This window comes from Pteropus medius, unplaced genomic scaffold (genome assembly GCF_902729225.1).
Source record: "Pteropus medius unplaced genomic scaffold, Ma_sr-lr_union100, whole genome shotgun sequence".
In the NCBI taxonomy this organism is placed as follows: Eukaryota; Metazoa; Chordata; class Mammalia; order Chiroptera; family Pteropodidae; genus Pteropus; species Pteropus medius.
The window spans coordinates 33,464,280-33,536,368 of NW_024340696.1; the positions used below are offsets into that span (position 1 = coordinate 33,464,280).

At 36.6% G+C, this 72,089-nt stretch overlaps 1 protein-coding gene, 1 long non-coding RNA gene and 1 pseudogene across 2 annotated transcripts; 1 reads left to right on the forward strand and 2 right to left on the reverse strand.

Moving 5' to 3' along the window:
- Positions 1-6,946: 6,946 nt before the first annotated feature.
- On the reverse strand, positions 6,947-11,094 carry LOC120609078 (uncharacterized). The gene is made up of 2 exons (XR_005654652.1): positions 10,939-11,094; positions 6,947-8,339 (listed from the first exon to the last, which is right to left on the reverse strand). It is a non-coding gene; the product is annotated as an uncharacterized LOC120609078 (long non-coding RNA).
- A 71-nt stretch (positions 11,095-11,165) lies between these two features.
- NUS1 (NUS1 dehydrodolichyl diphosphate synthase subunit) lies at positions 11,166-39,261 on the forward strand. Its single transcript, XM_039871160.1, has 5 exons — positions 11,166-11,752; positions 25,974-26,099; positions 26,953-27,102; positions 32,156-32,255; positions 35,710-39,261. Exons 1-5 carry the CDS (start codon positions 11,338-11,340, stop codon positions 35,798-35,800), a joined length of 882 nt encoding a protein of 293 aa, XP_039727094.1. The 5' UTR covers positions 11,166-11,337; the 3' UTR covers positions 35,801-39,261.
- Positions 32,419-32,536, reverse strand: LOC120609820 (uncharacterized; annotated as a pseudogene).
- Positions 39,262-72,089: the final 32,828 nt, after the last annotated feature.

The following is a 72,089-nucleotide window of genomic DNA, read 5'->3' on the forward strand; positions in this document are numbered from 1 at the left end:
TGGGACACAGCAAAAGCAGACCTAAGTGGGAAATTCATAGCAATACAGGCCTACCTCAAGAAACAAGAAAAAGCTCAAATAAACAATCTAACCTTACAATTAAAGGAACTAGAATAAGAACAGCAAACAAAGCCCAAAGTGAATAGAAGGAAGGAAATAATAAAAATCAAAGTGGAAATAAATGAAATAGAGTCTAGAAAAACAATACAAAAGATTAATGAAGCCAAGAGCTGGTTCTTTGAAAGGATAAACAAAATTGACAGACCCTTAGCCAGACTCATCAAGGAAAAAAGAGAGAGGACTCAAATAAATAAAATCAGAAATAAAAGAGGAGAAATAACCACGGACTCCACAGAAATACAATGGAACATGAGAAAATACTACAAGCAATTATACGCCAACAAATTGGAGAATCTGGAAGAAATGGACACATTCCTAGAAACATACAATCTCCCAAGACTGAGTCAAGAAGAAGCAGAAAATCTGAACCGACTGATTACCACCAGTGAAATAGAATCAGTAATCAAAAACCTCCCCAAAAACAAAAGCCCTGGACCAGATGGCTTCATAGGCAAATTTTACCAAACATTCAAAGAATTGTCACCTATTCTTCTCAAACTATTCCAAAAAATTCAAGAAGAGGGAAGTCTCTCTAACTCCTTTTATGAGGCCACCATTACCTTAATTCCAAAACCAGGCAAAGACATTACAAAAAAAGAAAACTATAGGCCAATATCTCTTACGAACATTGATGCAAAAATCCTCAACAAAATATTAGCAAACCGAATTCAGCAATACATTAAAAATATCATACACCATGATCAAGTTGGATTTATTCCTGGGATGCAAGATTGGTTCAATATCTGCAAATCAATTAATGAGATACACCACATTAACAAATCAAAAGGTAAAAATCACATGATCATATCGATAGATGCAGAAAAAGCATTCGGCAAAATCCAGCATTTATTTATGATAAAAACTCTCAGCAAAGTGGGATTAGAGAGAACAAACCTCAACATAATAAAGGCCATACATAACAAACTACAGCTAACATCACACTCAATGGGGAAAGGCTAAAAACATTTTCCTTAAGATCAGGAACAAGACAAGGATGCCCACTTTCACCACTCCTCTTCAACATTGCATTGGAAGTCTTAGCCACAGCAATAAGACAAGAAAGAGAAATAAAAGGCATCAGAATTGGAAAGGAAGAAGTAAAACTCTCATTATTTGCTGATGTCATGATACTATATATAGAGAACCCTAAAGATTCCACCAAAAAACTGTTAGAATTGATCCATGAATTCAGTAGAGTAGCAGGTTACAAACTAAATATTCAGAAGTCAGTGGCATTTTTATACACCAATGATGAACTTTCAGAAAGAGAAATTAAGAAAACAATCCCATTTACAATTGCGTCGAAAATTATAAAATACCTGGGAATCAAATTAATCAAAAAGGTAGAAGACCTATTTTTGGAAAATTATAAGTCATTGCAAAAAAGAAATTGAAGAAGATACAAGTAAATGGAAACATATATTCTGTTCATGGGTAGGAAGAATCAACATTGTTAAAATGGCCATACTACCCAAAACAATCTATAGATTCAACGAAATCCCTATCAAAATACCAATGGCATTTTTCGGAGAGCTAGAACAAATAACCCTAAAATTTATATGGAGCCATAAAAAAACCCCAAAGAGCCATGGCAATCTTGAGAAAGAAGAACAAAGTTGGAGGAATCATACCACATGATATCAAACTATATTACGAGGCTACAGTAATTAAAACAGCATGGTACTGGCATAAAAACAGATACATTGATCAATGGAACAGAATAGACAGCTCAGAAATAAATCTACGCCTATATGCTCACTTAATATATGACAAAGGAGGTAAGAATATACAATGGGGTAAAGACAGTCTCTTCAATAAATGATGTTGGGAAAATTGGACAGATACATGCAAAAAAAGCTGGACCATCTTCTTACACCATATACAAGCATAGACTCAAAATGTATTAAAGATTTAAATGTAAGACTAGAAACCATAAAACTTTTAGAAGAAAGCATAGGCAGATAGGCAGTAAATTCTCTGATATTACTAATAGGAATTTCTTTTCAGATATATCTCCTTGGGCAAGGGAAACAAAAGAAAAAATAAACAAATGGGACTACATCAAACTAAAAAGTTTTTGTACAGCAAAAGGAAACCACCAACAAAACAAAAAGACCACTGACTGTTTGGGAGAAGATATTCACTAATGATACATCTGATAAGGAGTTAATATTCAAAATTTATAAAGAACTGATACAACTCAACAACAAAAAGACAAACAATCCAATTAAAAAATGGGCAGAAGACCTGAACAGATACTTCTCTAAAGAGGAAATACAGATAGCTAAGAGACATATGAAAAGATGCTCAGGGTCACTAATCATCAGAGAAATGCAAATTAAAACCACAATGAGATGTCATCTCACACCTGTCAGAATGGCTATCATCAATAAATCAAAAAACAGCAAATGTTGGTGAGGATGTGGAGAAAAGGGAATCCTCATATATTGTTGATGGGATTGCAAATTGGTACAGCTGCTATGGAAAACAGTATGGAGGTTCCGTATGGAGGTTCCTCAAAAAAGTAAAAATGGATATACCTTTTGACCTAGCACTTGCACTCTGGGAATTTATCCAAAACACCAAAACAATAATTCGTAAAGATCTATGCACTCTAATATTCATGGCAGCACAACTTACAATAGCCAAGATATGGAAGCAACCTAAATGCCCATCAACAGATGATTGGATAAAGAAATTATGGTTCATATATACAATGAAATATTACTCAGCCATTTAAAAAAATGAAATCTTACATTTGCAACAACATGGATATACCTAGAGGTTATTATGCTGAGTGAAATAAGTCAGACAGAGAAAGATAAATACCATATGATTTCACTTATATGCAGTATCTAAGGGACAAAAAGAACAAACTAATCAAAAACGGACTCACGAATATAGTGGACAATTTGGTGACAGACAGAGGGGAGCGGGGTTGGGAGGCTGGGAGAATGGGGTGAAGGGTTAAAGAAGTACAAATTAGTAGTTGATAGTTGGGCATGGGAAGCATGGCAGAGGGAATGCAGTTGGCATTAATATGATGGCTAGGTAGAGGGCCAGGGGAGGGATGGAGCAATTGGGGGGATCGTTTTATGAACATTATAGATGTCTAACCAATGTACTGTATACTTGAAACTAATTTAAATAAATTTATGTCAAAATAAATTTATTTTAAAAACCACAGGTTCACAACAATTATTGATCAGGCTGAATTAGGGAATAGAACCTAATATCAAATGATCTATGTGATACATTTGCACCCGGAAGTATGACCCTAACACAAATCTCCCTGCTAGATGCCTTATATCAAATTATTCATTCTTTGTGTTCCTTTTCATGACTGAGGATAATCTGTGTGGGTCTTAATATTACTTACAATAAATTTGAGTGATCTAGAATAAGGGTTGTGTTGCGTCCATAGTTGTAAATCCGCACTAGGTGTCTTATGAAATGGTTTTTAGGTACAGATTTCTCACGCTCGCAGTCAAAGTTCTGCCCAGTGTACTCTCAAACTTCCCAACCTATTTCTCACCAAAGGCTGCATCCACAATTAGATTACATGATGTTCCCTTCTCCTGAAGTATCCTCTTCTCCTTTTCCTGGCAAATACCTATCTACTCATGAAAAAAGCCATTTTTGATCCTTGAAGTCTATCCTATGATTACTTAGGTATTCTCTCTGGACTATTCCATTCCTAGTCTTGTTTTGTCCTTGAATCTCTTTAGAATTTTGGAGAGTCTATGTTTCTTAAAGGTACTTCTCTTTTGTAAAGTATCGTGAGTGTGTGTGTGTGTGTGTGTGTGTGTGTGTGTGTGTGTGTGTATTCCTGAATTTTCTTCCTAGATTGTAATTTCTTTAGACATTATCAATCCTTCTCATTTTTGCTTTCTAACTTGGTGTCATGCATGTAATGGGTAGTCAGTGTTTATTCCAGGAATTGAAAGAAGAGCTGCATTTTCTGGAGATAAGAATGATGAATCAGTTATAATTTGTTTCCCAAATCAAATAACTAGAAGCCTAAAATTAATGAAGTTAAATAAACAAAGCTTTCTCTTGTTTATTTATTTGGAACACTGACACAGATGCTATTAGAAAATATAATTTTATTAAGTATTGTTCTGTTTATGTTGAAATACAGAGTTGTCAGAAGTGTTTAAAGTCCAAATGTAAATGTGTGAAATTTTTATATACCGAACAATGCAGATTAGTGCACCTGGCTTCCCTTATGTGGTAACTCATGTAAAGGAGCATTTTACTTTTTTTTGCTAACCTTCACCTTTGTATAATTAACGTCTAGCACAGAATCATATTTCACAGTTATCTTAGCGTTCTAAAATGTGTTCTCATTCTTTTCCGACAAAGGACTAGACCTGTCAGGAGGCTATCATAGATGTTTGTATGTCTATGCTATCATCTCCTAGGTAGCCTCTCTTGACTATTCATCCTCAGTTTTGATCTGTCTTTGAAAAGCTCTTTCTTAATTTTAACTTTTGAAATGACCTCATTCTCTGAGTACCCTTCTATATAACCGTACAACTAGATCTATATATGAAAATGAAACTTTACTTAGTGGTAATAATTACTCTTTGTTGAACTCTTCCTATGTACCGATACTATGTAAAGAAGTATAGTAAATCCTTAGCAGTTTTACACATCAAAAGTGAGAAAGTAAGAACCCATATCTAACAAGGAGCAAGTCTAGAATTTGAACCAGATTTTATTCCAAAGCTTTTGTACTTAGCCATTATGTGATACTGACTTCCACTGGTAAGAGAATGTGACCACAATGTAGTCACTTTTAGTACTATTCTTGATTATGTAGGGTCATTTTAGAGCCTTGGTAAAGTGAAACTTATCTACAAATGTTAGAAATGATTTGTAAAAGGTATTTAAAGGCAAATAGAATTTTCTTCATATCACTAATATAAACATTCATCCTATGAATCACAGGACTTTCTTTTTTTAATCAAAGAAATTTAGTTTTATGGAGTGCCTGCTCCGTATTGAGCTTTGTCAGGTGAGCAGAATCTGTGAAGACATTCTCTTTTTTAATATCTGCAACCAAAGGCCAAGAAAGTCCATATGGCTTGTACATTTTACACATCTCTTTTGCTGAAGAACTGAGAGTTTAAACCCAGCACTCATTCTATTATATAACATTATTTATATTAGCACCTCCCCCCAAAATGAAATACTTAGGTATAAAACTAACAAAATATGTACAAAATCTATGTGAGGAAAACTACAAAATGCTGGTGAAAGAAATCAATTAAATTCGGTCTCATAAAATATGTCAAGTAATTGAAATCATTTATAATATGTTTTCTGGACACACTGTAATTAACCTAGAAATTGATCATAAATTTTCCAGCCGTTTGGTAATTAAGCAATGCAATTCTGACTACTCCTTAGTCAAAACATCATATGGGCAATAAAATATTTGCAATTGAATAAAAATAAATATTACATGTCTGGAATGGACAAAAGAGTGGAGTTTTTTGTTTTTGTTTTTTTTAACCTTTACGTAGACAACTTTGAACACACGGAAGTGTAATGGGACCTGCTGGTTCTCTCTGCTCTTTGTTGCTGTGACCTAAAACTGCTCTATAAAATAAAGTCCATTTTTAAAAAATGAATAAAATAAACAGGTAATGGAACAGATTTGGCCCATGGCCACAGTTGTTGACCCTTGGTTTAAATTTTTAATACCCCACAGAGGATAGAGGAACATGCTAAACTTCACCAGAGGAAAATGCAGACAGTGGGAAACTCCACAGAACAATCTTGTTTCCTCAAAAATGAATAGGAAGAAAAATAGACAGATGGAGGGGGGAACCATTAGATTGAAAGAGACCTAAGAGGCATATCAATCAGTTGCAAAGTGTGGATATCTCATAGATCCTGACTCAAACTGAAAATAAAAAATATTTTAAATTCATGATATATATAAACGATTGAAATTTGAACACTGATTTGATATTTAATGATATTCAGGAATTAGCGTTATTTTGTCAGGTATGGTAATGATATTGTGGTTATATATTTTAAAAGTTTGCATCATTTGAGGTAGGATGAACTTACATGATGTGTAGGTTTTGCTTCAAAATATTATGGGCAATTTAGCTATATATTATGTGCAATTTAGCTACATATTATGAAAGAAGTGAATGGGATATAAGTTTGTCCATATATCAGTAACTTAAAGTTAGGTTATGATTCATGGTAGTTCATCACAGTTTAATGTGTTTAAAATTGTCCACATAAAAGTTAAAACAAACAAACTTCACTATACTTCCTAGCCATACTTGCTTCTCCATTGCTTTTAATTCTTATAATTTTTCCGTTTTAATGTACACTCAAGCTATACTCTTTTAAAACTAAACACATATATCTAACTAGTTACTTGTGGGATTGAATTTAGATAACATGACCAATTTTATACAAAAATGCCTTCCAAATTCTTATATCTGACCTGAATTAAAAGTGTTGTACAACTTGCAAAATCAGTCCTGTCATGCTGGTTTGCACTGTTCTTAATAGGTTGTAGCTGAGTATTCAGCATTGCTTCTAAGTGTTCTGCAATGGAACAGGTTTAGTTTTTAATTTATCAGATGTTTTATAAACTAGTTATGGATCTAGTGTATAGATCCACATGCACTAGATTCATAACTGCTGAGCTATATAGATCATTTTCTCTTTTGCTGTATAAATTATATACAACCAAATATGTCAATAATAAAGTTGACATATTTTCCATAACTGTATCTTTTTTTGTTGTTTTACTTCAAGAACCTTATTGACAAATTCAGCATGCACCTTTAATTATTTTTAAGGGGTAAGGGACTATTTAATTTTTTGAAATAAGAGAACTTCAATTTACCCATTCTTGGTTTTGATTGATTTATTGGTTCATTCATTGATTCATTTATTTAACAGGCAACAACTAGGCATCTATTAAGTACCAGCTATGGTTCTAGACATGACGTCGCTGCAGTGAACAAAACAGATAAAAAACACTATGCTCATGGAACTTACATTTTAGTTGATGTCTGACAAATATTACAAACGACTAATAAAACATGTGGTATATTATATCATAAGTGCAATGAGGAAAAGTAAAGCTGAGAATGTTGAAATTTAATAGTAGAAGAGGGGTGCAATTTTAAATAATGTGGCCAAAGAAAGATTCAGTGACTTTTGAGTAGAGACTTGAAAGATTCGAAGGAGCAAGCCATGTGGACATGTAAGAAAAACTATTCTTTTCAGGAAAAGTATAAGTCCTTAAGTTTTACTCATTTTCCTCAAATAGACTTCATTTAAACCTCTTTCTATATAGATATTTAGCATAAAAATCCTATTGACACTGTCAGATTTATTAAGTACCTTCTGTGATATAAAGCACTGGTCTACAAAGCAGCACAAGAAATGGTATCTCTTAAGGAGTTTGTATGCCAGATAGGGATATCTACTAAAAATTAATATAAGCAATTATATAAATGCTGGTGAGTGTTAGATTCTTTATTTAAAAAGAGGAAAAAAGAAAAATCCCTGAGGAGCTCACTTAACCACATATAATCATAGTAAGGAAAGAGGTGAAACTTAAGCTGGGCCTTGTAAAAATGGGTAGAATTTATATTAGCATAAACAGTTCTGTGTTCTATCTCTCTCTCTCTCTCTCCCCTCTCTCTCTCATGTATGTGTGTGTGTGCATGTGTCTATTTCCCCATGGCAGCATTTCAATTAGACTAGCTTGAACAACAGCACTGAGTAGAATGTTGGGAACAGTAAATACAATAGATAAGTTTAGATAATGTAAAGCTGAGAAATGAGGGAGGATGAAGGCCTGGGCAACTGTCTGGTTATCTATAGCTTTGCAGTCTACCCCAAACCATAGTGTTTTAAAATAACAGTTTATGTGTTGACTCGGTTCATTTGGGCAGTTCTGCCTTGGTGTTGGTCCCACTCATTAAGTTGCAGTCAGATAGTGGCTGGGACATAAAAGTTTCTCAAAATACATCTGGTGCCTGGTTGGTGATGGCTGGAATAGATGAGGATAGGTTGGTCATGTCTTCACATGGTCTTCCTAACTTGAGATTCCTCATTTAATAGTGGTCTCAGGGTGGTAGTACAACTTCTTACAGGTAGCCTATTTTCCCCAGAGCATCTTCCCAGAGACCTCGTCCAAGGCCAAAGCTTCAAGGCTTCTTGAGACCTAACTTAGGAAATAATGCGGTGTTACTTCTGCTGTATTCTCCTGGTCTGAGAAGTCAGAGGTCTACTCCAAAATAGAGAAACGGACTTTACTTCTCAATGAGTAAATGGCTGAGCACAGTGGTAGGGGTTGAGGTAGCTTGATGGCAACCACCTTGGAGACAAACTACTGTACCACTTTACATTTTTCCCTACCCCTTCACCCAAAAATGTGTATTAAAATAAATATGCAATCTAAGTATAGTTATATTTAGATTTTATTTAATTCTTAGACTAAAAAAACCCATTCATATTTACCATGGTTTGACTGTCATCAAACTTTTTTATTTTTGTGTAACTGGAATATTTCTTGATTATAATAATTTCTGCTAAAATACTAATATATACTAAAATATATATTCAAGTATACTAATTTTTTCATATATCAGAAATTGGCATTGTTTTCTCAGGAATTTCTTGAGCTTAGAATTCTAATAAGGGGATTCAATTATTTTGTCAACATGATTGTAATTTACAAAACGACCATAATTGGGATGGTACAAAACTGGAGTTTGGGGGCTTTTGGTGCTATAGCTGTAGGGGTGCTATACTTAACATCTTTCTGAGGCTGTGGAACTCTTTCTGCATTTTTGTTTCCTGGTAGAATTTGGAGGTGGGGGTGACAGATTAGATATGTTTAAGAAGTCTAAAGTCTATATTTGGAAACCCTAAAGTTCTTAAAAGTGCCACGTTTACTCTTCTTTTTTTTTTGAAATTGACAAAATAAGAAATTATTCAGAAAAAAGTTCATAAACTTTGGATTGAATCTATACACACGTAACAGGATACGCAATGTAGTTTTCATATTGTCCCTGAATTGTAGCTGAAAACAAAAGACATTGAACCTACCTTCTTCTAAGAGCAGAGAAACAGCCAGTAATAGGAGTAACCCCCAGGTACCCCCATCTTTAGCCCACTGAAAAGTGCCAAAGAAGAAAATAGGCCCCTCCCTGCCCATCTCCTTTTAGGAAGCTGAAATCTTTAAGCAAAGATACCTGTTAACCTACTTCTAGTTACTCTAGGAGATACAAAACCAAACAATTGGGGAGAGATGCTAGAATATGCATGTTGCAGGTGGTGGTAGGGACTGTCAGTTGGAGATGGGGCCAAAACCTTCTTGCTTAAGTTTGCAAATTCAAAGAATTACAATAGTTGCAGCCTGCACATGCCTGCACACCTGAGAGTTGGCCATGATGAGACAAAATTAATGCCTCTAATCTTGTTGTAAGTGGTGCCTCCTGAGAGCTTCCTTAACAGAGCATCCTGGATTTACATAAGTGGCCAGTGAGGAAGACGACTACTGCAGGCTTTCCTGGTTATGGCTTTCCCCCTCTCCCTATTTTTTTGTCCATCACAAGAGGAGAAGGTACAAAGGAAACACAGAGAGGTAAAAGTGCACGAAGGGTGTGCCTGGTGCCCAGCTCTCACTTCCTAAGGCTGAACTACCAAAGGGAGGAAAACTTTTAGACACAAGATTCAAGTTTTAAAACAAAGTGAAGTGAGTCTTATAAATGGAAATAAGACTGGTTGAAAAAGTGATAGTGATTGAAACATTAAGACATGAAGCCAAGATGTTAACAAATGTTTCCCAGTGTGAAAGGGGGCTTGAAAGAACAAAGATAAGTTAGATATTACAAAAATGAAATTGTTTGATTTCCTATATATAACATATATGTATATAGACAGCATATAACATATAACATATAATGTTATATATACAGACACACATATATAGGAAGTACCAAAAATAGAGTCACAGAATTTATGAGTGGTCACCATGAGATTTACAAAAAGCGAGAACTTCAAGCTAGGAAATCAAGAGACGTTTCATTGAGGAGGTGACTTGTAGAATGAGCTTTGAGAAACGGGCGGGCATTTGGGCAATGTCTAGTTGGATACAGGAATTCACAGGAAGGGAAGAGCTTGTGCAAAGGGGGCAAAAATGGAACATAATTGTGGCACGGAAGTACTGAACTGACCTAGAGGACCACTTTGTAGTCCAGGTTGGCAGAGACATTAGGCTGTGTGATGGAGATGATACGGATGGATGGGCAGTTTACATCAAATAGTGGTGGTGACTGAGGTCAGTGGCGCTAGTAGTCAATTATCGCTTGCTGAACGAATGAATAAAATGGAGTGATGGCCAGACCAGGTGGTGGAGCCTTCCTTTTTTGTACTAAGCAATGGACAGCTAGTGAGGATTCTCTTTAGAAGAGAATCGCATAGGCTGAATATGTTTCAGGAACATTACTAAGAATCCTCTCATTTCTACTCTTGGAAGAATTAGCCTAGCTAGAAGGTTTGACCAAAGAACAGTAGCAGGACCTCTCTAAGGGACACACTCCAACCTCTGCAGACACTTCTTTTAGGGGACCCTGGTTGACCCCAGCATCGACACTTGCTGAGGACTCCTTTCTACCCCTAGATTCTTTCTGGCATTTCCAATCCACTTGGGCCACTCTTACTCCTTAGAATCCATTTCTGGCAGGGCCGTGAGAGTAGACAGACAGTACAGGACGCCCAGGACCGGAGGGACGCTGGGTCCCTGCAATCACCCATTCCTACCATGACGACATGAGCCTTGCTGGATCGCGCTCCCAAGCGTCAGTGGCGTCTGCTCCGAGCCCTCCATACTACAAGGGGGCGCACTCGGTCACCGGCCCACCTAGTTCCCTGGCGCGCGCTCTCCTTTGCCGCGCCGTGCTGGGCCACATCCTCGAACCCAGAAGCCACGTCAGAGTTCCACGACGACCAATCAGAACTGCCTATGTACTGACGGAGGTGGGGCTGCCGAGACAGGAGGAAGATGGCGGCGGGGGCGAGGTGAGGTGTTGGCAGTAGAAAGGGGGCCGGGCGCGGGGGGCGAGGGAACGCGGAGAGATGGCCCGCGCCGGCCGCAGGGGTAGGTAAGAAGTCGTCGCGCCGCGGGTGTGGGAGGGTAGGACACCTGGGCGCAACGGGAGTATGACGGGGCTGTACGAGCTGGTGTGGCGGGTGCTGCACGCTCTGCTGTGCCTGCACCGCACGCTCACCTACTGGCTCCGCGTTCGGTTCGGCACCTGGAACTGGATTTGGCGGCGCTGCTGTCGCGCCGCCTCCGCCGCGGTCCTAGCGCCACTCGGCTTCACGCTCCGCAAGCCCCCGGCTGTAGGCAGGAACCGCCGTCCTTACCGGCACCCGCGAGGGGGGCCGGGCGCGGCCGCTCCCCATCCCCGGCTGCGCTGGCGCGCGGACGGCCGTTCCCTGCAGAAGCTACCTGTACACATGGGCCTGGTGATCACTGAGGAGGAGCAGGAGACCAGCTACTCGGACATCGCAAGCCTCGTGGTGTGGTGTATGGCCGTGGGCATCTCCTACATTAGCGTCTATGATCACCAAGGTGAGGCCCGGCGCGGGTAGGGGGACCGGGGCCTCTCTGACCGCGGGGACCTTACATCGGTTCCTAGAGCTCACCGCTGATCGCAGCTCTTCCCGCTCCACGAGTTTCCCGTTTCGCAGCCCTTAAGTGCAAATTACAGTGTTAGAGCTTTCCAAGGAGGGAAATAAGTTTTATTGAACACCTGCTAAGTCCCTGAATTCCATTCAGTCGCTTTCTGTACATTTAAGAAATATTTATTATTCTTAATAATGCCCCAGTAAGGTAAATGGTATTTGTATTCCTTTGTTTCACAAGTGAGGGAGCTGAGGATCAATAGCATTCACTGATTTTGTCCAAAGTCACAAAGGTAATAGGGAGATTGAAATTTTAGCCATCTGTGTTTTTCTACATATTTGCCCCTTTATTACTGCAGTGTTTTTTCAGAGAGGTTCAAGGCACTGATATTATGTCACATTCAGTCTGTGGAGGTTTTATGCTTAAACTGAGTGGTGGGGCCAGGTGGCATTTGAACTGGGCTTATGGTAAGTATGAGAGACTGAACTGGCAGAAATGAAAACAGTCATCTTATGTCTTGAGAGGTTTGAGATGGATCCCTGATTCTCAATGGCCAACACAGTACTTGACATGATAATGGTCCTCTCATAGTTTTGACTGAGGGAATGTTCACCATAGGAAATTTTTGTAAACACTGATCAGGGCGCTACAAACCTAAAGCACTGTACTAGGCATTATCCTTGGAATCTTACATTTAATTCCATGGACCCTCAGGCTTACAGGGATTCGATACATACTCACATAAGTGATGTGGTCAATAACAAGAAATGCTGAGAGTAAGGAACCACTCTGAGGAGGAAGAGAGAAATCCTGAATGGAGGAACTTGAGAAGTTTAGGCAGAGAGATGGAATTTAAGCAGAACATGGAATTTATATGAGAAAGATATGGTTAAGGAATGCTCTAAATGTCAGGTTTGAGTTTCAGTCAGATCCTGAAAGCAGTGGAATTTCCTTAGAGATAATGATGTGGTGAAAAGAATGATTTGAGAGCCTCAGTATGAAGGACAGAAACGAATATTTTATTCTCTGTTCAAAAAGTTAAATTACTGGTTTGCTCCACAGAAACTACAACTTGATTTTTAATCTTAAGTCTTTGTCAGATGGGTAGGTTTAAGTGTGGGATTTTGTCGGAAAGGGTACTAACTCTAACAAGGTGTTAGAGTAATCTTTGATGACCAGGTAGCCTGTCAACATCAAACAATGATTTTTCCAGTAAGGTAAAGTTTAATGTACTCAGCAGCGGACACTTCATGGAACTTGCCAGAGAGTGTGGTAAAGGAATAGAAATCATGAGACTGTTATGAGGCAATGTAATCTTTGCTTAAAATAATGCAACAGATAGATATATTGTCTCAGGAACAAAAGAAGTGAAGCAGAAATGGAAATTAGTTAAAGCCTTTAAGCAATGACTTGCAAGTGAGTCACTGATATGTAGGTGACTTTTTTAAAGCAAGGTCCTCCACCTTCTAAGAGGGAAGGAAAATGTGTAGCTAAGTAGTTTAACTTGATGACTGTGCCTGCTAACAGATGATAATATAGCTACACTTCCTTGTTCCGGCAATTCCTGTTAGTGAATTGCTGATGAGATTTAGAAACATCTCGTGTTATATTCTGTAAAAGAAAAATGATTGGTAATGAAAAGGGAGAAGTCAAGCTGACCAAGTACTGACTGAAAACCGAAAGGAGCTTTAAAGGAGCATTTTCAGTGAATGGATTTAGATAGAGCTCGTGGTATCCTACTACAAAAACAATTTTAATTACTTCTTAAGAGATAAAGAGTAATTTCATTGTCTAAAATAAGATACTTTACATTTACCCATTCTTGATTTTGATTGATTGAATCATTCATTCATTTACCAGATGACAGTTGAGTATCTATTAAGTACCAGGTACTGTTCCTGACATGAGAGTACACCAGGAACAAAAAAAGATAAAAATCCCTGTGTTCATGGAACTTAAACTTTGGTGCAAGTCTGACAAATATTATCAATGAGTAAAATATATAGTATATTAGATTATAAGTGTAATGAGGAAAAATAAAGCAGGGAAGTGGGATAGAATGTTGAATGCCCATGGTAGAGGAGGGGTGCAGTTTTAAACAGTGAGTGGCCTTGGAAAGCCTCAGTGACTTTTGAGTATAGAGACCTGAAAGATGTGAAGGAGCAAGTGTAGACGTGTGAGAAAAACTATCTTTTTTCAGGGGAGGTATAGATCCTTAAGCTTTACTCAGTTTTCGCCAACAAACTTTTATTTAAGCTATTTCTATATAGATGTTTAACTTATGAAAAAATTCTATCGTCATACTCATAAATGCCAGATTTATTGAGTACCTTCTGTGCTCTAAAGCACTGGGAAACAAAGAAGTACAAGAAATGGTGTTTCTTGAGGAGTTTATACTCAAATTAGAAAAATTACTAGAAATTAATACAAGCAACTATATAAATGCTAGTGAGTGGCACTTTTTAAAATGAGTGTTCATTCTAATTATAATTTGATCTGGATTATATTTGCTATAAAAAAATCCATTGATATTTACCCTGGTTTGACACTGTCAGCAAACTAATCCTTTTATTTTTATCTCCCTGCAATACTACTTGAATATAATAATTTCTGCCAGTATGTCTTTCATCTATCAAAAATTAGAGGTGTTTCTCAGGAATTTCTTGAGCTCAATTCTAGTAAGAAGACTTGGCTATTTTTTTTCCTACATGATTATATTTCAAGAAATGACTGTAACTGGAATGGTACAAAAATTGGAGTTTGGGGCTTTTTGTGCCATAGCCAGATGGGTGCTATGCTTGCTTAGGTCATACTTGAAGGATGCCTGGATCCAAGTTATCTGGATATGTGTGATTGTCTTCAGTGATGGAATCTGTTCCATTAGTATTTTTAAAATGTGGTCTCTCAACCATCCTGTGAATGAGTCTGCAGGTACTTATAAGAAATACAGGTTCAACACAGTTATCAATCTGACTGCTTAGGGAATGGGAACTTATTATCTCTCTATTTTTATCAAACAATTTATACACTGTTACACTGAAGTTTGACCCTAAAACAAATCAAAGCATACTTTGCTGCTTACTTTAAATCAAATTATTCATCCTTCATGCTTCTTTTCGTTAGTAAGGATAACCTGGGTGTCTTAATATTACTTACTATGAATTTGAGTGATCCAGAATACAGCTTGCCTTCTGTGTGAGAATTCAGTAAAAGACAAAAGGAATCTATTTTGTATTTCTTTTTAGTGTTGCGTCCATAGTTGTAAATCTGCACTAGGTGTCTTATGAAATGATTTTGGGTACAGATTTCTCACACTTGCAAGTAAAAGGTCTGCCTGGTATACTGCCGACCTTCCCAACCTATTTCTTAATATTTTAGAGACCTTTTGCTGCATTTATAAATAGGTTACTTGATGTTCCCTCCTCCTGAAGTGTCCTCTTCTCCTTTTCCTGACAAATGCCTATCTTTCTGTCAAAAGGCCATCACTCATCCTCGAAGGCCATCCCTCATCCTCGAAGGCCATCCTGTCACCTCTTAGGTAGTCTCTCTTTATTATTTCTTCCCTAATGTTGCTTTATCCTTGAATCTCTTTAAAACTTTGTACATCTCTAAAAGTACTTTTGTTCTCTATTTTGTAAAGTATTAGTCATATGTATGTCCACCTGAATTTTCTTCCTAGAGTGTAAGCTCCACAATCTATCCTCATTTTTATTCTGCAGAGTATCACTTGGTGTTATGCATCTAATGGCTCGTCAGAATATATTCCTTGAATTGAAAGGAAGGCTGCATTTTCTGTAGATGAGAATAATAAACTTATTTGGAATTTCTCAACACAAATACTACCCCAAAGCCTCAAAATAATGGAGAAAAATGAACATAGTTTTTACCTTGTTTAGTTATTTGGCACATTGACACATGTTATTGGCAAATATTTTGAAATACAGAGTTGTTGGAAGTGTTGAAAGTCCAAATATAAATGGGATTACATTTTAATATACCAAACAATGCAAACTAGTGTACCTGGTTTCCTTTATGTGGCGACTCATGTAAAGGAGCATTCTTTCCCTAATCTTCACTTTTAAAACAGAATTTCACATTTATTTTAGCATTCTGGAATATCTCTTCTCCTTTTTCTGCCAAAGCTAGCTCCCAGTCAGGAGGCTATCATCAATCTTTGTATATGTGTTCTGAACAGCACCCCCTGGTTAACCTCTCTTGACTGTTCCACCCCCCAGTTTTGTTCTGTGTTTAGAAAGTTCTTTCTTGCTTTTGTTAACTTTTGAAATGACCTTATTCTCTGAGTACCCTTCTGTTTAACCATACTACTGGATCAATATGTGAAAATAAACTTTTACTTAATAGTTATAATTACTCGACCTCTTACTATGTACCAGATACTATGCAAAGAAGTACATTAAATCCTTAGCAGTTTTACACATTAGAAACTGAGACTTAAAAAGCAAGTACCTATATTTAGCAAGGAGCAGGTCTAGAATTTGAACCAGATTTTATTCCAAAGCTTTTGTACTTATAGCCATTATGCGATACTGACTTCCACTGGTAAGAGAATGTGACCCCAATGCAGTCACTTTTAGTACTATTCCTGATTATGTAGGGTCATCTTAGAGCCTTGGTAAAGTGGTAGTTATCTACAAATGATAGAAATGGTTTGTAAAAGATATTTAAAGGCAAATAGAATTTTCTTCATATCACTAGTATAAATGTTTATCCTGTGAGTCATAGAACACATTGTCCTTTTTTAATTAGATAAATTTAACTTTATGGGGCTCCTGCTCTGTATTGATCTATTTATTTGTCAGGTGAGCGGTCCGTGAAGATATTTTAATTTTTTAAATGTGCAACCAGAGAAAGCCCATGAGGCTTGTTTATTTTACACATCTCTTTTGCTGAAGAGCTGGGACTTAAAACCCAGCACTCATTCCATTATACAGTGCCACCATTACCCATATCTGTTCCCTTGCTACAACATGCTAGTTCCAGTGTAATTGTTTTCTGTGAGGTATCCTGGGGCTCTCTCTTGAGGCAAAGCTGTTTAGTCACTTATAAGATTTATTTTGTTATGACTACTTCATTCACATAAAATTTTAATGGCAAGTTTTTTTCATTTTAAATAATTACTCCGTAAGTATATGTTTTCCTCTCTGAAGTTTGCCTCCTCTAAGGTTATAATTTGATTGTTAGAGAATTAAATGAGAGTTACCACTAGGTAACTTACATAGATGTCTATTTTGAAAAGAAAAAAGGCAGGCTACTTTAATGACTTCATTTATTTATGAAGAGATATCAGTTTAATTTCATAGCTGGAGAGATGCTTTATAACTGAAAGATATTATTTCAATGTTCATCTCACTTCTCTTCTCCCCTTGCTTCCCTTGTCCTTATACATACGTGCTGTTAGATTTTTTTTTTTAATTTGTTTTTGTAGAAGGAAGGTTTAACCACAGTAAAAATTCTGATTTCAGATTTAGAAGAAGATATATTAAACTTGTATTTTAAAAGGCTTGTTTTATAGAATTGATTATTCATTTCACATAAATTTTAAAGGAAGCAGTATTTAAGGGATAAAATAAGATTTTTCTGACTGAATATTTGTCTAAGTAAACTCCTTGTTACTTGGTTTTCTAAGTTGAAAAAATATATGTATGTCATGGCTTTATGACCCAGTTAATGTGTATATGCTTGAGTGTATGGGTAGACTAAATATTGAAACCTATAAGTAATTCTAAAATGTCATTTTAACTAATATAGTAGAGATTTTTAAAGACTCCAAAAAGGTACCTGAATACAATATATAATCTAATAGATAGGTAGGGCATACTTAATTCCACTCTCTCTGAAATATGTTCTCTCCAGGCTTCTGTGACATTGCATATGGTTGGATATGTACTGCCTTCCTGTCTCACTGCCTGTTTATTCCGAGCCTTATGTCTGGCTTCTCCTTGTTTGTTCCACTTGTAAATGTTGGGATGTCCTCCAGTTTTGTGATGTATGTATGCTCTAGTCTTTCTGTTCACTTTGTCTCCTAAATCAGGGGTTCACAAACTTTTTCTTAAAGGGCCAGCTAGTAAATATTTTAGGTTTAGTGGGCTAAACTACTCAACTCTGGTGATGTACCCAGAAAGCAGCCATGTGGCTCTGTTCCAGTAGCAATAGTTTGCTGACCTCTGCCTCACTCTGTTTTCCTATCTCCGAAAATACTACTACCTTCCAACCAATTGCTCAAGCTAAAAACCTAAATGTCATATGTCTTTTCCTACATCATGTTCCACCTGCAGTCTGTCAGCAGGCCTCCTTGGTCTTACTGCTAGAATATATACCAAATTTCCCACTTATTTTGATTCTCTGTTGCAGCCACCCAAGATTGAGTTGTCATTATCTTTTGCCTGATTATTGCTGTAGCCTCCTAATTGGTCTTTATTTCTAATCTGACCTCTATACAGTAGTCCCCCCTTATCGTGGGGATACGTTCCAGCACCCTCAGTGGATGCCTGAAACTGCAGATAGTAGTGAACCTTATACTATATTTTTCCCTATACATACAGTCATGTGTCACTTAACAGGGACATGTTATGAGAAATAGTTTGTTAGGTGATTTCATCGTTGTATGAACATCGTAGAGTGCACTTACACAAACCTAGTTGGTATAGCCTACTATACAGCTAGGCTCTATGATACAGCCTGTTGCTCCTAGGCTATAAACCTGTACAGCATATTACTGTGTTGAATACTGTAGGTATTTGTAACATGATAGAAAGTATTTGTTTATGTAAACATAAAAAAAGAACAGTAAAAAAAAATACAGTATAAAAGTGAAAGTGTATGCATGTGTGTGTGTGCTCACACATGTACACATGCCTTGGAGGCAAGGGGAGGACTGTAGAGGGCGGCTCCCTAGGAGGGAGAGTAGATATCAGGAAGAAGCAGAGAGGAACTGAGAGAGAGAAGAAGAAGAAGGGGAGAGAAAGAGAACAGAAATGAAAGAGACCCAGAGATAAAGCTTGAGAGAAATACTGAGAGAGAGAGAGAGAGAGAGAGGCAAGGGGAAGAGAGAAAGAGGGATGGAGGAGGGAAGGAGAGTGTGTGGCAGGCAGGCAGACACTGGAGCAACAGAGCATGGAAGGGAGAGAGGAACTGGACTGGGAGGAAAGAGGGAGAAATGGAGGGAAGGAAAGTGAGTTTGTGTTCAGGAGTGTGTGCATGTGTATCTGTGAAGGGGTGGGCAGGGCAGTCTCCCTGGCTTCCCCAACTGGCAACTCCTGGTGTCTAGGAGTTGGTGGGAGGAGGGTGGACAGCATCCTGAGCCTCCTTCTTTATTTAAACTACCCAGAGCTAGCTAAATTCAACATCTTAGATCCAGTTTTTCTTTCAACATCACAAACTTTTTACTTATAATCAATTTTAATCTTATGGGACCACCATCATGTATGCAGTGTGTCATTGAATTGTTATTTAGTACATGATTGTACATACCTACAATAAAGTTTAATTTATAAATTAGGCACAGTAAGAGACTAATAACAACCAAAAATAGAATAATAATGCACTCTGATAAAAGTTATATGAATGCGGTCACTCTGATAACCTAACCTATCTGATACCCCCAATGACTGCTAGGTGATTGACGGGCGGGGAGCGTACACATTGTGCCTGTGCTGGGCAAAGGGATGATTCATGTCCTGGGTGGGATGGAGTGGATGGTATGATATGTCAGCTTGATACTCAGAAAGGTGGCAATTTAAAATTTATGAATTATTTCTGGAATTTTCCATTGATTATTCAGAATATAGTTGGCCATGGATAACTGAAACCACAGAAAGCAAAACTGTGGGTAAGGGAGACTACTGTATAATCTATTCTTAACCCACCAGCAAAGCAATCTTTTTCGATAACATTCAAACTGTGAATAAAACCTTCCAATGGCTTTTTATTGTACTTGAGCTCATTACCAAAGACCACAGACCCATTCATGTTAAGACCGTTACCTGCATCTCTGGCCTCATATAGTTCCCTTCTTTCTATTTAAATTCTATGTTTACCACTTATACTGGCTTTTTCGTTTCCTTGAACGTGGTGATTAACCTAAATGCTGAGGGAATATGCAGTACCTGTAATGGCAATGATTTCAGCTGGGGAGGTACTGATTTTTATATTTGAAGAGGTAAACAAAATCTGCAAAGACCTTTTTGTTAAATAATGCAGTTGTTAACATGAACATGAGATTAGCCCTAAGTGAGCACACACACACATGCACACATGTTTTACAAGAGAAAAAAGCAGGATACAAAATTACATGATCACATATGCCAGGATTATACGTGCATGTGGACAAAGACTAGAAATAGTTGTGTCATGATGGGAAGGTGGTTGGATGATTAGGGAGTATTTCTTTATTGTCTAAACTTTGAATATCTTATGTAGTTTTTATTACTAGAATTTCAAAGAGGTATTTCTTAGAATATAAAAATCTACATTTGGCCCTCAAAAGTGCGTAGCTAGTGTTTGTCAAGAAATACCAAAAACGATGTAGTCTTTCTGAGGTCCAGCTTCCCTAGCATAATGTTTTATTCTTTCATAGAAATTTTAGATGTGTGTGTTTGTGTTTTAAAATTTTTAGCTCTTTCATATATCTTTTCTATGTATATCTCCACATAGTTTATGCTTGGGAAATTGAGACTGTATGAGATATAGTTGTAGAGCAACAAAACAATGTAGAATTCTTTAAGTCATTATTGCAAAAAAATTACTTTATATTCCCAAATCATTCTTAAAGAATTTAACTATCTGTTAGCCTTGAGAAACCTTCTACAAAAGCTTTTCAAAAACGAACTGCAGTCCTGGTTTTTTCAAAAGATACTGTTCATTTGTAAAAAGGTCAGTTTTATTTATTTTATGGAGTTTAACTTTTTTGAGAGAAGTAAAAATTTAATAGTATCATGGATTTATTATTGCTTATCAGCGCGTTAGAAATAGTTCTGAGCTGAATTATTTGAAGCCAGGAGACCTGGTTTTCAGTTCAGTCTTAGTCTCTTGACCAAGGACAACTGCTTAACCTTTCGGGGTCTTATTTCCTCATCTGTTAAAGGATGGATAAAATAATTCTAATAGCTCATTACTATATAATTCTGTAAAATACAGTTTTCTCAAAAGTTTGAGTACTTGCACGTTTTTCTCTTAGATCAGTTATTCCTGAGTGTAGTCTCGAAATGCCTTTTACATAAAAGGACTTTTGTGACAGATTCTTTACTTTTATTATTTCATTTTGGCTTTAGTTGAGCTTCTATGAAGGCAAAAAAGATGAATTATGATATGAGAAAAAGAATCTCCACATAAACAGTGATATTGCTAGAGGATTTGCCTATTCAGTCAAAGTCACACTTATATTTTGTTGCCTTTCTTGTGTATGATGAGAAGTGTTTATGTGTAGACTTTGAGTCCTGAAGAAAATTGTAAGTTGATAATGTTGCTTATAGGTAAGTGAGATAAGTATCATTGAGTATAATCAGATTTTAGGATGGGGGTCAGGCTATGGGATAATCAGAATCATCTTGCTGATAATCTGTCTTATCTACACATTTAGCATATCTCAGAAACTATACTTTTTAAAATTCATCTCTTCATCCAAATCAGCCAAGGCAAAGGTCTGTTTAAAATAACTTTATGAAAGTCTTCTTTTAAAAGATACTTGTAACTATACCTCTGTGTAATCTTTCTTTTTAACAATTTCTGCCTGTGTGCAATAAGGAACTGTCTACTTTTATTGTGAGAGGTCCCTGAAAACTTTTTAAAAATTCCATTTGGTGACATGTCCATTTAGTTTTTGTTGTTGTTAGGTAACATTTTGTGCACTGATAATTCAGTTTAATAAATAAACATTGAACTCCTGCCAAATGGAAGGTGCCTTAGGGGAAAAGAGATGACTAAGACACAAGTTCACAACTAAGAATACAGTTTAGTAGGGGGTTAAGCTATAACTATTATAAAAAGAATATTGGTTTATTAAGGAGTTTGAACAAAATGTATTTGGAGGGGGTGAAGGTCAGTCAGAGAAATGGGGCACATCTGGCTGAGCGATTGAGGATAAGTAAAATTTCAGCTGACCTGTGAAGAATTAGGAGAATTCACAGGTATGGGGCTGGGTAGGTAACATACCAAAGGATGGAGACTAGAATCACTGTGTTTTTGGAGGGGTATAAGACAATTAAATTTGCTGTGGTTAGAGTACTATAGAGAAATAGATTCATTTATTTCATAAATGTAAATTATTTCCACCCACCAGTATGGAAGCCTGGCTGGAATGTTAATGCTGATCTGAGCAGCTTGTTCTTAATACGTTAAGCATTTGGGAGTCATTGAAGATATTAAAGTTGGACTGTTCCAGGATTGAAGATGTACCCAAAGAAAATTAATCTTGTAGTCAGTCTAATGAGAAGGGGCAGGAAAGACCCATTAGAAAGTGGTTGTGATATTATAAAGAAGACTGTTGCTTTGAAACAGTAGGGACAATGGACAAAAGGAAATGAGTACAGGAAACATTGCTGTAGAAGAGCATATGGGTTCAGCATATTAACAGGGCACAGGTGGGTGCTGGCGATAATGCTAGAGAGCAGAGAAAATGGCCGAGTGACTGGGCCGGCAGTGATGCCTTTATTAGAAATAGAACAAGAAGAAAAGCTATGGTTTTGCTTTGTTTTTAATTATAGAAATGGCTTTCCAGCAGTTATGATTTTAAATCACCTTTGTCCCATTACCTTTATACATTTACTATTTTCATATTGCCTATTTTCTTCCAGGCCTTGTCTATAAGTACATATAAGTTTCACAGTTACAGTACTGTTGTATTTTTTTAAACTTGATGTAGTATAAGTATTTGAGACCTAGCTTGAAAAGAGAAGCTGCCAAGTTTTAGATTTGTTCATTTTCAGATGCTTATAGAATTTCTGGGTAGGGTTAGATGTTTCAGATGAACTGGAAATGTTAGGAACCAAATGCTGATCCTGTTCTTAGGTAAAATTTTAATGATCATCATGGATGTTTTGCATTAATTTTAAGTTTTTAAAGATAATGCATTATTTTTATTTATCTTAATTACTGAGTTTTTGACACCCCTTAAAGTTTGTCTCACCCATCTTACCCTTGTCCTGGTCCTGTGTGGTTTTAAAATTCCCATGAGTAACTAAGTTCAGAGAAAGAGGAGCACTTGGACAGAAGGAGAAGGCTGAGGTAGAAACTCTGAGGAATAATCCCCATTTAGAGGTAGAAGAGGAAAGGATTCAGTGCAAAGTGAGAAGAGGGCATTCTAGGAACAGATTGGGAGTTGAACCAGAAGAGGTTATTTACATAATTTTGAATGAGGATAGAATTTTGAGAAGGAAGCAGGGTGGTCATTAATGGTAATGCTTCAGAAATGCTGAGAAGGAAAAATTGAGAAGAGATAATGACCATTTTGCTGATGAAGACTGTCATCCATCGCCTTAGAGCAAGAGTTCCCGAAAAGCTTTCCCATTTTAATCCAGAGGAGAAGGTAAAAGAGTGAATTGGTGAGAATTGAGGCAAAGGTCTTGTGATGTGAATAGACAAAAGCAAGGATTCCTAGTGTTGAGTTACTATTAAAATGAATAAATCTTAGTTCATGTGACAGATAGATTTAATGTTTTATTTTTTATAAACTCACATCCTATAAATAGTGCTGTGGAGAGTTTACGTTTTTAAATTAAGAAAATCTTGAAATTCATATACCTTCCACAATTTCTCTCTTCAACATAGACCAAAGCGTGGTCTAAACTATTTGTTTTCCTTTGCTTGCGTAGTTATAAGCTTGTATCATATATTTACATGCTGTTTTTGTATCATACATGTGAATTTTATGATTGACTTGAAGTTAGTGATTATATTCTATACATCTGTTTTGCTACACAAGGATTAGTCTAAACATAGTTATTCAAATAACTCCTGATATTAATCACCTTCAAGAATTTTCTTTGGGAATTTTTTTCGTTTGCTTAATCTTGCTCAGGATATGGGTGTTATAAAATGTTCACTTTTATCTTTCCCAACTTAGAGTCTTAATGATCGCAGACTTTCATAAGGAGCCACATCCTCAGCCCTCTGCTCTTCTCCATGGATACACTTTACCTTTGGAAATCATCATTTTTTTTGTGTGTATGGTAATCACCTTACGGAGGATGACTTCCAAATGTATATCTACATTTCTATCCTCCATTTTTATGTTAACCTGCCCAGGCCCACACCTGTAAAACTCCTGATTCGTCAGGGGCCGGCTGAAATTTCACTTACCCTAAAGAGGCCTTTTCCCAGTCCTCTAGCTAGTCTCTGACCTGTCATCTCCTTTCAGCAGATGTTTATTTGTTAAGTGTCTTGTTCTGTGCCAGGCACTGTGTTAGCCCCTAGTAAGCAGAATAGGTAAGATTCCTACTCACATGGTTCTTTTTACTTTTTTCAATAAGAAGAGTTTATTGCAGGTTGGTACACTTATAGGAGGCAAAAATCTAACAATGAGAATGAACTACAGGGCCCATCAGTTTAGAAGATGAGCAGGTAAAACAAATACACTGATAATGTACAATTATTAAAAAGAGCAGGGTGGTAGAAACAAGGAAAAACTGCCTGCAGCCTTCCCCACATGGTTCTTATATGACGACCTCTTCTGAACATCCTTTTCTCATGTTTCTAATCACTTTTACAGTAAACTGTGACCTAACTGTTCTGTCATCAGCTATGTTGAACTAATCTTTTCCTTGAAACTAGTTCTCTTTATAGAATTTCCCTACTTTAAAAAAAAGGTAGCATTTTCTGTTACCCAGGATTAAAGCCATGGAGTTTTCTGTGTTCGCCTCTAGTTAAGTCATGTTTTTATTCTATCATTTTGGAATGACTCTTTTGTAGTGACACCTTTTCCATTGATTAATCAAATTATGTATGGACTACTACAGTAGTCTGCTGCCTTGCTTTCTCTGTACTCTGTACATTTCTAAAGAAATGAATTTCCACACCTTTCCACATTACTCAGAAATTATTGGTTACCCTTTGAGTAGGTGAAATGAAATAAAAGTTAGGTCTATCTTGTTGCCTTTTTTCTCAGATCCTTTGCACCAGCAGCATTTGTCTTTTGAGCAGTCAGTGTTCTTTTTAAAGCGTTTTCTCCATCTAAATATCCTTTCCATTTTCTTCTCTTTAATTTTCTGAGGTCAGCTCAGCTCGAGACTTGCTTATTTTACAAAGCCTTTTCCTACCAAAGGAGACTTTTATCTTTGAACTGCTATTACACATACACTACCAAGTTGACATTTGTATACAACATATTCAGATTCTGTGCTATGTTCTCTCTCTTAGTTAATGTTTGAACTGTTTTAAAATCGTGTCTGACTGAGAGGAACACTTGATAAAGGCCAAAAAGGCAATGGCCACTATAAGGTTGGCCTCTCTGAAAACAGCCAAAAACTTGATGTTTGTTTTTAGTTAGAGCTCTTTATATTAGTTTTATATTAAATATATGTCACTTGGTTCCTTCATCCTCCTTAATGACATGATAGTTAACTTTTCTGTGCATCGTTGGAAGATAAAAACAATTTTAAGTGGTATATTTCCATACTTTGTTGAATTTACTAAATTTTGTTCTATTTTCTACTTTTTACATAATTCATATTAGACCCTCTTATCATTAAGAAAACTAATCAAATTGAGGTAATAGTTTTGAATGCACATCATAAATCTGCAGGCAATTACAGGAGACTGGGAGTCAGGAAGATACGGACTCTAGACCACTGCTGCAGTTTATGCATTTTTGGACATTGGGTCTCAGTTTCTTACTCTGTAAATGATCTCAAATAAATGATCTCTTAAAATTTCCTTCTAGGTCTAAATTTCTATCATGTTCATATTGACACTAAATAGTTACCCCTGTTATGTTTTGTTTTGTTTTCAACTTTAGCCTGAAGCCAGGCTTGTGTTATTGGCAAAGTTTTGTTTTTAATATTTTCCTTTCAGATTCTAGGTTAGAATTAGTCATCACTACTTCATTTGGAATTTATTCAGTTCTGGGTTCATTGTTGTTTTCACAACAATCATCCACTAATTATTAAGGAGGATAAATTAACCTAGTTGAGATTTACTTGCCCTTTTTTTTAAGGTATTTTCAAAAGAAACAATTCCAGATTGATGGATGAAATTTTAAAACAACAGCAGGAACTTCTGGGCTTAGATTGTTCCAAGTACTCGACAGAATTTGCAAATAGTAATGACAAAGACGATCAAGGTAAGCATGAATATAAATTGAATATGTAACAGGGACAGATGTGTTTTGTGTTTCAAGGCAAATTCTATCACTCATTTATTCACTCCCAGATTTTGCCCTGTTAGTCTTTATTGTCACCATCTTTAATCATCAGGTTTAGACTTTTTTCATCTTGTTAAAAGATAATTTTCAGAAAAAAGATAAAATCATGACTTTCATAGATACTGAGCAATAAACAAATGTTAAAGATTTTATTCAACTCATAACCACCATGAACCAGGCAGATTTTATAGCTGGTTCAAAAGAGAATCCAAAGAACAGACACATTTCTAGATTAGAAATATTGAAATGGTTTTTATGTGGGGTTAGAGAGAATCTCTGTAGAATTTGGCATCGCTATTACTTACCTAGAAACCTATTAATTGTAAACTAGTTTTGATAGAATCATAGAATTTGATAAAGTGGGTATGTGCTGTAGATAATGTTCCATTGAACCACATATTTTTGTCTTCTATCCCATAGTACTGTTAACTGTACTATGATTGTAGATGCTGTTTTAGACTTGTAAAAATTATAATTTACCCTATAATTTAAACTTCCTATTTTCTATAGGATTTACTCACAGATACAAGGTCATTCTGAATACTTTGAAAAGAAGGCAGTATATAAATATATAAACAAATGTGACATGTGGGTCCTTTCGAGGAAGAGTAGCTTAAGTATCTTTTGATGTGGAATTTGAAGGCCTTAAAAGACTCTTGTTTACTACAACAACTGTACCTTTATTTTGCTCTGAACTTATATATCTTGAAACAGATTTTGAAATATATTTGGAAGAGAGTGTTTTTAATGTCTCATTTGTGTTTTCCTCCAGTTTTAAATTGCCAGTCGGCAGTGAAGGTCCTGTCCCCAGAAGATGGAAAAGCAGATATCGTGAGAGCTGCTCAGGAATTTTGCCAGTTAGTAGCCCAGCAGCAAAAGAAATCCACAGATTTGGATGTACATATGTTAGACAGTTTACTTAGTAAGTTTTATATATTCATTTTTAGTTTCATCCCACAAATATACAATATGAAGTAGAATATGTTTCTTTTGCTTATAAAACCTGATTTTGTTGTTGTTGTTATACTTGTCATGTTTTGAATTTTAAAGACCCCAACGTGAAAATGGTTTTGAGACAGTAAAATTTGTAGTCAACTCCTTTGCCTGAGGACTTACTGGTAAAGGCAAGGACCTAAGAGAATTTTGCGGGGGTAGTAATGAATATTCTTAAAAAGAAGACTCTTACTTGTCAGCCTTCTTCCTTCTGGGATGTTTTCCAACACTGACAATGAATTTTCTAATTCTCCAAACACGAACTGTGTGTTAATTCCAATACTTACTACCCAGAGTTAGTATCAGACTCTACCAACTTTAAAGGCTCAGTCATACAAGACTGCCCCCACTTCACACATCAGTTGCAATTCTCTCGTCATTTGTACTTCTGATCAACTGGTTATAAATAGGGAGTTCCTGTGACTTCCTCCTAAGGTTTGATAATTTGTTAGAATGGCTCACAGATATTGTCTTTACCCCTATCACTCGGGAAATTCCAAGGGTTTTTGGAGCTCTGTGCCAGGAGACTGGGACAATGACCAGGTATATATTTTTTATTATAATATTACACTCCTTTCCTTCTTTCTTTTTAGTTTGAACACTCTGTTAAATGTGAACTTAATAGCTATTTAGAAAGCAGTCGCAGGAATATAATCTTACTGTCATCAATAACTCTTTTCGTAGTGTTCCTTCTATTATGGTATACTGAATATACCACTATATTTGTTATGGTAAATCAAATATAACATTTTTATTTATTTTTCTTCAACTGTTTATGTAAAAGCCTTTAGTTTCTTATTCTCTCTAGAGTTCCCTGGGAACTTTATAGTCTTTCTGTTTATAGCATTATCCTTGATCTTTTTGGAGAAAAGCAATATTCTAACAAATTTATGTCCATCGATAACTTCTATAGCTATACAATTTCAGACATTTTTTTGTTTATTCAGTAGAGTCTACATTTACCTTAGTTGTTAATCATGGATTTTCTGTCTTATTTATATAACTTCCCGTTTTTCGTTGCTCCACTTTGACACATGTCTATCACAGACCACAGTCCTTCTCTGGCATTTTGGTCTCACTAACTTCATACTTTTATTTCCAACTCATTTCTTACCCTACTCTTCTATTTTCTATCTGTCATTGCCTAACTGTATTCAAGCTGAATGAAAAGGCTTAAAGCAGACCATTGTAAGGGCTCTCTGGTCAGAGGATACTGTGAAGTTGACTGTTTCCTGGATCCTCTAAGGCCTCAACCAGAGAGTGATTTGTGAGGATATCTTAAAAGTGATGCAGAGACCATAGGTGCTTCTTCAGGTAGCCAGCCTGTGGAGAAGTGCTAAAGTCTTGCGCCCAGGTGTTGCTTCAGGGGTTGTAGACCCATGATAAGTGAAAAGTTAATTTCTAGAAATTTCTAGAAATAGAATTATATAATATATAGTCTTTTATATCTTGCTATGTTTACTCAGCATACTATTTTTGAAGTTTATCCATATTGCATGTTTTAGTATTTTAGTAGTTCATTACTTTTTGTTGCTGAATAGTATTTTATTTTATGGATATACCACATTTTGTTTATTCATTCATCAGTTGATTTACATTTGGTTTGTTTAAATAATGTTGCTGTGACCATTTACATACCTAGTCTTTGTGTGGACATGTTTTCCTTTCTCTTGGGTAGATAATTTATAATGGAATTGCTAGGTTGTGTGGAGAGTGAATGTTTAACTTTTAAGACACTACAAAACTTTACCATTTTACATCCCACCAGCAAAGTAAAGTAGTCTAGATTCTCCATATCCTTGCCAAGATATAATATTAGTTGTTTTATTATTGTTGTTGTTGTTGTTTTTCATTTTAGCCATTCTGTTGGGTGTGTAATAGTATGTCATTGTGGTTTTGTTTTATATTTTCCTGATGATTAATGATATTGAGCATTTTTCATATGCTAATTTTTCATTTGTTTCTTTTGTGAAGTGTCTGTTCAATCTTTTGCCTATTTTTAATGGGTTATTTGTCCTATAAGTGGGTTGGTTTTAAGAGATCTTGTATCAGCGATAATACATATGATTTGTAAATATTTTCATTTTCTCAGTCCAAGACTTGCCTTTTCTTTTTCCTTTTCTTTTTTTTAAAAAGAGTTTAATTATGATGAAATCCAGTTTGTTAGTTTTTTCCTTTGTGGATCATGCATTGGTGTCATATCTAAGAAATTTTTGCCTAATCAAAGCCACAATTATTTTCTCCTGTGTTTTTTTTCTAGAATTTTTATAACTTCAGTTGTTATATTTAAGTCTGCCATCCATTTTAACCCAATTTTTGTGAATGGTGTAGGGTACAGAATACCAGTTTTCCTTCTACTACCATTTATTTAAAAACTCTCTTTCCACCCCTAACTCCCCCCCTCTCCCCCAAATTACTGTGGCTCTGTTGTTGAAAAATAGTTCATCATAAATCTTTGAGTTTATTTCTGGGCTTTCTATTCTATTGCGTTGGTTTATGTTCTGTCCTTATAATGCTACACTGTCTTGATTACTGGAGCCTACTGTATGTAGTAAGCTCTGAAATCAGGTAACGCTAAGTCTTTCAACTTAGATTTTCTTTTTCAAAGTTGTTTTGGCTGCTCAGAGTCCTTTGCATTTTCATACACTTTTTAGAATCAGCTTGGCAATCCCCCTCCTCCCCCCCACCACCTCCCCTAAAAGTGTTTGGATAGGGATTGAATTGAATCTATAGCTCAAGTTTGGGGAGAATTGCTGTCTTAACAATATTGAGAGTTTCAATGCATGAACATAGTATATCTCTCCATTTATTTGAGTCTTAATGTTTCTTTTAACAATGTTTTATAATTTTTGGATACAGGGTTTCTGCTGTATCCAAATTTATTACTAAGTATTCTTTTCGATACTATGGTTAGTAGGATTATTTTCTTAATTTTATTTCTGGATCGTTTGTTGATAATATATTACTAAGTATTCTTTTCGATACTATGGTTAGTAGGATTATTTTCTTAATTTTATTTCTGGATCGTTTGTTGATAATATATGAAGATACAATTGATTTTTAATACTGATTTTGTATCCTGCGACCTTGCTAAATACTTAACAGTTTTATAGTTCTTTTTATAGTCTTAGGATTTTTTAAATACAAGGTCATGTTGTCTGTAAACAAAGACGATTATTCCTATCTCTGCTCAGTTTTTCTACTTTTAATTTTATTTTTTTAGTCTGGCTTTCCGTGTCCACAGTTTAATGTATCAGCCAATGATTTGCTTACTGATTGCGCGTAGACACCTTGAGTTTGTAAAGTTTCTAAAATCTCTGTGTGATATAGGAGAGTGCATTCAAGTCAGTTCCCAAGTCTCCTTGGCTATTACTTTTCACTGGGCTTTCTTGTCACCCTGTGTTACCCTTCCCCTCCCTGTCCCATCGTCCTTCCTCCTTTGCATGTATAGCTTCCCTGTTGGTCCTGGAGGCGTGGAGAGCTTATCTGAGTCCTTATTTCCAGGATCTCCCTGTTAAATTTCTGGCCATTGTACTGCTTGCTCTAACTGGGCTCCAACTGCAGAAGAGCAAAACTGAGTTTTCCTCATTTGTTCCCTTTTGAGTTTGTCACTTTTAGCTTGCAAAATCGAAGGTTTTTACCACTGCCCCCTCCCTCCTGCTCACAACTTCCAATTCCAAATTGGGTCCATATCTTTTGGCTACAAGCATCAAACCTGCCAGTTTTGCTGTCCATCCTGTGCTGTTAAAAACTGCAGTTCTCTCTAATTGATTGGGGGTAGAAGGCAATAAGGCCGAAATTCTTACCATTCTCAATCTGAAGCTGTAGCTGATGTTTTTGTTTTGTTTTGTTTTTAAAAAAATAATTATCTTCTTCTGGTTAACATCCAGTACCTTTACGTGATTGGTGTTGTCTAGTTTAATACATGGTTTTGTGTTCTTTTTTTTTTTTCCAGGGGATTCATCACCTTCTTCATACTACTATTAGCTGGAAGCCCCTTCTTGTTATTTTCTTTACTGAAGAGAATTTGCTTTTTCAGCAGGCAGAGGAATGTGTGTTATTCTACTTAGTTCATTCACTCTGTCAACATAGACTTTTAAAGAGACTTTGTTATTAAAATAATTATTTATTTCTACTGGATGGGCCTATGCAACCTAGTCTCCTTATTTAAAAAATAAAGGAACTAAGCCCTGAAGAAGTTGTGTGACAAGAAAGTTAGTGGCAGAACTGAGGTTATTAGAAAATGTTGGAACCTGGGTCTCTTGGATTATAGCATCTTTTTTCTTATACCATTGACTCTTATTTTAAGATTTATTTTACTCTTCTAAAATATATCAATTATCCTTATTCCTTTTTTTTCCTCAAGGTTAAGTCTCATATGGAAGCCAGTTTGTAAAGCCAAAAATGGCCATGCCTTTGTCGAGGCAGATGTACAGTCTTTAACCCTTGTAGGGGGCTCAGGCGCTGAGGAACACTGAGGATATTTGTACTGTATCGTTGGAAGTTGGTCTTTCTGGGTCCTTAGCTATAAAATGAAGGACATGGGGGAAGGAAGGAGAGTGGATACTTTTTAAGTCTCTTTTCATCTGAAGTTATTTGACTCTGGGGCCAGAGTAAGCATTTGTACTCTTAGAGCAGTTTGGTTCCCAGGATGCCAAGAGAACACTTAACAAATTGACTCTTGAAAGATAGATGGGATTAGGGGGCTATCTGTAGAGTTTAGGGTAGGAGTTGGATTTCTCCTCTTTATCAGGTAATCCAGTTCAGTGGACTTTAGGGAAGACTTCCACATTTAGAAATAACATAGATATTAAAGTATATGTTGAGCAGTAGGATGGGGGTATGGAAACATACAAGTAAAGTGTCTTAAGAGAACTGATACCCAAAGCATAAGAGGTCAATTTGATGAACAGATTTTGCCCCTGGTCATTTTACTTGTAAACAGTGCATGTTAAGTTGGTATGTATTTCTTTCTTTCCAAGATTCCAGTGGTTTCCCTGATCCTGATGTGGTATTGAAGTTTGGTCCTGTGGAGAGCACATTAGGCTATCTTCCTTGGCACATCAGATTGACTGAGATTATGTAAGTAATTAAAAATATATTGACTTTGGTTCGATACAGCAAGTATTTCTTTTTTTTTTCTTTTCTTTCTTTTTTTTTTTAGGTGAGGCAACCCCTGGTTGACCTCACCGATTGCAAGGACCTTGTCAGCTTATTACAATCTCTCTCTTTTTTTTATGTTTTACATCTACAGCACCTGGTCTTCCTAGGTGTTCTCCCATCCAAATACTAACCAGGCCTGACCCTGCTTAGCTTCTGAGATCAGACGGGATCAAGCTTGTTCAGGGTACATGGCCGTAGATCAGCAGGTATTTCTTGAACCCAGCACTGTACTTGGTATAGTGGAAATTCCCAGAAAATTATAATACTGGATCCTTTCCCTCAGGTATTTCACAGTATCAGTGGTAAAATAAAGACATGAATGACTCAGACACAAGAGAGTGTGTGGTCATGTGAATGTTTGGTATTGACACCAATTGTCATAGGAGATCCAGAGTGAGAGATAATCTCTGTGGGCCAGAGTGGTTGATTATGCAGAAAAGATGTGACTTGATCTGCAGTATGTAAAATGGGTGGAATTTTTGCAACTAGAGGAATGGTGAGAAGTATAGGATATGGACAGGGAAAATAGAAATGCTGGGATTGGGTAGAGGGAATGAACAACACAGTTTAAAGAAATAATGAGGGAACCGGCCATACCAGAGCTGGGAGTTAGTGTTAGATAGTAGTATGAGGTGAAATCAAATAGTTTGGAGGCGTAAGCATTGGGAATGCTTAAATACGCTTAAATTCTAGCATAAGGAATATGTATAATCGTTTAGACAGGCAGTAGGAAACAGTTGAGCCTGTGGATAATGCAGGAATGGTAATTTTGGAAGATTTGTTTGGTAACTGTGTACTAGAATAGATTGGGATTTGGGAAAGAATGAGATAAAATGACAAGTGAACAGGCCATAGCTAAAATTTAGGGGAGAATACAGTGATGAGAATGAAATTGTTTATTTAGAAGAGAGTTTGGTAAGTTTTTCTGTAAAGAGCCAGATAGTAAATATTTTAGGCCTTGTGGGGTGTTACAGTCTCTTACAGCTACTCCTCTCTGTTACTACTATTCATTTGCTAGTAAACCTAAACAACCACAGGCAATATGTGAACAAGTGTGTGTGGCCGTGTTCTAACAAAACTTTATTTACAAAAACAGGGGCTGGCTTCTGGACTCTATTTCCCTTTGGCTGATTTAAAATAAAGGAGAGAAATATATTTAAATTCTGGCTTTAGGAGAATACTACAAGTTCTGTCTCTCATGAGAAGTAATTAACAAGTATAATTGCAGGCCTGACCCTTTACTAATTGTGGTAAAAGAGAAGAAATGAAATGACTCCTAAGTTTTTAAGCCTAAGTGACTGGGCGAATTATTGTGTTATTGAGAAAGTCAGAAAAGTCAAGGGAGCATTGATTTTTGAAGGGAAGATGTTGAATTCAGGAATAAGATGCATTTGAGTCCATAGTCTGTTTAGATGGAAACACTTAGGAAGGTAGATGAAAATGGAGAATTGGTGCTCGGATGAGAAGTCAGTACTATAGATGAACATTTGGGAATTGTCAGTACCTAGGAAATAGAAGTAAATGAACCTGTGAAAATAGAAGACCTCTCTAAAGTATACATAGAAGAGCATAATACCAAGGGATTAAATAGTTCAGGTTCAGGGCTGGAGCGGGGAAAGGTGTCAAATAAAGAGGCAGAAAAGAACACGTAGCATGTTAGAGTCAGAAAATGCTGTAGATAGATCATCTGGTGCTGCCTCCTCATTTTATAGGTGAGGAAGATGAGGAAGAGACATTGCTCAAGCTTGTAACAAAGTGGAATTACAACTCAGATTTCCAAATTCTGGGTTTCCTTATGGTGGCCTGTGTTTCTCTTGTCTCTTTTTCTCTAGGGATTTTCCAGGTAGTTTTGGATGCCTTTGGGATCCAAGAAAGGTAGCCATCATACTTTTTGAGGTTGGGAGTGGTTTGGAGGGAAGAGTGTGTTTCAGAACAGATCTTGGTTTGAATCTTTGCTCTGCAGCTCAATAACATGACTTTAGAAAGCTATTTAAACTTCTCTGTATTTGTAAAATGGACAATTAAATACAGAGTTGAGGATTTAAATCTGATAATGGACATCAGATACCTCACACATTACAAGCTTTCTCATGGAACTCTGTACTTATGTCTGTCATAGCTCTATGTTATATTGAGGTTTGCTCTGTATTTGCCTACCAGACTGCAAGCACCGTGATGGCAAGAAAACTGTCTTAATCATAATACAGGAAATTAGAATGGCAGAACCCTATGTCCCTATCTGGGACATAGCAAGACCTGAGGCACTGAGGGGTGGTGGTGCTAAGTGCTTCTTGAGGAGTGATAGATGAGACTGTTGATAATGGGGGTGTAAAATGAGGAAGACTTAGGAAAGTGAGTAGTTTGAAGGAGACATTTGAAGCAAGCTTTAGTGAGAAGAACATCATTAAATTTTCCTTTGAGGATATCATTTCAGTAGAGTAAATAAGATAAAAGGTTGATATAGAGATTATTAATAGATAAGAAAATGATGGGAAATGGGAGACTTGTTTCAGAGTTTTGGGTAGTTGAAGAATAAAGATTATTTGTCAATTATATCTCAGTGAAGCTGGGGGCAGGGAAGGAAGGATAAAGAAAGTGTAGCGAAAGAGAACCACAGGATCAGGCAGGAGTTCATTCATGGTAGGTTTGTTGAATCCCTTTTTTGTGGTGATTGTAGAATTCTAAATGTGAGTCTTGTACTCTGATCAGGTGTTTGACACTGATGCTGTTTGGAATTTCTAAAGCCTCACAATAAAGCTATATAAATTAGTGACTTAAAAACATGTTAATTATTGTAAATTATCTAAGTGTTTGAAATACTTAAAGGGGAACCCTCTGGCTCTATGTTCACCCTGCCTTTAAAGTACTTGTTTTCACATTGTAATTGTCTTCTTGAGCAGTTGGAAATGGTGGAGATAAATATCATTCATTTGTTGATTACTCACCACATGGCTTCAGTTATCAGGTGGGGATGCTGTGCTGCTCTGCCAGTGTTAAGCCTGGTTTTCAGACACCATTCAGCTAGTACCAGCTTTACTGTGACAGAGATGAGTTCTTGAAACAAATTTGAGTGAAGCCCTTTATAAATAGACCTCCGGTTTTGCATTAATCTAGACTTAACGCTTCAATAGATTCTGAATTTCTAATCTCACTATAAGTTGCTTTTCTCTTATGGAAAGAAGGAGAGATTACTTTTTACTTGGTTTCACAATGAGTTTAATAATTATTTAATAGAGATGGTTTGTATACTCTATGCTTATAATTTACTCTCTTCTGCCCTTAACCTCTTTTTGGTCATTACTCTTCCGGTTCCCCTGCTTCAAATTACAGTATGTCATCTAATTGCTTTTTTCCCCCTGTGCTTTCTTTTCAGCTCTTTGCCTTCCCACCTAAACATCAGATATGAGGACTTTTTCTCTGCCCTTCGTCAATATGCAGCCTGTGAACAGCGTCTGGGAAAGTAGTGATCCCTGGTTGCATAATTTGATTTCAGACTTTTGGAGAAAAGGACCCAAGTGACTCTGATGTTTACAAAGCACCCCTGAAACCCTATACACACCTAGTTCATAATCCTCATAATTTATCAACAAACACAAAAAAGTGTCTTACTTGAGAGTAAGAGTATGTGTGAGTGAGTGTGCGTGTGTGTATACATGAGCGTGTGTGTATAGAAATACATTTATAAATGGGGAAATATTGGAGAAGGAAATACGTGGACTTGTACCTTTGAGCAAATAGCAGCAGTTTTAGGAGCTGAAATTTCAGTTTTAAAGGCTTCAGTCCCAATGACTTCCCTGTTTTGTAGGGAGAGGAATTAGTCATTTTTGGGGAGTGGGGAATAATTTTTTTTTTCAGTCTTTCATAGTGACCAAACTTTAATTTTTAAAAATAATATATAGACTTATTAAATGGAAGCATTCTGAGTTTGAGGGATTTCCAGAAGAATGGAGTTCTGTGTTACTCACATGTTATTAAAAACTTGCTCACCATTTGGAGCAGAGGGAATATCTATTTTCAGATATCCGTCCATTTTCATCTCATCATTATTGTCAAACAATGTGACTTAACAGTGTTGATCTGGTGTCTTTGTTCTGAGTTGTGAAGATCATTTGAAAAAGAACTCTTACAACACTGAAATGCCAAATTTAAAAAATTTTAATATTGTATTAGGCAGTCAAAAAATGGTGAAAAAGTTGTAATCTTAAAAGTAAAGGTGGAAAACTTCCAGAAAAAGAAAGTTTGAATTTTCTTTTCCGTTTGGTGGGCAGTGTGCTAGATAGTACCCAAAATTGGTTTAAAAATTATTTCAATGAACTATATTTATTTAAAATAAATATTTGAGGGAAGTTACTAAGGCAGCTCTTTTCCTCAAAAGTAATCTACCTGTTCCTCTTTGGAATAACACATTTTAGGCCATGTTAGTACCTAGGATTTTTACTCAGTAAATCCTAATGGTGACTTAGTGTAAAGGATCTTTAAGTAAGATTGAGGCCTGTATAGGTAATAAAACATTACCAAAGTCTACAAAAGTAAATTAATTTCACGTGTTCTCTTTCATGACAGAGAACAACACTGGCTCTGTTATTTTTTTAATGAATAAGTGATTTTTGATATGTGTTTAGTATTTCTTCTCTCACTGCTGCTGATCTTTGGACAGAAACCATTCATATTTTATGGACTGTTTTCGGAAAAATCTTATCAAAAAATATATAATAGTTATCTAAAATTGTACATTTAGAATGGAGTCCTGGAAGTCTGAAAAATAGAGAAGACTGGATTTGGAAAACAAGGTCTGGAATTGCTTGTCAAATTCTGAAGCTATGAAGAATATTTCAACTTTGGATTACAAAACCCCATTTATGATTTTTAAAATACACTTGAAATAAAATGATTAAACTAAATTTTGGTTTAGTGACATTACTTTGCACTTTCAGTCCTTTGTACATTGTAAGAATTTTTTTTTTTTAATCTTAACTTATTGCTAAAAGTTTTGTGTGAAACTACAGCATATCTTTAAACTTTTAACAGAATTTTTTTTATTTCTGTTGCCCTGTACTGTGATTCATGTTCTATTGAGGCTTTTTTTGGCCTTGGTGTAAGACTGAATGTATGCCTTTTATAAACATGTATCTTTTTTAAACATTCTGGAATATGTATGGCTTTAATGAATTAAATTTAATGGGCCCAATTGAAGTGAAGAGATTTAATATTTGTTAAAATTAAGTTAGTCAAATGAATAACCCACTAGGATGTAGCCAAAGTTGCTAAAGGTTTAATAGTTGTGTCTTTGTACTTTATTTTCTCTTTCCATTTTATAGCAATGTAGTGTTACACATCAGGTTATAAACCTAAACTTGTGACCTGAGTCCGTTATAGTCCGAGGAAGAGACCCTTAAAACAAGTTGCTAAGGATTCTGAATTCAGATATAGGCATTCCAAATCCTTTTCCTCATGAATTCAACTGTTCATATGATTTCCACAACTTGAATGGCATTGGTCATTCTATAATTCCTGCCAAAATTATCACTAGTTAGCATTATCAGGGCTCTCTTGGCACTCCTAAGAACAGATTATTTTCAAGAAAAATGTTGTTTGTCTTTATGTGTATGGAAAGATGATATCTTTAAATTGTTTCTTCTTGACACTCCCACAATGGAAAAATTATCAAATTAAACCTACATTATAGATGGCAGCTGGGAGCATAGCAAAAGTCAGAGGATTTGAATTCCATTCCCAATTCTAGTTGTGTTTCTTAAAAGTGATTACTGTTAACAAAGTTTGAAAGCTGGGTTTGAGGTGAATTAGTAAATTCTGGTATATTGTGATTAAGGCTTAGTAATGCCTGTCGTAAGAGAGGCAGGTGTTATATTGTTAATGAACAGTGCCAAATACACTGTGCATACCTACAAATTAATCTTTGAATGTATGTTACTTGATAGCTCCCTCCTCCTCCTGTGCGATGGTAGAGTCAAATCCTTGTGATGTTTTGTATGGCTGTAGACTTTGGCAACATGTAAATAATATGTAAAACAAGTTTTTATGATTAAGGAATCAAATTTATTGATTTTTTTGAAAGTTGAAACCTAACATGTATGAACAAAAATAATAAAAGAATATACTCTTTTCATGGACTATAGTATTATGTGAATGCTACATTTATTCTGAACATGTAGGACTTGCAGAAATGTAATGAGAAACTCATGACTAGATAGCAATACTATTTTTTTAAATGATTGTTCTTGTTCGAAATATATTCTCATTTTTTACCAGGTTAAACATTTGGAATCTTACATTACTTGCTTTTTGCTAGGTGACAGCAAGATAAAATTTCACCATTGCAAGAATTGTCAAAATTCCACAATAATTAAAATCTGAATTGATTTTTACTGAATATGGAATGCCAAATTAAAAACGTATATATGTACTCTTTTAAAAAGAAATTTGACAGTTTTTGTCGAACCAGGAAATAGAATGTTAAGAGCTATGGTTTGTCTTATGTTGCATAGAGTATTCACTTCCTAACTCGAGGATCTAACTGTAAGATAGTTGGCTTTTTACACATGATTTTCATCTGAAAAATTTTACAAAGGTCACATTTTAACTTTGGTCAATAGGAAATGCCTTCAACAAAAATTAGTGTAAGAAAAGTTCAGGATACTTTGAAATAAAACCCAGGAAGCAAGATTAATTGGCAATAAATTATAAAATTGGTGGGAAAAGGGAGTGGAAAGAGAATTTGCTTAAGGTTTAAAAAACCACATTTATTGTAGAAAAAGAATTCAGAAATGTAAAGGAAACAAAAATAACTACCATCACTCATTGATTATGTTTTTGGTGATGATCCTAGAATTCTTTTGTATTTATATATTTTAAAAAATGGATCTTACTGTAACAGGTTTAATAAAGAGATTCTTTTTAAACTACAGATTATAAAATGAGAGTCTTGCATTTTGTTTTGTATTTGATTATTGTGTTTGGATATAAATTGCATCAGCACATGATAAAAAGAGGAAAAAAAATAAATATCACAGTTATCCTTAATGAATATTTAACCTTGGTCCAAATTCTTCAGGTCATTATATACTCACCTCTCTAATCTGTCTTTTAGAGATTCAAGAGCTATACATTTTGCCGTCTGTATTTATATCTAGAAGGCAAAAAATAAAACTTAAATGTACTCCCATATCAAGCTATTTCGATTATCTGCTATTGACCATATTTATATTCCCCTTCATTAGTGCTAATTTAAGTTGCTTTAATGAGAAAGAAGAAAAGATCTGTTTGTCTCAGAGAAGGAAAGCTTGAGCAAAATGAAAAAATGTAGGCGAGTGCTAACTGCGTAGTTATACTTGTATGTATCTAATATTTCCATTCTGATAAAAATTGATTTTAACCGCTTTGTCTTTTATGAATTTGATTCTACGAACCCTTTATTTTGATAAATGTATATTTTGCAGTGTTATTCCTCGATAACAGTTGTACATAAGTGCCTTGAATTTCTTATTTTTACAAACTTTGATGGAGAAGCTGATGGTTATTGGTAATAATAGTAACCAACTGTTTTCTCCAAAGAGGAGCCTGTATTTTAACTAGATTTCGAATAATTAGAAAATGGGACATAAAAATGTGGAAGTTACTTAACTGGAGATGTTTGACAAAGCATTTGTCTAATGCAGTGGTTCTCAACTGGAGTGATTATGCCCCCTGGTGAACATTTAACAATGTCTAGAGACACTTTGTTTTCTAACCAGGGAAGAAGAATAGTAGTGGTATCTAGTTGAGGTGAGGCCAGGAAAACTGCTAAACATGACAGCCTCCAAAGGAGTTATTAGGCCTCAAATGTCACTAGTGCTGAGGCTGAGAATTCTTGGTCTAGTATAATTTATTTGGGGAGAGCTGATGATGGATGTTGCCTAAAATATGCTATAGGATAACTGCAATAAAACATTTGTTCAGGTTTGAATGTATATATTATAGTTTAGAGATGAAATAAACATGTATATTTTAATTACATGTAATGATATATTAACTTTTTTCCCACTCGAGTTCTATTATTTTCACATTTATCTTTGACATTTTGAGACACCTACCAGGATTTCAAAGCTTGTCAGCTTATTGTCTAAGTTTATTTGAAAGAAATGTTTTTTGAGAGATGGTACAGTTTTACACATGTATAATGTTATAAGAAATCCCATGCTTCAAAATACCTGTGTATAAATATCAAGTTAGCAATTTTATCCTGTAGGTGATTGATTTCCATGTTATAACCACTTATATTGTTCTTTAAAATGATCTTTTAAAATGCTTGTTATATAACATGTCCTATGCTCATTTTTTAGGTCATATCTCCAAAAATAATGGCTAAATGGTAAATTTCTTTGCCTCTTTGTTTTTAAATAATTCATCTAATGGCTTTTATTTTTTAGCCCTTTGAAACTAACATTGATTGAAATGGCTTCAATGATTTCTCCAAATATTACCTTCAATTCAAATAAGTAATTAGAATGCTCCTCATAAAGATTTTGCATGGCCTGGAGACAGATGACTTCTGGAAGATAATTATAGAGAAATAAATCTGCTTATGTTCAGGTGTACATGGGATATATATGTGGATGTAAAATTATCCTGATAAATCTGTGATTGACTTTGGAGTGTGAAGTGCAACACCAAATATATTCAGGAGATTAACAGGAAGGCACAAGAAATATCCAGGTGAATGATTTCATTAAATATTAATTTATGAGTTACTTGGAAGATGAAGCTCATCTATACATAAATATGCAGAATATCAAGTAGCTTTGCAAAACCAAACTCTCTATCAGATATACTCTGAGATCCTCAGCTTATCATCAGGTGGAATGTAAGACCAGCCAGAATGCTTATAGAATATCAGTTGATGATGCTTTTAACTAATTTAAAATAAATTTTCAAAAATCAAAGCTTCCCCACTGTCTGCTCTTGTGGGCCCAAGAAAAGTGAAGTTAACGAAATGAGCATGTGTACATATTTGTGAAAGTAGAAATAGGATTATGATCGCTGTGTCAAAGGGTAATATTACCCAATTCCCCTCCACAGGACGTGTACCATATTCCCACTTGGAATATATGAGGGTGCCTATTTCTTTTGAGTCTCTTGTCAACTTTTAGATTTTTGCCAATTTGATGGGTGAGACAAAATTTTTTTATAGTTTTAATTTTGTACTTTATGGTAGATAGTGTTTCCAAAGATGGCCGTAACAATAGTTGCCATTCCATGTAGTTTTTTGCAGTTACCTTGCCAGTTTCCTATAAGGAGGTAGATTCCATTTCTTCTTTTCTTGAATCTGGGCTGGCCCTGTGACTGACTATGATTAATAGTATGTGTCACAAGTGACACTGTACAGCTTGCAAAGCTGCATTTTGAGATCTTGCTTCCTCTTTCTTGTTCTTGGAGCCCTGAGCCATCACATAATGAGACCACATGGAGAGAGAAGGAGAGGGGAAATGAAAGATAGATGATAGATGGGTAGATAGATAGATAGATAGATAGATAGATAGATAGATAGATAGATAGATGGATGACAGGTAGATAGGTGGGTAGGTAGGTAGGTAGCTAGGTAGCTAGGTAGGTAGCTAGGTAGCTAGGTAGGTAGGTAGATGAGGGAGAGAATGAGAGATAGCCCTCAGTCCATCCCAGCCATGTGGAGCAGAACTGTCTCATTGAGCCTTGCCTGAATTTCTAACCATTAAAATCATGAGCAAATAAAATAGTTGTTATTTTAAGCCAGTAAGATTTAGGCTAATTTATTCTGCAGCAATAGAAAATCAAAACATTTCTATTATTACAAGTATGATTGAAGATATTATGGACATTTATAAACTATTTCCTTTTTTTCTGTGAATGTACATATCTTTGCCCATTTTTCTTCTATTTTCCGGTATACTCTTTTTCATGAGCTCTTCATAAATTAGAGTTATTTGTTCTTTGTGATGTAAGTTCCAAATATTTTCATCTCAGTTTATCATTTACCTTTTGATCTTATTTTTAGTTTTAACTTTTACATGCAAGCAGTTTTAAATTTTTGTGGTTAAATTTATCGATGTTTTATTGGTTCTAGATTTTGATTCAGTTAGAATATCTTTTCCCACTTACAGATTATAGAGTAATTCACTTGTGTTCTAGTATTCCTGTATTTTCTCACTCTCTTCCTCCTCTCCTCCCCCATCACCTCCCTTTCTTCCTTCCTCCCTTCCTCTTCTTCCCTTCCTTTTTTTCCTCCTTCCTTTCCTCTTCCTTCTCTTCTCTTCCCTCTCTTCCCTTCTCTCTCCACTCCTTTCTCTTCCCTCCCTTTCCCCCTTCCCTCTTTGTTTCTGACATTTTTTTTTTTATCTCTGATTCATCTGAAGTTTATTGTGAGGTATGGTTTTAAGATATGGACCCAATTATATCTTTTTCCAAGTGACTAACCAATCGTTCCATTTTTTCAAAGTCCATCTTTTGCCCAGTGAATTGAGATTGCCATCTTTATCATATGGTGAATTTGGATTTGTACTTGGATTAACTTTTGGACTAAACATGTTCTATTGGTCTGTTTATTCATGCACCAGTATGACCTAAGTTTGATTATAGTATGCTTTAATATATCTGGTAAGGCTTGGCATCCCTGTTGTTCTTTTTCAGAATCTCTCATCTATTTTTGTTTATTTATATAATGAACTTCAGAATAAACTTATTTACTCTAGAAAATAACTTTTCTTTGTTAGTTTTACATGTTTCAGTTTAAATTTATATATCAACTTGGAGAGGATTGACATTTTTATGATGTCGAATTGATTTTCCAAGAACAAGGGACATGATTCTATTTGTTAAAGTTTGCTCTTAATTTTTTAGTCCTTTAGGAGTGTGTTAAAATTTTATTCATGTAAGCATTGCAGATTTCTAAATTTACTCAAGACTTTTATCTTGTTTTTTTTCCTTTGGTATTGGTTTTTGTATGTTGATTTTATATTCTACCTTATTGAATTCTAATATCGTTTATATTAGTTTTACCTTTATTTTTTTAAGGTTTTCCAGGTATTCTATGATATCATCAACAGATAAAAATAATTTTACCTCTTTTTCTCCAATTATGTCTTTAACTGTTTTTTTTTTTCCTTTTCCAATTGTGTTGGCTAATACCTCCAATATAATGAGTGGTGGAGATAATGAGTACCTATGTCTTGAACTTGACTTCACTGGAAATGCCTCTAGTGTTTCCCCTCTTATCAGATGCTGATCTGGAACGTAAGTTATGTATATATTTATATGTACATATTTATATATGTACACACAGGTATGTATACACACAATGTCATTAGGAAGTATGCACAGTAGTCCCCCCCATATCTGCAGTTTTGCTTCCCTCATTTTCAGCTGCCTGCAGTCAGCCACAGTCCAAAATCATTAAATGGAAAATTCCAGAAATAAACAATTGATATGTTTTAAATTGCACTTTTCCGAGCGGCGTGAAATCTCACACAGGCCTACGTGCGACGTGAATTATCCCTTCGTCAGTGGATCCACACTGTATACGCTCCCGCTTGTTAGTCACTTAGTAGCCTTCTGGGTTATCAAATTGACTGTGGTAGTATCAGAGTGCTTGTGTCTGGGTATGCCAAAGAGAAGCTGTAAAGTGCTTTTTACACATTGTCAGAAGGTCCATAGTAGCCTAATGCTATGTCACAAGGCCTACTTCATTCACCTCACTTCATCTCATCATGGAGGTATTTTGTCATTTCACATCATAAGAATGGTGAGTACAGCACAATAAGATATTTTGAGAGAGAGACCACATTCACATAATTTTTATTACAGTATATTATTGTTACAATTGTTCTATTTTATTATTAATTCTTGTTATTAATCTCTTACTGTGCTTATAAATTAAACTTTATCATAGGTATATATGTATAGGAAGTGACAGTATATATAGGGCTCGGTACCGTTCAAGGTTTCAGGTATCCATTGGTGGTCTTAGAATGTATCCCCCCCCAGATAAAGAGGGATTTCCGTATTCATCATTTCCTATTTAAGTACTTTTATGAGAAATGGATGCTAAATTTTGTTCAAGACTTTTTAGAATATATGGAGATGATCACATGATTTTTCTTCTTAGATCTTTTAATATGGTGAATTATGTTAATGGTTTTCTAAAATTGAATCATTCTTATATTCCTGAAATAAATCATATCCAAACCAGATAGATTAGTATTTTCTTAAAAATGTACTGTTGTATTCTGTTTGCAAATGTTTTAATTAGATTTTTTTCACTGAAGTTTATAAGTGAGACAAGTCTGATGTTTTCTGTCCTTTGCAATGTAATTCTTGTTTTGGAATTAATGTTATATTTTATTTATAACAATAAACTGTAAATTTGTCTTCTTTTAGAACAGTTTATTTGGTCTTTAAAGACTTGGTAGAATTCCTCTCAGAAACCACCTAGACCTGGTGCTTGTTTTGGGATTAGTTTTTTGATAGCTTTTTTTATTTCAGTTTATACTTTTGGTCTCAATAGAGGCCAAACTTGGTAAGATATATTTTCCTAGGAAGTTGCTCCTTCCATTTATGTTTTAAAATTAATTTGCAAAGACATGTACTAAGTAGCCTCTCAGTATTTTTTTAAATATGGCCTTTGTTTACAAGTTATTTTTCCCTTTTCACTTGCTATTTTGTGTATTTGTGTTTTCTCTCTTTTTCTTGTTTCGATTAGCTATCTAGTGCCTCATTTATTTTGTCGATTATTTTTTAAGAACCAGCTTTTTAATTTATTAGTTCTATTGTTTCATTTTGGTTCTAAATCATTATTTGTACCTTATCGTTATTATTGTATTTCCTGTTGCTATTTTTATAGTTTTTGAAATGAGTATTTAAGTCAATGAAAGTATATTGAGTCTTTCATTTTTATTAATATAAGTATATAGGGCTCTAAATTTTCCATGAATCGCTGTTTTAGATGTATTCCATATATTCTGTTATGCGATGTTTTTATAAGTTTTTTAGAAATTTGGCAATATTGATTTGTATTTTTGCTTTGACCTAAGTCATTTGTTTAATAAAGTGTTTCTTTTTTTAATTTCCTGGTGAAGCGACATTTTTGGTTTCAAAAATGTGTTTATTTGCTTCTAATTTTACTATATGTTGTGATCAAAGAATGTTGTCATTTTTTCTACTTTATACAACTTTTTGAAGTTTTCTTTTTGACATAATAGTCAGTTTCCTCAAATGCTTTATGTTGCTTGAAATTAAGGTAGAGTCTTAAATATCAGGGTACAAATTTTGATATATAGTCATATATATAATATCAACCTCATTAAGTATGTTGTTTAGGCCTTTTATATATTTATTTTTAATTGATCTGCTTTGGACTAATAACGATGTATTATTAATATATTTCTGTCAATTTCTCTGTGCATCTTCTGAAGTTTCTGCATTATGAAGGTAGCTGCTGTGTTATTTGGTATATAGATATTCAAAACTGCTGTACATTATAAATTGTGGCCTTAACATTATAAAGTATCCTTTGTCTTGTTTAATACTTTTGGATCTGAATTCTACCTTGTCAAGGTATCAAGCTCACAACCATGCTTTACTTTGGTCTGCAATTGCCTAGTTTATTTTGCCTCTTTCTTTATTTTTAACCTTGCTTTAGTGTTGTCTCTTGAATACCACATAAGGTTCAATTTTACTTTGTTTAACTTTATGGAGAAATTTTTTTTAAATAGTTCGTTAAGCCCATTTACATTTATCTCTATAACTTACTGATTATTCTATGCATTGAGGTGGAGAGAGCCTGCCTAAGACTTCCGAATTTACATTACAGCTACCACCCAGGCAGTTTACAGCTCCATAGCAATACTAAATATTTTACTTTTGAACAACAATTCTCAATGCTAATGATCTTGTCTAGCTTTCTTTTTTTGTTGTTGTTGTCGTTGTTGTCTAACTTTCATTTCCTTGAACATCATAAGCAGTATTTGGCAGCTGTATTAAAAGAATATGGCCACCTTTAAACAATAATTTAAAAATGTAGTTTCAAATTTACTTAAGGGCAAAATGGCAAGCTTTTGAGTAGGAGTATTATATTTTTATTATATGAACAAGTTCTAATGGCCAAGCAGTACACCATCAAGTATGCTAGAGCAGCATGCTTTGGGGGAAAATTACCAGAGAGAGACAGGATAAATAATCTCCAGGGGAACCCGTGGTCCATTAAGTCTAGGAAAATGCATAGAGCTAAGTATATAAAAGCAAAGCTCAGTGTTCTGTTCCAGGAGAAAGACACTTGGATTGTTTTATTTCTAGGCCACATGACTAAGAAGCACTGGAATTTCTGCTGGCGTGAACAAGGCCAAAGGGAATCTTGGTTTCAGTCCTATACTGATAGCTTGTTCAGCCTCTGTGGCTAGAGTGTGTGTGTGTGAGGGTGTGGGTCGAGTATTTCTCCTCTCTTGTAATTGAGGGCTGGGCCCAAGTCCTGTGTGGCAAGCTAATTGCAAGTTCACCTGTCCCTTCCCTGGTATGACCAATACACAGGGGTCCAAGATTTGAGATTGACTGGAAATGATTGTGTTTAGTACCAGCCATAGCCAGTTTCCATGGAGTTTTGCATTTTTCAACCTCCTCTCTGAGAGACCAGTCCCTAGAGAATCAATATTAGACAAATTAACGATTAACCTTCAATTTCCATTGCAGAAAGACCATTATGTTAATTTAATATTTATCTCAGATATACTATACGTTTACATAAAAATCCTTAAATATTTAAAATGGCTTCCATTGATGTCACTATATTATGATTTGAATCTGGTCAAGTGAGTTACTTTGTGAGTCACTTTTGATTATAACACTTAAATTTAGATGTTTTTAGTATGGAAAAAGAGAAAAATACCAAATATTTTTAGAAGAAAGTAAGTTCCTTGGATATGAAATTTGCTTCTTTGAAGGGAAAATATAGTTTGATTACAACAAATAATTTTCATCATAATTCTATAGTTATTAAATATAGTTTTTATCATAATTCAATTCCCCTAAAGAATAGCAGCACATGAAGCATTTTTGATGTGTTATTAAGCTATAAACTGATCCAGAATAGGAAATCAGAAAGAAAGAAACTTTGGTTGGAGGTCTGGTGGAGATGGTTGTTTAACCCACTTCTTTTACATATATGAAAGGAAAAACGTGAATAACTAAAAGAATGAAAATTTGATAATTCTCTTTTCTATCTATGTTTTATGCATCCTAAGTTTTCAATAATTTGTATTTTTTTTTTAATAAAGGAACACCTATATAGTAAACTTTATATTTAAAAAGCCAGGAAGTTATATTTTATGTATATGGTACATAGTTTATTATACTTTTATGGACTTTATATATGTATAATTTTTTTCTTTTAAAATATTCTATATAACTTTTGTATTTTTCTTTGGATGGCAGTTAAAATAATCAAATGTGTTTGAAATTTTTGTTGACTTCTTTTTTTGTTCTTTTTTGTTATACTGTCTCCCATTCCCATAATAGTGACATGCTCAAGTATTGTGAATACTTGATGAATACTAGTTAAATGAATGACTGTCCCCAGGAAACTTTAATCTTGTTTGAATGTGTCTGCTGGAACCAAATCTGTGACTTAAATAGAGACCATTGACATTGTTTGTTTCAGTCATTGACCCAGCTGCCATTCTTTTTTCTAATGTAATTTAAAATACCACTGTTCATCATTTCCTTGAACAGTTTCCCCTAAGCCAAGCCTGTCATTCTTATTTTACTGGCACTTTCATCTTTGTTATTGATATAATACTTTGAGGAAATGGCAATTTAAAACTACCTCCAATTATAGTAACCGAAATGCCAGATCCTCCCTCACTTCTTCTCCTTGGAACCGGGACTTGGTCATGTGATCAGGGCTTAGTTAATCAAACACTCCCGCCCAGGACTCTGAATCTTTAGTGACTGACACGTGCATAGGGACAGTTAGTTGTGTGGTTCAGGGCAGCAGGGGCAGCTGTTTCTGCCCAAAAAGCTTCCTGTTTCTTCCCTTCAGCACTCCCGTGGTGTTGGTTTAGATTTTTTGTCCTCCAGCATCCCGCCAATAATGTGAACTCCCAATATCCTTTCAAAAAATTCTTTTTTTACTTGAGAGAACTGGTGTCAGTATCTGTTACTTTCAATTCGAAGTTTTTTAACATATGTAATGGTTCTTCTTAGTATCTCAGTATCTATTGTTAATATTTTCTTAGGAGTTCAGGCTTCATTAATCTAATTGGTTTCTGACTCAGAGATAGTGAAAATGAGCCATCAAGTACACCTTAAAATTATTAGTGTTGATTATATTTTCAAGACATACCAAATCATATAAAGTAATCAAAAGAAACATCTAAGCAGGTCTTTGTGATAAACCAGCAAGTTTTCGAGCATCCTTGTTATCCCCCAAGATAATTATAATTTTGCTTGACACTGTAAGATTAAAAAGATAAAAATATTTTTGTCAATAATATGTTGCATATAGAAAAAATATAATAGATAAAATTTATTATTGAGTGCTTATTTCATGCCAGTCATTGTTTTATGCATTTTATACATATTATTTAATTCTCATAACAATCTTATGAGGCAGGTATGATTAAAATTCCCAGAGAAGGAAATGGAGATGTTGGCAAAAGGAAAGAAAGTGGGGGCAGCTGATAGTTTTATTACACTGTAGCCACTTCAATCATTATTAGTAAGTCAGTTCTCTAAAACTTTCTGGCATCTTAGGTGCAGCCAGGTCCAAACAATTCAGCCATTGCAAGACTTAATGTGTTCTTTATCTGCGACTTAAGTGTAGCTCTCAAAACAGCACCAAATGCAGAGGGTATAGCTAGCCTAGCAAATATAGGTTAAAGCCATCTGCAGAATTTCACGAATCTATAGCTTAATTTGCTACAGATGTATATGTGTGTGTATGTATATGTATATACACACATGTACATATATATTATAATAGTGTGCTATCTTAATGTATAATTATTTTTTAAAGGAACCCCTTACTTATCTAGAAAATCATTTGGGATTACTTAAGGCGATCTCAGTTTTATAGCTCAGCTGTAAACCTCATGGAGAATCTTGACATAGAGGTATAGACAAAACAATAACAACAACAACAACAACAAAAACATTTAAAGAAGTCAGTAGGCTTAGGTTTCATGATCAAACTGTCAGAAATAGCTAGCTTTTTAGGCTATTCTGTCCTAGTACCATACTTTGATTCAATGATATTTTACCTCTTCATTGTGGTGGGCTAGCCTGGCACTGGGTCAGCCCAGTACCTGGGTCCACAGATTCTGAGTTTGCAGGGGCTGGCCTGGTGCTGGGGTCTACTCAGGGCAGGCAGGCCTAGTGCCTGGGTCCACAGAGGCAGGCCTGGCATACAGACTGTGGTGTCGGGCCTGAAGATAGGGTCCGTGGGACTAGGCCTGAACCTTGGGTTTGCGAGAGCCAGCCTGGTTCTAGGTGAGTCCGGAGGTTGAGTTCACAGGAGCAGTTCTAGGGGCTGGGTCTGTGGGGGCCAGCACAATGTCAAGACCTGCTGGGGCAGGCCTGGATCCTGAATTGGACCTGGAATTTGGAACCTCAGTTCTGCAGCCTGGATCCATGGGAGCTATCCTGGAGGCTAGGTCCACAGGAGCTGACCTGGTACTATAGGAGCCAGTCTGGAGCCTTGGGTCGTGGGGTTTGGCCTGGCACTGGAACTGGCCTGAAACCTGGTCTATAGGGGATGGCCTGGCACCAGGATTCCCTGGGGTGGGCCTGGTGCTGGGTTCACCACAAAGTGGTTGTTCAATTCACTCTCCTTCTCCCATGGGGAAGGTGTCTCTCTGTGCCATGCTGCCTGGGCTTGGGGGAGGGATGTTGAGGGGAATGTGAAACTGTCCTTCCTGCCCTCTTCATGGTGTCTTTTCTTATTTCTGTGCTCCATCCAGGTGCTGTAATCTCTAACCTGAAATCCTTGGCTCTCGTGAAGGTACTTTGGTGAGTGAATAGTTTTTCAAATTGATGTTTCTGTGAGGAGACAAGTGCTGGAAATTCCTATCTCATTATCTTGCTGATGTCATTCCAAACTGTTTTAAAAACCAGACAAAATAGGGACCATTTTTTAATGCACTAATCTTGTTGTTATCCATGTCTTGTTAAAATTCCCATTTCTCAAAAAGGGTTGCAGCATCAGCAGATTTCAATGAAGTGATTAATAAGTATATTTGACTAAGATGGAGATAGATTCACTTCCCAATGATCTTTATCAGACTGAAAATAAGAGATTTGGAATATGCTAGTTTTGTGCACTGAATATTAATATTTTCTTTATTTTTTCCAGTGATATTATATCAACATAGCATGTGACAAGTCAGTCAACTGAAACAAAATTCTGAGGTCACATGAGCACAATGCATATGTTTCATTTTTTTTTTTTTTTTTTTGGCTTACACACATGATTCAAGGGCAATTTACTTGGAGAAATCACATTTCTATTACGTATGCTAAATGAAATAAGAAGGACTTAATTCTTCTGTGAGAGTATAGGAGTGATTAGACATACACACTTTTCCCTCTTAGGAGAAAAAACTTTCTTTGGTATCTCTTGAGAATATTCAGGTATTGGGCCTCTGGAATAAAGAATTCATTGTATTTCTGAGTTACTTGTTGATGTAGCTCCTATACATCTCCTTGCAAAAGATTTTATTTTTCCCTTTGCATTGACTGCTAGGATGCTCAGAACCAAATGATTGTTCTAATTCTGTTGAATATTATTATCAAATCTACTGTCATATATTTTTTTGGTCTTATTTTTTATTAACCCCAGTTTTCTCATTCACATATTTTAGTTTTTGGAAAGCTTAACAGCTATAGTTAGGTTGTCCTGAAAAAAATATGGATCTTACTTCTGTCTACATTACATTGAAGATTATTGAGTATGGGGTGAGAGTTGTTACCTAGGCTCCAGCAGCTTCCGAAGAAATTCTCCTCAACAAGAATAACCTGTCTTGCTGGCTCCTGTCCTTGAACTTCTCTCCATTGGGCTCCGACACCTGTCTACCTGGTGACAGACACGTGCCCTCTCCCTCACTTTCTCCTTTTCCATGCACCTGAGCCCAAGCTTCTCCAGACAGATGTTCTCCACTCACTCCCTCTCCCATTCAAATCAATTCATGCAAATAGGTATCACAGGCTTGCAAATGTACTACTTCATTAAAATTCCTGAAATCCCTTTAATCAACCCAGATCCACAATACAGGTTTATCCAACCTGGGAAGCCAGGAAATGTACCGCAGAGCACAGGGGAATGACCAGACTTGCTCTATTTCATCCACCTCTGGTTTGTTTCTCTGCAGCCCCAGGACTGTGTTTCCATTCTAGATACTGCAAACACTTTTACTGCTCTCTTTTATAGCATTTTTGTTTCTGCCAACATGCACCCGTGCTGGTCATGCCCTCTTATATAGTCTTCCCTTCTATGATTTTCTTGCCTCCTCTGATGCACATGCTATTTGTGGGATGTAGAAAATAGCTCAGTTAATTTCCTGACACTTGGATGAAAATGTGCTTTTCGAGAAAAACTGTGTGCTAATGTTCCATGGAAAGAAGTACAAGGGTCCTATGCCCTTCAGAGATCAAAGAAGAGCATTAATTAAGGAACTTCATCTCTTTTTCATTTGAGTCCTTCAAAGTTATATAATCAAAATATGGTTTTATAATTTTTCCCATTCATGAATTATCCCCTTTAGCTATTTGATTCAAATTAGTTCAATTAAATATTAAACTACTGTAAGCCAGAATTATAAGATATAAAATGAGACATTGCTCCTAACTCCTAAGAAATCTTAGAGTAACACATTTGTTGTCATCTCTGGCTGCATAGAAGAATCATTTGGGGAGGACTTCAAAACACGGATGTCAGCACTCTATTCCCAGGAACTCTGAATTAAATAATTTGGTGTGGGACCCAGGAAATTTTTTTAAGATGATACTAATATGCAGTCAGAGCTGAGGACCACTAAGGTAGGTACATGGGTTATGCACAAAGTAGCTGTACTACAAAGCAGAATATAATTTAGCTGTTATAAGACAGAAATCATCATTAAGATAAGGTGTCCACTGCCCACAGCTTCCTCAGAACTGCCTGCCCCTCCCCCACTGCATCCTGGGGCAGTCACCCCCTCTCTTCTTTCATAACTCCATACACTTACTGCAGACATATCATTTGTGAGTAAACTTTTCTTCTCCTTCATTTGTCAATAACCAGGGTTTCTACTAATGGACTAGTTTCCTTCACGTCAGGGAAAAGATCTACAGTTAGATTAACATGATTTCACATCTGAGCAGCTCATGATATAGGCAAGTTACTTAGCCTCTGTGCATCCCAATTATTTATCTGTAAGATGTCAAATATAATAGTGTCTAACTCATAGGATTAGCATGAGGTTGTAATAAATAATGCCTATAAGGCACTTAGTTCAGTGCCTGGAACATAGTGAGTGAACCCTGAATCTCAGCTATGGTTATTTCTAGTCTCTGTTGCCCCAGAATCTGCCATACTGATTTGTACTTGTTAAGTACTTAATAAAAATACCACTATACTTGATTTCACAGGCCAGATTTATTGAACTTTGCTAGGTGTTCTTTAACAAAAGGCAAGCTGCTGCTAATCCAAACAGGTGACTATGCAACTTAGAAAAAGGCCACTGTGCTTGTTCCCCCCCCCCCAAGGGTTTTTCTTTCCACACTTCCTGCCTCAAGAGGCTGACCTCTCTTAACTGCTGATAGGAGACCCTGGGAGGAGAGTAGAAAGGCAAAAGAAGAGCTGGGACATTTATTCCTGCTCCCTACATGCTCCCTACCTGCTTGGGGCTGCATTTCTGGAAGGGGCTGCATCTGTCCACATGTGCACTTTTTGTTGGGAGGGAAGCTCATCCACCACACGGGTTCAGCTTTCATTGGATTCTGCTAACACCATTTCCTTCCCTTGCTCTCTGGGTCCAGGAATGATGATGGCTTCATGCTTATGCTAGTCTCCAAGTGCAATATTCCTTATTGGTTTCCTTAGCCCTGTACACACAGGAGAGGGGTGGAGAGGTAGTCTCTTCCTTAAAGTCTTTTGAACTGAGTTGGACTCAGTTTCCTCTTAGGTGCCTGACTGATACCTGTTACTTCTTCAAAGATATTTTGCTGCCCTCTGCTGGAAATGTGTGGTAAGCAATATTCATTTACTAAGTCTCTGGTCCAAAAGGTACCTCTTAGACATGGGTTGAAGCAAACAGTTGAAAACACGGCAAAGTCAGAGGCACAACATTTATAATAATATAACTAACTGGCTGTCTTATATCTCATAAAGGAACAGCAAAGCCTCCTCGCTTAGTTGTTTAGAATGTCACCTGTGAATGCTTCCTTGTTCTCTATTTCTCTTTTGAGTCCTCTCGCTCAGCAGCCTTTTTGGGGTCACCTCATGTAATAGTCTGCCCTCCACTCTTCCCCACCAAGTAAATAATAAGAACTTTGAGGAACATACTGATATTAAAATTATTCATTGTCTATCTGAATTTAAAATTTAACTGGGCATCCTGTATTTTTATTTGCTTAATTTGGCAACTACTCCCTGGGCCATTAGCTGGCATTAGCAGCACAGACTTTGTTCTAGGATCAAAAACATGAGAGGAATATGGTTGTATTCAGAGTCACATTTCCACAGGGTGGCTCTGATTTGGCCTAGAAAACATATTTCTTTCTCATGCTTGTCTTTCACTTAGAGAAACTTCTCTATTGGCATTGGTGCGCTTGTTCCAAGTGCTGCTCTGCCCTTTCTAGGATGTGAACAAATATTACCATCTATAGTTGCAGTGTTAATTTTGTTTGTTTTTATAGAATCTAGATAGTGAACAATATAGAAAGGAGAACTTTTCATTATGATTTGCATACTTTTCAGTCTCAATTTTAATATCTGAACATTATTTATTGATAATAATAATTATTTAATTTTTATTATGGCATGTTGCTTATACTTTGGTATAGATTTTCACATATCATTCATCTCAAAGGACTTATTAAAAAACTATAAGTTATTCAATTTTCTATCAATTCAAAAACTTATAAAAACATCTAAAACATAACTACGTAAGATCTTTGTCTATGGCGTGCCTGTCTCCTTTTTTTTTTTATTTGCATCTACTCAATCATTCATCAACAAATATTTCTTATACATATAATAAAACACGAATAGGACATTTGCTAGATACAGTGGACAAACAGTGTAAGACCCTGTCACTGGCTTTCTGAACTTCATACTTTGGCAAGGGAGCATCAAATGGTTGGTAGTATGTATTAGTTATTGGTATATAACTATTTAACTCAAGTCTTGGTGGCTTGAAACAACGGCATTTATCTCTCGTGGTTTCTGTAAGTCGAGATCTGGGTGCAGCTTATCTGGGTCCTTTGCTCCAGAGTCTCTCACAAGCTTCCTCAGGGATGGCCAGAGCTCTGGGTCTCATCTGCAGGCTCAAGTGGGGAAGGAGATGCTCTAGGCTCACCCAGGTGGCTATTGGCCAGGATTCAGTTCCTTGAGGGTTGTTGGACTGAGGACTTTAGTTCTTTATGGATTGTCGACTGGAGGCTGCTTTCAGTATTTTTCAATATAGGCCTCTCTATATAGAAGCTCAGATCATAGCAGCTCGTTTCTATTAGAGCAAAGAAGCAAGTGGGCCAGAGAGTGCTAGCAAGACAGAAATCACAGTCTTTTGTAACTTAATCATGAAAGTGACCTTCTAAGAGTTTTGCTACATTTTATTTGTTAAAAGAAGTCTCTCAGTCCATCTCTTAGGAGAAATTAATGTTAAGAGGAAAAACTGAAATCACTTTTAACATATGCCAATTTCTGGCTTTTATTTGCCAAAAAGTCTGACCTCATTGAAGGACTTACCTTGAGGGACAGAGGAGCATAGAGGGGAATGCTTTTTAAGTTAAGGAGAGAAAGCCAAGGAGATTTCTCCAGGAGTAAAGAAGTTGAAAGTCAAGGAACCTATTGAGGGTTGAGTAGGGTGAGGGATCAGTGTTGATTTTAAATAAATTTAAAGACAATAGGAACATGCCTGATCCTGTCTGATCTCGGAAGCTTACCAGGGTCGGGCCTGGTTAGCACTTGGATGGGAGACAACCTAGGAAGACTGGGCGATGAAGGCATAAAAAAAATAAAATAAAAAAGTAAAGACAATAGATGAATATTTCTTACATACTCATGAAAATTTGTGAACCGAGAGTCATGGCCACTTATGATATTTGTTAATGTTTATTCACTTTAAGAGTAGGTAGGTGATTGAACGGGGACTAACACAAATATTTTAAACTAACTGCATAGTTATTTTTTGGATTTAAATCTTGGTGTGTCTAATTTAAATTGTTCGTTTGTAGAATTCTGTAAAGCCTATTAAATCATGTTAGCTAGGATTAGTTCCAGAACAATTATTGATGCTTCCGCCAGACTTAATATTCCTTTTCATAATTATTTTCCAATATGTAAAATGCTATAAAAAGACCAGAGCAAATGAGTTTTTGCTCTTTAACTTGCTATTTCTAGCTATCAGAATATGGTGTTTATTGGACTTGGGAGATAAAAATATTACAAACATTTTCAAGTTCGAGATAAAAATCTTAGTAAAATAAATAAAAATAACACTATATCTCACACCAGATTCTTAATTCTATTGCTCCTTCCATTTGAAAACATTTGAACATTTAGCATACCTCTTGCTTCCTCTGCCTTGGACTCCATAACTATTCCTCCATTCCCACTGCAGCCATCTTGGTTGGAACTGGTGGTCCCTCTCTGCTGGACTCCTGCTAGAGCCTCCTGGCAGCAGTCCCCACTGCCACTCCTGCCCCTCGAACCCCTATACAGCAGGAGAGAAACCTTAAAGCAAGCAAACAAACAAACAAACAAACATCAGATCACACCATTCCCTTCTCAACACCCACCCACGCTGCTCATTTGACTTCGAATAGAGCACAAGTTCCTCAGATCCCTCCAGCCAGCTTCCTCATGTCAGCTCCACTTTTCTCTCATTCTCCTCTACCCTTTGTTCTGTCCTCGTACTTACTCAACTATAGGCCTAATTCAGATGAGTCAAAGCCGCTAAAAAACAAACAAATGAATAAAAAAAAGCAAATCTGCCTGAGGTAGTAAAAGTGTGCATACTCATTATTTTCAATAGATAAATTTCCCATTAGCTTTTGCCTGGATCTATTCAGATTCTGTCTCATATATGAGCTTCTAGTTCATTCTGTCAAATGACTGAATATAATTGATGACTGTATGGGAAGCAGATTAATGCAGGATTCTCTGCCATTACCCTCCAAGGTGAATGAAGATGACCTGTTTGGCTGTTCAACAATCTTTTGCTGAGAGTTAAAAGACTCATAATTTATCTGTTTGATGGAGTTTAGCAGTAATATATGTGGGCCAGATATTTTGTGGTATTTAAAGACTGGTCAAAGGATTGTGAGCCTGAGGCAAACTTATTTGTTATTAAATTTTTCTCTCCCTCAGCTCACCAGTCCTCATGAACAGACATCTTCTAGTTTTCAAAATAACCTATCTGTCAACAACTTTGGAGGTTCCTCCTTGGTCACGTCCTTAAAAAGGAAATATATTTTCTTGATTAAACAATATACCATCTCATTTGGCAGTCCTGAATGTGATGGAGAAAATGGAATTATTAATCATTCTCAATGCTCTTCAGAAAGTAAAATTTCTATTTCAGCAAAGCAAATAATTTCTTTTTTTGGTTAAAGAATAAAAGTGGACTCTAAACTCTCCTCACCTTTGGGTCATGCCTGTGAGCCTAAGTCTGTGAAGATTCCATAGGGTCAGTTCCTTCTCTACAGTGTTCTTTCTCCTAGTTATCTCTGTGCAGTGCACAGAGATAAGGCCAAGCTCAGATGAACTTTTCTGGAGATTTTATGTTATGACCCTTACAGTTCTCCCGGAACTGCTCCTGCCTAATAGGCTTCAAGTTCTCAGAAGGAAAATAACACACCGTGTAAGCCATAAAATTTATATTAAGAGATGATGAAAAGAGACACAGAATGGTACATTACAAGCTTTTATCACTTCCTCCAGAGAGTAAAAAAATGTCTATTAGGCACTACAGGGTGCTTAGTACTTGGCTAGGATGAACAAGCCGTTTATTTGGGCACTCAGTAATGACATATATCCAGCAATAAATAATATATAGCCTGATGAAGACAAAATCAGAGACTGTTGGAACCAACAGAAAGGAGATCAAGAGGACTGAGTAAGCAGCAAAGCCTTCAAGAATCTTCAGTGATGAGAATGATTTGCCTAACAGCCAAAGCCTTAATCGTTTTCTTTATGAAACCTTTATAATAACTTCTTTGTTTTTGTTTTCTTTTGTTTCCAGCTGCCATTCCACTCCCTCATAAACATGATCATTTAGGCCACAGTTGGCTCCTTCTAAAGAAACTTGTCATCCTGAGTCCTCCTATGTACCTGGGGACTCCAGATATTTGCAGTGTACAGTCGGGCTTATGCAACTGTCCAATCCCATTTCTGCCTTCAAATCTGGACTCAGGTTTCTTTGGAGACAACATAATAACTTGTTAGGAAAACTCTGTTAATATCTGCAAAGGACTGACCACCACATGAACCTCTGAATGGGGCTGAAGAGCATTCTCCTACTCCCAACGCCAGTAGTAAACCATGACTGCTGCATACCCATGCAAAAGGCCTCTTTGAAGGCTCATCTTTCTCCTCTTCATAGTTATTATAGCTGGTCACTCTTCCAGACTCAGTAGTGACTGTGGACTCGGGCTCATGGTCTTCCTCTTCATCCCAAGCCCCACCACCATTCCTGAAAAGAGCACAGAATCAGAGAACTGGGCTTAAAACTCAGCTCCACATGCTACTAATTGTGTGACCAAAGGCAAGTTGCATAATTTCTCTGATTTTTACTTTCTCATATGTAAAACATAATTAATGGTGCTTACTTCAAAAAGACTGTGAGACCATGCATGTAAATTTCTCACCAGTATGCCAACCTCATAGAAAGTTATACATGAATGTTGCTTGGGATTGTTATGATGTGGACAGCACACTCACACCCTCTGTTCAGTTCTATCAACCTCCACACAAAGCTTTCAACTTTGGACTTTACTGTAGTGATCTGAATCACTCCTCTTGCAAAATCCTAAACATTTACATTTTTTAACACTACCTTTTTTTTTTTTTTACTACCCCAGCCTTCTTATTCTATACTCCTATTATACCTGTTCTTCAGTTTTTCTTGATCTTCATTCCTCCTTGTTCCGCCTCCTCTATTTTCTTATTTCTGAAAGAAGTATAGATCTCATGATGTTATTAATAACATTTTTTTTTTGACAACTGTCTTGCTTCTTCATCTTTCCTCTGCATCTTTCTGGCAAAACTCTGCTGCTAAATCAAACCAGGTAGTTAACTCTTCTGTTTTTATACCCAGTCTCCAGAGAGCTATTTGAATAAACATTACTCTTCGGTGAGGATCTATAAACTTAGAATCTCCAGCCTAGCTCTGGTGAGCTACCTCTGCCACGCCTGACATTTCAACCTTCAGCATTCTCCTCTCTGAAAACTTTCAGCTGAGACTCTTGCTGCCTACATCATGAGAGGAATTTCTTCAACTTTCTGTTATATCCTCTCTCTCAATCTTTTCTCCACTCCTCTCTCTCCAATTATATAGATCCACATGCTCTTGTAATAGAAGGTACTGTACCCCATCCTTTCCTACTTTCTTAAGGATGTCATTCCATTGTAAATGTCTGCTCTTTTCTGTTGCTTTACCCTTCCTTCACCTACTTGCTTTCTCTTTGAAAATATAAATGTGTTAAAGGTCTCTCTCCTTCATATGCTCCCCTTCCTGAGACACTATTGACCATACTCTCTAAAACATTTCTCCTGGTGTTTCCTGATATGAATCTCCTGTCTATACTTTTTCCTCTATCCCACCCCCTCCTGTTCCTTCTTCTCCATCCTCAAGTAAACACATGAACATTTTTCAGGGTTCTATCCTCAACTCTTTCCTATTGTTATTCTGGATCATCTCAAACACTGCTGATAGTCACAATAGTTAACAGCCCGCACCGTTGGGCACTGACAAATCAGAACAGGTACTGACCATAATCATCTGATATGGCCCTGCGAGAATATACCAACTGGTATTAGACCTGACTCCAAGACATCACCTATGTCCTAGATTTGTACCACCATCCAGAACTTCTTTCATAAATCAAAATGAACACACCCACTGAGCTCTTATTTTTGTCTTTCTTCTCCAAGTTTCTTCTCTACTCCTGTAATTCCACTAATGGGGAATGGTCCTCTGCTCCATCCTGAGCAAAACTATTTCACCACTGTGGTCTTGGTCCATTTTTTTACCTTTGCTGCAGTGGGAAGAATACAAATCTTAAGTTGTGAACCTCCTGCTAAAATCCTACAATAGCTTCCTGCTTCATTTAGGATAAAACTTAAGCTCCTTAGGGATTACAAGGCTCTTCTGGATGGAGCTTCTGCCTATAGCTTTAACCTGACCTCTCAGCACTTCCCTCACCATCCTTATCCTTTGTGACCTCTGCTCCATGCTAGATGGAACACCAAATATCAGCCCTCAAAAATCATACCTTTTTTTTTTGCCTGTCTTTCCACAGCATCTCTTGGCACTTGTGATCATCATATAATCACCCTGACCCCTTTGTTAAAATAGCTCCTTTGTTAGCATATCTCCTTTACAAACCTAGTCAGATATGTCATTTCTTTTAGGAAGACTTTCTTGAGCTCCTCACTCTCCAGTTTGGGTTAAATATACTCTCTTCTGCTCTCATTGACCTCATGAATACCTCTTACATTTTACTTAGCAGAAGTTATCTCTAGATGTTCATTACAATGTGAAGTTCTTAAAGGCAGTCTCGATTAGTGCTTGGCACACAGTAGAGGATCAATAAGAATTTATGGACTGAAGAGCTGACTGCACCAAACAGGAATATTATAAATGATCAACACCAACACACTGTGTCTATTCATTGTTGGGATATGGGTTTCGTTTATCATTTGAAAAGACTTGAAATTAATGGTGCAGATAACATGGCCTGGTCTTTATTCAGTGTTTGGAGAAGACATCAAGGCTAACAAGTGTCCCTCAGGAGTTTTCTAGACTCTAAAACTGATTGCAGGGCTCTGTGAGCACCTGCTGCCTTCCCCTGGGTACCTGTGGGTGCTTATTGATTCTTGACTGATTGACTCTACCTTTCTCTGTCGCTTTCCCCAAACAAGCTGATATGCTTTAAGTTAGTTTAATTTGCCACTGTTCTTTTACCTAGATTTTTCTTTTACGGGGTAGAAATAGCAAGATGGACATAAGAATACCCTTGAATTGTCTTGTTTTATGTTTTGGGTGCTTTCTTAAATCCTTCTTCTATTTTAATCATTTCACTAAAACTAAATAATTTATCTCTTTATGTTTTTCTGTTGCACTGAAATAGTTACATCAAAAGTGTGTTCCAGACACAAATTGTGATTTAGCTTTTGTTCTGGATCCTGTATTGTCCGTGGCCATTTAATTTAAAATTTTAGAGAGGATGCTGCACTCACTAGAAGCCCAAACCACTGTGTCTCTGGTGACTTGGGTTTGGGGTGGGGATGGTGGTAAACCCGTGGGGAAAGTACAAGTCTGTGAGTAGTTAAAGAAGAGGTCACCTTTAGTCATCAGAGGAAGCAAAGTAATTTGGAGCAGATTAGCCCCACAGTAGTAAAGGAATCTTTCCTCAGAATCTTCTTTTAAATTATTGCCCAAATTGCAGTTAAAACATTCCCTCACTTGCCATTCCATTCTCATCTCTCACTGTCCCCCAAAGAAGATTAACAAAAAATAGAAAAAAATAATTTCTCACATTCTTAAGAAGGTAGAAGTTCAAGCCTAGTCTATTAGAGCACTCTTTCTTGTGCAAATACTGTTGATGACAATTAGAATTTTGCTTATGATTGAAATGCAAAGTCCCTCTTCTTTTATCATGTGATCCTTGCTGGCATTTCCTGATCTTATTACCTTTCTCAGACCATTCTCATTTTATTTCTTTCCAAGGCTAACTACCACTAGGCCTTGTGTTATATTATAAATGCTCCAACAGCAAGGCTGATGTTTATTAATTTCATATTGGAATTAAGGAATATAAGGGAATTAGCATTTATTGATCACACGTGGCTCTAGGTGCTTACATATGTCATCTTATTTAATTCTTACCATAATCTAGTGATAAAAAGACCATTTTCATCCTATTACATAAGTACAATGGGGTTCAGAGAGTTTAAGTAATTTGACTTGACCAACAGAGAAGAGAATATGGAGAACCCTGGATCTGAATTCAATTATGGTTGATTCTGGAAGCCCATTATCTTTCTATTACACAATGCTACATGTTACTATGACTACGGAGTATCACAAAATTTAGTATTTAATTTCTGTTTTATTTTTATTGATTTTTTTTTTCTTAAAAATTTTACCATGGTTTCTAATAGGTTCTCTATGTCTTTTGTAAACTGCTTTGGAGGGCACTGTGTGTACACCTACACATGCATGGATATGCATTAGAAATTGGAGGTAGTTTTTTTATTTATACATTAGGATATTTAACCAATAATGTTTTCTACTGAGAAAGTTTCCCTTTTCTCTACTTCTCAACTTGAGAGTTTTACAAAATGGTTTATAACTTACAAAATCAAAGTGAACAACAACAAGTGGCTTCTCTGCATACACTTTAGTAGTTGACCTGGTCCAAACTCTTCTGCTCTTTATCCATCTTCGTCTCTTTCCACCCTTATTTTCCTCTACTCTCCATTGTGTTCCCCTACAACTTTGTCTCGATCTATACCAGTTCCTAGCAACTGACTCCGCCCCATTTGTCCCCTTGGGCTGGCCCATCTCTTTTCCTACGAAACCTTCCTCTACTTACTCTCACCTTTGATCTCCTTTGAGTCAGAACCACACAGTTGAAACAGTGAGCTAAGGAGTAAGTGAGTGCCAGCAGTATTTCTCCAACCGAATTAAAAGAACAGGGACATTGGTTGATGAAGTTTTTTTTCTTTTTAAAACTCATCCACAGAGGTTGGATAATGCTGGTGTATGGTGAACCCTCAACAAATATTTCCAGGTTGTTGGACAGAGCTGCCTATGAAGCTATGAAATGCAGGAGCTATACAAAATGGTGTTGTCTCTCATTGGTTTCTAGGTCATGCACCTTGAGAGTGACCAACCCAGTGAATGGGGTGAGGCCTACCATCTGCCAGACACACCTAGAGTAGGAGTCTTTAGTTAGGAAAGGCTACTTAATACAAGGAATACTCTGGCATTATTTAGTGCCAAGTTAATTAAATGATGTGATATAATCAAAAGCAGGGTCTCACATTACTCAATGACCTTTATAGCATTATTGCTCTTCTGTCCCAAACAAACCCAATGCTTTGGCCTCTGAACACCTACAATGGGCCATCTACCCCAATCACAGTCTTTTCTCCATTTTCACATTTTTAAAGGTCTGTTTGTGCTTCCAGAGCATCCCATACTTCTGCTGGCAAAGCATTACAAAAATTTAAATTATGTGTGTGGCTGGATAACATATCAGAGTCTCCCTGAGAGGCTATTTTATGCCCTCATTACTTCATAGGAGCAATGTGAAGAGCAGCAAACAAAAAGCTTCTTCGACATTTTGGAGGACGAAGGGCTTCACTGACATGGAATTTGCTAATGTGCTCACCAAAACCTGTTTCTTTTTTTTTCTTGGACACACAGCTAGATGACATTTTGCGGACTCCCTTACAGTCAGATGAGACCATAATTAAGTCTGATCCATAAGATACTGCCAAAGTGACATTTGCCTCTTACATACCTGGCCCATAGGAACCTCCTAAACAGTCTTCCACTCTCCGCCTCTCTTCCTATGCTGGCTGTGTGGAGGCAACCATAAGGACCCTGAGGACAGTGGAGCTACAAAATGGAAGGAAGTGGGTCCCTGGGTCACCATGTGGAAGGTTTTCTGCTGAAAACTGCTCGAAGAGGGGATGAATCTCTCAAGCTATTCATACAATGTGAAAGCCTTGAAAGCAATGCAGATTAGTGCTTGGCCCACAGCAGGAGCTCAACAAGAGCTTATGGATCAAAGTGCTGATTGCATGGAGCAGGAAGATTATAAATGATGAACACCAACACCCTGTGTTTGTTCATTGTTAGGATATGGGTTTTGTTTATCATTTGAAAAGACTTGAAATTAGTGATGCAGATAACACTGCCTGGTCTTTGTTCAGTGTTTGGAGAAGTTATCAAGGCACACAAAGTGTCCCTCAGGAGTTTCTGAGACTCTAAAACTAACGGGGTGGGGTGGGAGGCAGAAAAACCTGTTACAGACAGATTTGTGGAATCTGAAAATAGACATGGAGTCCCAGCTTGGTAGCAGACTCTACCAAAGTAGCAGGTAGGTAGTAAATCTAAGGTCCCAGAACACCGTGCAGCCAGAATAATTCTCATCTCTGTAAGTACAGCTCAGGCACGGTATATAAAACTCCTGGTCATGAAGGCCTACACGAGTAGGCCAGGGGCCACTTCTCAGTAGTGCCTGCATGAGCTGATATCAAGCATCAAAAGGAATGCAGAATGCATCAGCAGAATATAAATGGACAGATAGTTTCAAGTGGCCTCAAGGAACAGTGTGGCCCTTCCCAAGCACTCCCTACCAGCTCCTCAACATTTTGTAAGAATCGCCACCCAAATTATATGCAACCCACAGAAAGAGAATGGGCTGAGATGAAGTTTCTGCTACTCCGTGGGAATGGCAGCCTGAAATAGAAAGTAGGTTTGAATTATAGAAAAATTAAGAAATATGACTATTTTTTACCACAGTATGAAGACTAAGGTTCATCCTTGCTCCCTCATATGCTTTTCTGTATGTCTTGCTGTACTGTGTGCTCTATGAATCAGGCACTGTCTGGTTAACCAGGGTGTCCCCATTGCCCAGCACATGGTAGGCACTCAGTGGCTATTTATGAACATGTAAACGAATGAACAGTCCGTGGATGAAAGAGTGGTCCCATTTCTGTCTGTCATGGTGGCTGTGGGAAATAATCTCACATTAGCAAGAGCAGAGGACCAAGTTTGTGGAATCTGAAAACAGACATGGAGTCCCAGCTTCGTAGCAGACTCTAGGTTAGGAGGGCTTTCTGTTGGAAATTTTGTTCTTTTCTTCTAAAGGTCATAAACCTAAATGCCATTGAATCTATTTCCTGGGAGACAACATTAGCTACTGGGTGTTAAAATAAAAATTACCAACAGCAGAATACTGTCACCTTTGTGGAAGACTTCCTCTTATCCACATTTAACTCTTAGGGTGCTAAGCTTAGAAGACAATAAGCAGATGTTCAGTGGAAGGCTTCCACTCTGATACTTGTTTTCATAAAAGAAAAACGTATGCATTTTGCATACTGTCTTCATAGCGCTGACTTCAATCTTGATGAGAACAAGCAAGTATTCACATGAGCCAGAAATGCTACATTTGTTAATTACTTGAGAGTGGTTATTTTTGATATACAATGATGTAAGGTAATTTCATTACCAGGTTTTCATATTACATGATAATTATAATCACATAATAATTATCAACATTGTTATGGTGGGAACCATTTACTGAGTGCTTACTTAGAGTATCAGTTGTTTTCTAATTACTTTTAAACCTATGGTTTAATTGGTTTTGAACCTATGCCTAGAGAAGAAGGAGCTTTCTTTCTTCCATCATTTTTTAGAATTGCATCTTGAGAGGCATATGGGAGCAGCAAAAACTCCCAGAGCGATCTGAAGGAATCAGAGTATTGGGGGCTGATGCCTTACCCTCCTGAACATAGCCAAGACTAAGAAAAGCTTGAGTTCAGGATGGCATGGGATTGAATTGTAGCCCCAAAGAATATGTCTATCTGGGGCCTCAGAATATGACCTTATTTGGAATAAGGGTCTTTGCAGATGTAATTAATGTAAAGATCTTGAGAGGAGATCGCCTGGATTAGACTGTGTCCTAAATCCAAGACAAATGTTCTTATAAGAGATAGGAAAAGAGAGATACAGAGAGAAGAGGGTCATGTGAAAACAAAGGCAGGAATTGGAGTTACGCAGCCTGAAGCCAAGGAACACCCAGGGTTGTCAGCAGCCACCAGAAGCTTGGAGAGAGCCGTGGGGCGGATTCTCCCTCAGGTCCTCCAGAAGGAACCAACCCTGTGACACCTTGATTTCAGATTTCTGGCCCCAGGACTGTGAGAAAATAAACCTCTGTGATTTTAAGCCACCCAGTTTTTTATAATTTCTTATGGCAGTCCTAAGAAAGGAACACACGAATGGAGCCAGACAAAAGCAGCAGTAGCTAGGCAAGGGGGCCGGAGGGCCGTCTTAGAGAGTTTTATACTGCAGATCGGTGCACAGACAGCAGCTAAGAGTTCCAGCCCAAGGAATGTTCCTCCAGCAAAGGGCTAGAGTGGCCTAGAAGTGGCCTCAGGCCAGGATAAGAGAGAATCAAAATGTGGAAACCTTGGGCAATGTCTTGGACTCTCCATTTTCCGTGGTAGATGTCTTGGTGCAAGAGTGTGTCAGCCACTCCATAGGGAAACTGGTAAGGACTCAAAATAGCAGGTGGATACTCAGTGGCCAGGAAGAATGAAGGACATCATGGAGGAGGATAACTTGCAGCCCAAGAACCTCTGTGTCCATTGCCAAGGCACGGTGTGAGCTCCCTCTGGTGTTTTTTTGTCCAGAAAGAAGAGAAGAGATGAGAAGAGAAAGGAAAGCCCGAAAACTGAATAGTTACTCAAAAGAGACCAAGCATTTGCCTGAAAGATGCTATTTAATACTACAAAAGAAAGTTACCTTTAACTGACACATTTAATTTTCCCCTCTGCTATTTGTCACATAGGAGGCTTAAGGAAAATGTGAATTATAGGAAAAAATCTACATTTTTTTTTTTTTTTTGCACAATTCAAGACTTCTACAATTAATCTTCCTCTTGTCTGGTACACTCTCTTTCTCAGGGACTCTTGTGCCTCTCATGGCTTCCAGATGGCTCAGATAGAGTGTCATCCTAGCAGGAACCCAGCATAAACTCCTGGTGAGACTTTGCCTAATGCATAGAGGGCTCAACAATTCTGAATTCCTTTTTTTTTTCTTTTTCTTTTTCCTCCCCAATTTTTTTTATCATGAAAACTTTTAAATATGCAAAATAGTTGAGATTAGTTAAATGAACATTCTCATAGTCCTCACACAGATTCAGTCGCTAACATTTTGCTATTCTTTCACACTCCTCATACACACACATATACATACATGTATATGCTTTATTGAAATATAATTGACAAACGGCATATGTTTATAGTGTAAAATTTGATAGGTTTTGATACATCCTTAAAACCATCATCATAATTAAGATAACAAACATGACCATTACTTTTACCCCTAATTTTTATTCCCCCTTTATGATACCTCCCACCGTTCTCTCTCATCATTTATCTCCAGGAACCTCCGATCTGTTTTCTGTCACTATAGACTAATTTTCATTTTCTATAATTTTATATGAATGGTTCATATAATAATATGTTCTTTATTAGACGGGCTTCTTTCACTCAGCATAAGTATTTTGGAATTCAACCAAGATGCTGAACGTATTAATAGTTCATTTCTTTTATTCTCGAGTAATGTCCTATCGTACGTATATAAACTATAATTCATTTACCCATTCACCTGTTGATTGGAATTTTGGTTGTTTCCAACAAATAAAGGTACTGTGAACATTTCCATAAAAGATTTTGTTTGGGAACTCATACGACTCAATAACAACAAAAAAACCAATCAGTCCAATCAAAAAATGGGCAGAGGAACTAACAGATGCTTTTCCCTAGAAGACATACAAATATATGAAAAGATGCTCAACATCACTAGCTATTAGGGAAATGCAAATCAAAACCACAATGAGATACCATCTCACAACTGTTAGAATAGCTATAATCGACAGGATAAGTAAAAACAAATATTGGAGAGGATGCGGAGAAAAAGGAACCCTCATACACTGCTGATGGGACCGCAAATTGGTACAGCCACTATGGAAAGCAGTACGGAGGTTCCTCAAAAAACTAAGAATTGATCTACCATATGATCCAGCAATCTCTCTACTGAGTATTTACCCCAAAGACTTAAAAACCCATATCCGAAAAGATATTTGCACACCGATGTTCATAGCAGCATTATTCACAGTGGCCAGGACATGGAAGCAACCAAAGTGTCCTATGATAGATGATTGGCTAAAGAAGCTGTGGCACATCTATGCAATGGAATATTACTCAGCCATAAGAAGAGATGAAATACTGCCATTTGCGACAACATGAATGGACCTTGAGATAATCCTGCTAAGCGAAATAAGCCAGACAGGAAAAGTTGAAAATCACATGATATCACTTATATGTGGGATATAAACCTAAAAGCAACAAAGGAACAGGACAAGCAAACAGACCCAGGGATATGGACAATGGACCAGTGGTTACCAGAAGAGAGGAAGGAGAGGGAAGGGGAAAAATAAAAAAAATAAAATGTTAAAAAAAAAAGTTTTTGTTTGAACATACACTTTAATTTCTTTTGAGTAAATATGTAGGAGTGGTAGAATGACTAGGTCATATTGCCATATGCATGTTTTTAACATTTTAAAAAACTACCAAGTTGTTTTCAAAAGTGGTTATACCAAATTACATTTCCACCAGCAGTGTATGACAGTTGCTTTAAATCCTTGCCAACCTTGTTATGTTCAATCTTCATAATTTTAGCCATGCTAGTAGGTGTATAGAGGAGTCCCCTTGTTGTTTTAATTTGGATTTTCCTAATGTGTAATGACATTGAGCATCTTTTCATGTGCTTGTTTACCTTTTCCATATGTCTTCTTTGGTGAAGTGTTTGTTCAAATCTTATGTATCCTTTAAAAATTGGATTTGTCAGCTTAAGAAAGCTCTAAACCTAAAGAATTTTTATAAGATTTTATTTCAGCCCAAACTAACAACATGCTTGGAAGCAAGGTTGCAAATGCTCCAAAAAATGACCATTTGCAGTTTATTTTATACATTTGGAATTAAGGAGGGAAATAAGAAAGAATACACAGTTACAGGATTAGAAGATAGTTAACAGGGGCAGGGCTGGCTTAAGGCAAAGATACACCTTTTACTAAAGAAGTTATATGCCTAGGGTGTGACTACCTACCATGACCTGCCTGGTTAGGAATTTATGATCAGATCATCTTGTGAGGTTACTTTGGGACACTGGACTTGCCAGATTTATTATAGAGCCCCTTTTTTTGTTCAGGTGTTGATTGTCTTATTATTGAATTATAAAAGTTCTTTATATGCTCAAGAAAAACAGCTTTGGATACATATTTTATAAATATTTTCCCCAAGTGTGTGGCTTGCCTTTTCATTTTTCATAGCAGTGTCTTTTGAAGAACAAAATACGTAATTTTGAAGATGGCGAAGCATGCAGCTTTTGTCTGTATAGATCTTAGAGGTGCACCATGGCCCTGGAGCCAACAGTTGTCAAAGCGGTGGCTTCTCGATCCCTGCATAGGACTAAGGCTAGAGGTTCCCGGAATTAACAGCTGCAGCAGCTGTTTTCCGATTCCCTAATGTGTTGGTTGTTGCCAGTTTGCTCCCACTCCTCCCTGAACTTCTGTGCTCTGTGTTGCAGGGGGCAGAGACTATTAAAATTGCAATTTGCAGATTTTCTCCAAACTGGTGATTAGTTAAATTTGGCCAATGTATGGCAATGTCAGGAGACTGGCAAGTCAGGCATAGCGGAGAAATGAATCCCACCCTTCCGGCATCTGGAGGCATAGCAGCAGCAGTGGTGATGACTAAGGTGGCTGTGGTGGGACTCTCAGGAACCGTGACCAGAGTACAGTTCCCAGTTCCTGCGCAGGCAGCTCAGGTCCAACTGGAGCTCCAGCAGCACAGCGATCCTGGGCTCTGAGTAATGCCGTTTCTTTTTTCTGCTCTTCAGCTATGGCTGATCATGATTTCCTACAGTTATGGATCTTTGGGAAACCTTATTTTTCTTCTTTTGTCCTTCCTGCCCTTCTAACACCCTTGTAATCAATACCTGTGTTAAACTTCCTCTGTTTGAAATGTAGAGAGAAGTTTCTTTTTCTCTGATTGAACCTGACTGCTACATCTTACTTCTAACTGTGGCAGAGAATGCTGTGTCCCCCGCAAGCTAGTTGTGCAGAGTTGTTCTAGGGAACATTCGTGAGGTCCACCTAAACTCTCTACTCTAGCCCTTCTCAATTATTCAGAAGGCACCAAAATTTCCTACACTAAAACTCTTTCTGCTTAAAATGGCCAGAGTGATTTTTGTTCTCTGCAACTGAACTCTGACCGAAACAACAAGATTCTGGAATTCAAAAATTTCGTCATCTTTCTAATACTGTCTTGAAAATGTCTGTACACCCGTCGTTCTAGCCAAGCACCAGGCTGTGGCCAGTGAGCCACACACACATTCTGGTGACAAGAGAGTCAGAATTTCTGAGTGTCCTAAGAATGACTGCTGATTGCCAGCAAGGACATAGAGCAGACAGGTGGGGGGAGTTTATGGGTTTCACTTTTTTGGGTAATTATGACCACAATGATCAGTTATATCATGTCATTTGGAAGTGGTTTATCTATTTTGCACACATTGACAGTAAAAGGAAGTGTGGCAGATGTGCACACAAATTTTTGTCAGACCCGAGTGAATTCAGCATCTGTATTATGGCCTGCTGGTTACCCTCACAGTCTCAGCTTTCTCACTGGAGTGAGGATCAAATGTCAATAACAGTTTTATAAGATTCTTGTACAGGATTATACACACACACACACACACACACATACATACATACATATACATATGTATGTATATGTTACACACTGCTGATACTGTTGATAACCTCCTTAATAGTTGTTCCTCTCCTCTTTGCTAACAGGATCTAATTTTATTTGAATTGTAGCTCACCCAGCCTCAGAGAATAAATCATGGCTAAACTAAGTCAATTATAACAATCCTGTTTCCCTTTCCAAATGTTTGGTTTAGGGGTCAGCCAATGGCATAAGAAATCAGCTGGTGGATCCTAGGAAAGAGCTACCATCTTGCTGCAGGAAAGTCAGCCCATCCTTCCTGCTCTAGAACTTTTCATGAAATGCTGTGATGCTTGGAGCTGCTACAGCCGTCTTAGAACCACAAGGTCAAGAGACTCACAGAGATAGATGTGCAAATAGAGCATTTACCTCATTGAACCACTGAGCCCACCTTGAAAGTGCCTACCTCCAGACTTCCTGTTAAGAGAGATTATAATCAAGAGGCTAGTCTGTTATGCTGCTTCAATTCTTATTCAGTCTGGATACATGATGACCTAGTTAGAGTTTGAGAATATAATTTAGTACAAGGTCTAGCTGGTAATTTATGCTGAAGCGTTGCTTTCAAATTCTCTTTACTGGAGTATAGAATATATGGCAAAGGAGTCTGACTCCATGGATATATATTTTCTGTCTCTGAATCAACTTGTTACAGAGGAAGATTGTGCAGAGCGTGGATGCTCTTGACCTTGCTGTGTCTCTGATAAATAAACTCATTCCCGTAGTTGTGATGGGGCAGCAGAGATTTCTATACTGAAAGATCTTCGGTTATATTACTGCTAGTAGGTTGTAGTCAGGGTCATGCTTGCTGTCAGAGCCTCAATAATTGATTCTACAACAAACAAACAAACACATTAAAAAAAAACCCCACAAAAACCCAAACAACATTTTCCTGATTATTATATATATATATTTTAATTCTCTATATTGGCTCTTTATAGTATTTTTTGTCATCCTGTTTTTCTTTTTGAAATCTGTTGTATGCTTGATGCAAAATATATATATATGTATGTATGTATGTATGTATGTATGTATGTATGTATGTATGTTTTGCTTGTCCTAATGGCTAATTACTCGAAATGGGAAAAAAAATCTCAAATACAGACTGATTGACAACATAAGCTTGGATGTTACCACCCACATGTGGAACCACTCTTCTTCAATGGAATATTTTATAGAATTGCACGGATCCATAAAGAAGCTTGAACCATAACTTCTGGGAGGAGAGGAGGCAGGCTTCCTATAGGAAAACCCTAGTGACCTCTATTTAATCATAGTAAAGACCTTTTTATGTGTTTATAGTCTTGGTATATTTCAGAGTCAAGAATGAGCAGTGAAACTGCTGGAATTTTTGCTCAAATAACCTGACCGGATGTACTCTTTGTATAAAGAGTTTTATACAAGGTTATAAGCCAGCAATATTACATGAAATAAAATATTTATACATAATATCATTTCAATAACATCCTGTAAATTTGTACCGGGATTTTTTTTCCTTTTTAAGGAAGATATCTTGATTTTAATTATAGAAGTAGCCTATGCTCCATGACAAAAATTCAAATGTTCAAATGTATAGTGTCAAAATTCCCCTGTAAGTTCATTCTCCTAGAGATAACCACTGATAGCTATTTAGTGCAAAATTTCAGTCTTATGTGTACATGATATATTTATGTAAATGGGGTCTTCGCATATTGTTTTATAAACTGATTTTGTTACTTAAAATGTATGGC

What these genes read in the sequence shown, in the direction of transcription:
- NUS1 (XM_039871160.1), top strand. Translation starts at nt 11,338, where the DNA reads ATGACGGGGCTGTACGAGCTGGTGTGGCGGGTGCTGCACGCTCTGCTG. An exon ending in TAATGACAAAGACGATCAAG is followed by an intron (nt 26,100 to 26,952) that starts GTAAGCATGAAT and finishes GTTTTCCTCCAG; the next exon opens with TTTTAAATTGCCAGTCGGCA. An exon ending in ATCAGATTGACTGAGATTAT is followed by an intron (nt 32,256 to 35,709) that starts GTAAGTAATTAA and finishes CTTTCTTTTCAG; the next exon opens with CTCTTTGCCTTCCCACCTAA.